The sequence below is a fragment of the Perissodus microlepis genome, chromosome 7, assembly GCF_051167445.1.
Source record: "Perissodus microlepis isolate ML-2025 ecotype Zambia chromosome 7, ASM5116744v1, whole genome shotgun sequence".
NCBI classification, from domain to species: domain Eukaryota; kingdom Metazoa; phylum Chordata; class Actinopteri; order Cichliformes; family Cichlidae; genus Perissodus; species Perissodus microlepis.
In genome coordinates, this window is record NC_140467.1 from 52,068,889 (window position 1) to 52,140,977 (window position 72,089).

The 72,089-nt window shown below is 38.7% G+C and overlaps 2 protein-coding genes across 3 annotated transcripts; one reads left to right on the forward strand and one right to left on the reverse strand.

The window, feature by feature from the left end:
* Window positions 1-3,888: 3,888 nt before the first annotated feature.
* Window positions 3,889-14,893, forward strand: wdr41 (WD repeat domain 41). The gene is made up of 13 exons (XM_084935833.1): window positions 3,889-4,266; window positions 6,305-6,420; window positions 7,342-7,390; window positions 7,499-7,627; window positions 7,726-7,788; window positions 8,732-8,843; window positions 8,945-9,007; window positions 9,094-9,198; window positions 9,716-9,900; window positions 9,999-10,120; window positions 11,851-11,936; window positions 12,426-12,559; window positions 12,641-14,893. The coding sequence occupies exons 1-13, from the start codon at window positions 4,219-4,221 to the stop codon at window positions 12,779-12,781; spliced, it is 1,353 nt and encodes a 450-aa protein (XP_084791959.1). The 5' UTR covers window positions 3,889-4,218; the 3' UTR covers window positions 12,782-14,893.
* A 799-nt stretch (window positions 14,894-15,692) lies between these two features.
* On the reverse strand, window positions 15,693-60,421 carry pde8b (phosphodiesterase 8B). 2 transcript variants are annotated; one of them, XM_084935830.1, is made up of 22 exons: window positions 59,457-60,421; window positions 46,737-46,793; window positions 40,548-40,738; window positions 39,018-39,077; window positions 38,128-38,185; window positions 37,756-37,844; window positions 37,546-37,624; window positions 36,971-37,111; window positions 36,795-36,883; window positions 36,660-36,714; window positions 33,017-33,068; window positions 31,884-31,961; window positions 31,112-31,188; window positions 30,354-30,518; window positions 28,836-28,881; window positions 27,962-28,091; window positions 27,581-27,779; window positions 26,674-26,891; window positions 26,404-26,542; window positions 25,581-25,748; window positions 25,257-25,386; window positions 15,693-19,380 (listed from the first exon to the last, which is right to left on the reverse strand). In XM_084935830.1, the coding sequence occupies exons 1-22, from the start codon at window positions 59,736-59,738 to the stop codon at window positions 19,271-19,273; spliced, it is 2,613 nt and encodes an 870-aa protein (XP_084791956.1). In that variant the 5' UTR covers window positions 59,739-60,421; the 3' UTR covers window positions 15,693-19,270. The 2 variants fall into 2 exon arrangements, with proteins under 2 accessions (XP_084791956.1, XP_084791958.1); XM_084935832.1 differs by lacking the exon at window positions 59,457-60,421 and adding an exon at window positions 46,885-47,330.
* Window positions 60,422-72,089: the final 11,668 nt, after the last annotated feature.

The window sequence follows — 72,089 nt, forward strand, 5'->3', positions numbered from 1 at the left end:
ATGCTCATGTGACAAATCACAATGACAGACGCTCAAATGCATTCCTCCATCCTGGTCAGCTCCAGACCACCATTACCTGCAATGTAGATTCAAGTCAAGTGCACATCCTGTTTCTGTTTAAATTAGGCGCAAGGGGAACCTACGAATTTAAAGGATCAGCGTAGGATAACGAAGAAAGGACAATTTTGATGCCAAGAGAAAGCTCAAGATGCTGCTGACAGTCACTTCTGTGGGTTTTTAATCATGACAGCAGAAACACAAATAGACACAGACGTCTCAAACAGCTCCAAAGGTTACTTGTAATATGGAGAAATGTTAACAGTTACAAATAATTATGTGTTTCTAAGGTTTCACTGTGATTAGCTTATTTAATAAACCTAAACCTGTTAACAACCCTAGCTAGAACTATTTTGCTAACTTTCTTGCTATGAGCCTGAACACATCTTACACAAAGGCCTAAATTGCTACTTACACATCCACTGGATCTACAAGAAAGGAAGGGTACTCTGGGATCATCCTGAAGTAAAATTCATAATAATTCCAAAATAATTCCAAAGACCAATTGAGCATTCAGAGGTATGCATCAACATCAACAACTGTGTGACCATTTTTGATCACAAGACAATTGCACAACCTGTCTCCAAACAATTGCTATAGTGTTATATCACCGTCACCAAAGTCAGCCTGAAACTAGCAACTGACTGCAGTGGTTGGCTACCTGACGCCTGACTTCAAAACAACCATTTCAAAGGCAACAAAATTGCATGTTCACTGCACATTGTGGCAAAATATTTGACAATGCTCTGATCTCCATCCACGACTTTACCAAGTGTGTCTGTTGCATATAAGATGGAAGTAGACTCAAAGGTCTGTAAAGTAAATCAAAATGGGAGGTGCCTTAAACATGCTTATCTTCTAATAGCCAGTAAAGGGTGAATCTTCTGGTTTCAAAGGAACTCTGTACATAAGTCTATAAGAAAATTACCAAACCTTCCACCATACTCTTCTTTCTTAATTTATGATGGTAGTAAAAATCTTTCGATGAGTTTACAGTCTCAGTCATTTATTTATTTTTGGTGGTATTTAGGTCATTATACTCCCATTTAGAGTGAAATAATGATAAATGTCACCTTGGTTACCTTTCTTTCGGACAAGTGACTACTATCACATTAAAATGGAGCATCCTCAGCATCCCCGAAAAGAAAAGACGAAGCAAATAAACAATTTCAAAGATTTTTATGCAATGAATGTACATAAAGCTGAGTGTCCCCAAACAATTCAGAGAAGCAGAATATATTAATTAAAGTAGCTTTATAAAGAAATTTACAAAATGGGTTTATGTTACATTTTATTTATTTATTTATTTATTTATTTATTTTTTTAATTTTACGTGTGATTTTTTTATTTGGCTCTGCAAAGAACTGTAATTATGTTTTGCCATACAAATAAAAGAATATTATTATTATCATTAGCTGCGAACTTATAAAGGTGCTGCCCTGTGTGTTCAGGTGTAAGTGGAGGCAGGCCCTCAGTAGATAAAGCAGAACACAGTGAACGCCTGATGAAGAGGGACAGTGAAGTGTGTTGGTCAGGAATGAGCCTATCTCTCTACAAGACCCCTCTGAACAGAAGGGAGGGAGTGTGTTATTGAATACTGTTGTTGGCCCTTTGTTAAATTACTACTTAATTCCTTTTCCATCATCATAACCATTTGTTTTCCTTACAGGCTGGAGATAGGGGGTGAAATCAGGCACTATGGTGGAGAAAGAGGGAGCACACAGACTTCTTTTCTTTCTCACCCTGAATCTGTTGGTCTTTAGTGCTTCAGTGACAATCACATCAGGGCTTTCACATCTTAGATGATTTCTACCATTGGTCATATTTGACACCTCGTCCTCCTCGGCTACTGCACTCAACAAACCCTCTTTTCCACATTTCTTCCCACTGTGCTCCTGAATCTGTTCTTTAACTTCTGTTCTCTCTATCAACCTTATTTCCTGTATTTTTCAAAAATCTTGGATTGTCTACATTGTTTACATAATAATATCTGCCACTTGATCCAATTCATTCAATCCTGAAACACTAACAAATGCTACCATCATGGCCACATGTTCTTCTGATTTTTCTCATTCTCTGACTTTTCATCTAGCACAATTTATTCAGTAACAGTAGACTCTCAGTAACAGGATCACGAGTCACAACTTTTCTAATAATTATATATTGATTCAAAACAGTGCTCTGCAATCTAAATTTTTGACCCATCCATTCAGATATCTAACAGATACTGTAGTAAAACAAACATTCTCACATCTAAAACCCATTCACTCCACCTCAACCGATCCCTTGCCCTAACCCTCCTCCTTTCTCTAGCTGCCCTTGAGCTTTTCTATTACCGCATGGAAAGCACCTCGCAGCCCCTGACAAGCGCAGCGGATCGACACTAAATCAGAAATCAGTGCCAGCCACAGATCTGAGCCACCATGAAGGTCACAGGCCCTACACTGCGTGTCGTCTCAATTGGGGGAGCAGGAGCAGACTCAGCTAGGGGTGCGTGTGTGTGTGTGTGTGTGTATGTGTGTGTTAACAGGGAATACACTCAAAGAAAGAGATTGTAAAGCTGAGGAAGAAGGTTTGGTTGAAGAGAAGGTCAGCATTAATGCAAAAGTCGACGAAGGAAAAAAAAAAACAACAGGAAGAGAGGAAACTGCGGGCAGAAAATGCTGAACTGACCCAGAGGGTATAAAAAAAGAATTACATCATAATTTTTTTTATACAAAAGGAAACAACTGATAAAAAAAGGATTTTCCTCACTAGTAGAGTTTTGAGACTTCTTCTGATCTTGTGTTATTGTTACACACTGCCATCTAGTTGTACGAAGAGGAATGACGCTCATTTAAAGATCTGACCTGATTCCAAAATGTGTTTTAGCAATCTTGAATGTTTGAGCTTCATTGTGCAGACTGATGAATGTAAATAATTTGATAGTACTAGGCTGTTTTCATGTATATCTGCAGAATATTTCTTAAAGTGGAGCATAAAAAGCTTCATTTTTGAGTAATAACTGTTTAAAATATTAAAAAAATACATCCAGCTTTCCCAGATTAGGCTGTTTCCCTCATTTTCTCAACAGCAAGTAATTTTTTGCTGTGGATTTGCAGGCCTTGCATCTGACTTCCCTATGTACCAAAAAGGCAACCTGGGTTTTATTGGTTATATTTAACTAAATCTGCTTATATCGCTACTGAGCTTAAAAGTGCACTGAGACCCATAGGTTTGGTGTGACCAACATAAAAAAGTGATTTCACTTTTGACTGAAATTCAACATGTGTTACCTTTGTAACAGGATTCATATCATCGGGCATTAAGGTTGTTCCAAAGACTGACCTTGCTCAAGACCAGATTTCTGTCAGTCCCTGTTCGAGACGGAAAGCCATAAATGAGAATCTCAAAGTAAAAAAACAAAACAAAAACAACAACAAAACATGTTTTGTTTTTGGTTTCTACAGGTCCACTGCTATTTCTATCAAGATCTATGCTTTCAACGTGTGTAGCTTATTATTTTATCATTAATTGCATTTATGTCGTTATTTGTTTATATCGCCGAATTGTTAATTCAGTATTTTTATTATTATTATTAATACATTTCAAGGTTTAATGTAACATTATACTGAAAAGTAAAGCAACTTCGGAGTGCAGATTTAATTTATTAGTTTTAAATAGGCATGGGCAGATTGTTTTAAGCAAAACACACAAACGAATACAAACACTGCCTGAGTGGATGCTGGGTTCAGTTTTCCAAGTGTCGCAAAAGTCCATGAAATCATTAAAATGCGCAGCGGTCTAAATATATTTACTTCCCAATTATCATTCGACTTCAGTGAATCGTGTCCATGCAAAGCTTCCGTAGTGCGAGTCACATGAACGGTTTGTTGTGGTCGTGACTGAAAACCTTTTGAAACATGTAGCTGAAAACTGCAGTGTTAACGTGACTCTCTCAGTTCTGGCGAAATTAAATTATCTGTCCAACAAACCGAAGCGTTACCCGCCGAAGCTTCCTCACAGTGAAAACGGCGAGAGGCTGTTTCTGTGTGACGCTGGGGACTTTTCAGATAGAGAAGCTTGTAACGTTAGCTAGCTGCCTTGTGCTTTGAGTTTTGGGTTCGTGTTCAGAGAAGCGTCTGTAAAAACTGGCTTCGCTGTGTTTGACCGGCTGACGTCATGCTCCGGTGGATTCTCGGTGGTCGGGAAGCTCAGAGCTCAGCGGAGGTAAGCTGAGCCTGGGAGCTCGCGTTTCCAGCATGCCTTGTTTGGGAATGTATGTGATGATTTTATGAGTCTAGCTGTGTAACTTATGGAAATATGCTGTAATTTGTCCCATAAAACGCTCCTCTCCCCCAAACTCCCCCAAAGCCTCATGTATTCCAAAGCAGATTGTACCTCCATGTTCATTGTACCTCCATGTGATATAAATATCCACTAAATACAGGCGTAAACACTCACCGGTCACTTTGCTAGTTACACATTGCTAGGACTGGGTTGGACACTCTTTTACCTTTGTAGTTGTCACACAGTTGCTGCCGTCTTCCATTCCTTCACATCCCAATCCCATGGTAGACTGGGATTTGGTGACTGGAGACCATATGAGCACAGGAGCTCATTGTCATGTAAAAGAGACCATCTTAATGTGATCTGAGCTTTGTAACATGGTGTGTTCTCCTGATGGAAGCAATCATCGGAAGATGTGTACACTGGGGCCATGAAAAGATGGACATGGTCAGCAACAATACTCTGATAGGATTTGATGTTTAAATGTTGATCACTTGTTACTAAGGAACCCAAAGTGTGCCAAAAAACTATCCCCGACACCGTATCTCTGTGAAGGTTCACAGTCATCCAGGTCATCCAGGCTCTTTTGACTATCCCCAGACCATTATATCACCACCAGACAGAAATATTCCATGCTTTCAAGTTTTGTTTTGTTTTTTAACTCCCAAATTCTGACTTTACGATCCAAATTTTAAAGCAGAAATGGAGACTTATCAGACTGGGCAGCATTTCATATCTGCTTCAAGGTTTGGTGTGTTGTGTCTTCAGAGGTGCTCTTCTACACGCCTTGGCTGTAATAAATGGTTGTTGGATTTGCTTTTATCCCCATTTTAGCTCAAAGCAGTCTGGCTGTTCTCCTTTGATCTCTGACTTTTTCACTGCTGTTCACTAGAAATTTTCTCATTGGACATTTCTCTGTAAACCCTAAATATGGCTGTGCAGGAAAATCCCAGTAGATCAGCAGTTTCTGAAATAGTCAGACCAGCATGTCCGGCACTCCACGTTCACTCACTTAAATCACTTTTCTTCATCCTTCGCATGCTGAGTTCAAACTTCAGCAGGTTGTTTTTACCAAGTCTACCTGCTAATGAATGCACTGAACTGCTGCCATGTCAATGATTTATTCTGTATTTACTTTAACAGTCCGTTAAAAAAGCAGTTAATAATAATAATAATAAAGTGATAAAGTGTTTTTTTGTTATTTTCAGTTTGATAAAAAGCAAATAATTTCCTTGTTACTAAACTCAATGCTCAAAATATTTTATGCTGGCTTTATTCTCAAAGTAAGGCCAATATCAGAGATGTAGTATTTTAACATGGTGGTGTCAGACCATGCTTATATTTTGTGGACAGGACATAGACTGAAATGTATGATGGTTGCTGAGTAGCCCACTTACATTATGAAGTAGAACATGAATTACCTATATAATATGTATATCGCTAGCTATTCCAAAACAGTTTAGCCTATAAAACATAGGCCTTATCAGCTGTGTCAAAAAGGTATTTCAGGATAACAATGCAAAGTGCTTCCATAAGAAACCTGTAACAGGCACTAAATATTAAGCACGTTCATGAGTAGTAACAATAGCAGGGAAGTAATGAAACCCTCCACCCATCTTATTGTACATATGACAAAAAACTCCAACATATTGCCAGTTGGGATTTAAGTATGAGAAGCAGAACAACTCACTCTACAGAAAAAGTAACAATTGAACAGCTGGTATATTTGTCATGTAAAATCAGAATGCAGCTATGGCTATTATTTTTTTGTAAGATGGGTAAAGTAACAAAAACAAAAGTGAATAAAAATATAAATGCCAATTTGTATCCCTTAAAAATATATTTGCTTAGAAGTACAAGTTTGCTTTCCACTTCTTTCTTTCCGTACTCTTGTCTCTCCTGTCTACTCTCAGCCTCAGGGCTGGGTGTACAGCACCGCGGCCTGTTTGTCTCACTGCTTTCCCTCTTGTGTCTGCAGAAAAGCCCTGTGCTGTGCATTGGAGAGGAACAGCCCAAAAACTGCTTCACTGAGCTGCAGGTGCTGAAAGGACATTTTGACATTGTTCGATTTCTGGTGCAGATTGATGACTTCAGGTAAGCCGACCGCAAACGGCCCCCTCTCCCCTTCCCCAACCCTCCCTCTCGCCTCTCCGCCCTCTCTTATCTCTCTTTCCCTCTATAACCTCTCTCCTCTCTACCCTTGGCTGGCCTCCATCCCACTATGATTGACAGGAGATCCTCACCTACAACAAACTTACAGAGCATGACAGGAGCCCAATCATCACCACTATGTGATGGTGTGTGCATGGTACAGTATAACCAAAGCCTTTTAATACTGTCCGTACACACACACACACACACACACACACACACACACACACACACACACACACACACACACACACACACACACAAAGGTTTGCACCTGCTCTCCTCGTTTGCGCTGTATTGTGGAAGCATGCTACACACTGGGATGGTAGAGTGGACCTGCATAAGTGTAAGATTGGGATTTATACCCGACCTAAGTGTGTGTGTATGTCAGGGTGGAGGGGGGGTTGCTTTACGCCTGGTCTCCTCCAGTAATCACCTCCTCCTTTGGGTCTCGTCCTCTCTGCTCACAGGTCCACAGTTGGGGGCAAAGGCCAGAAAATTCTCTCCAGATTGCTTTTGAAGTCTGAAAATGTATCCTCAACACTTCCTCTCTTCTCATTTTGTCTCTGTTTTATCCGCTCATCCTGTCTGTTGGTTTTGGGAACAGGCAGTTTGGATGGTTCAGGGTCAGAAAGCAAGTAACGCGATAAGCCCCAGGACAGATGTATTTTTTTTTTAACATTTCTCGGTGGAGATGAAGCTGCAGGAAATGATTCCTTGTATGAATAGGTTGTATCTGCAATTGACTAGTCGACCTGCTAAAGCAGAGTCCTGCCAATCCTACAATTCTCAGCTGAGGGGCCAGTGTGACACAGGAGTCTAAATTCAAGAAATAACTCTTACCTTTCTTCTCATGTTACCCAGATGTGCCTCAGCAGGGGATGATGGCCTTGTTTTGGTGTGGAATGTTGAGGTAATATGCTGCCAGTTTTTTTTCTTTCTTTCTGCGTCTTGCGAAATTGCACACAGCACAGTGGGACTAATTGCTAATTGCTTTTATTTTTGCTTGTCCGATTGCTAGACTGGGGAGAGGCTGCAGGAGCTGAGGGGCCATTCTCAGCAGATAACAGCCATAACCACCATCACCTGCAAAAATGAAGTCACACTGAACACCTCGCTTATCACTGCCTCTTCAGACCGAAGCCTCAGTGTATCCTGAAACAATGCACACAAATGTACAGCAAGTGTTTCATGAGTAATTCATGACTTTGTGATTCAGGCTTGATTCTCCTTAATCCTGCTTGTCAGCTGTGGGACCCTGATACAGGCAACAGGGTCCAGACCATTTCAGATCTTCATTCTTCTGTAAAGGTAGCAAAAAACACCTTTGAAATCCCTAAAACACACACACACACACACACACACACACACACACACACACACACACACACACACACACACACACACACACACACACACACACACACATCTTGCATCTGTATTATCAGCTATTTATTTTTGGAAGTGAAAATGGAAAACTGTGTATACACAGTTTTTTTTCCTACACTATTAATGCAATACTTCAGCTAAAGCCCTTAAATTAAAGCTGAGAGACTGCATCTCAGTTACATCGTCACTGTTTCATGTAAAATCCACTGTGGCGGTGAACAGATGGTTTCTATTTTTCTATGTTATGTCCATAAAAACATATGGTCCTCTGCTGTATATATGGCAGAAGAATACATAATTTGCTCTCTGTGCAGATATTTCAGACTCACCCATTCTTAATGCAGCTGTTCACAAAGACTGCAGGATTTTGCTGGATGAGTTTGGACATATTTTTTTTGGAACCAAGCTTGAGTTTTCAGATTTTTTTTAGATCAGAATAAAACCAATCAGACCACGCATTTGGCAACCAGTGTGCACATAGCTCAAAATGCGCACCAATCCTGGATATACAAATAGTAAAATAATACCAAACTGCCCCACTGACATCTTCAAATATGTTGTACGAATGTAGTTATGATACAGCTTCAATTGCTGGATCAAACCATGCAATTGTCTCTGTTGCTGCCTTCTTGTGAGAATTGGATGAATCCAGAATCTCAGTTTCTTCCTTTTCTTCATTAGAAACTTCAGAACCTGCTCATCATCTCTTGATGTTGGCATTTTTTTTTCCTTAGTGCCTTTCTTAAGGACGAATTTTCCACCAAATTATTTTGGTGTATATAGAAATAAAAAATCTAAAACAATTTAAAAAAAAATAATCTAAAATGATATTTCACATCCTGATCCAGCTGTGTGTCTGTCTCAGTGTTTGCTGGTGCTCGAGCGACTGTGTGTGTGGCTCTCTGGTGGGGAAGAACTATGCGTGTGGAATAGAGACTTTCAGCTGCAGTGTCAGCGACCCAACCACAGTGATACTGGTGAGAAAAAAATGTCCGTCGCACAACTACATTTTTACTGTTACACCAACCGTGCTGGCCCCTGACGCTGATCAATGTTTTTGTGTTTTGACGTGTCGAAGGAATCACTGCTTTGATTGAACTGCCAAAGAACTACATAGCAGCTGCCATGGATAAAAAAATAAGTAAGAGCACAAAATATGGTGCGGATGAACAGATCAGTAGATTAAAAGTGCGTTATTTGAAACAAAATATTCCTTTGTCTTTGCAGTGATCTACAGCTTGACAGTTTCTGCTGATTCCTCTCTGTCAGTGGCTGAGATCCGCTGCCTGTCCGACCACCAGGATCAGATCCGAGCTCTTATCAACGTCAATGGTCAGTCTGAAACTCGGTGTGTCTGTTTGATTTTTAAGCTGCAAAGAGACTGCATTTTGAACCCACAGACCGTGTAAAAGGTGGATGTAGCTACTGAAGATCTGTTTCAAAGGCTTGAGATTAGCGTTTTCACCCTTTGTTATCTTGATTTAAAAACTAAAACAGGTCTGACAGAGATGTGCGTGTTTCACTGTTAAACTGCTTTCTCACTGGCTGTCGACTTTCCAATCACCAGCCGTTAGCCAATTAGTGGCCACAGATAATCCTCCTTGGTGAAACATAGTCCAAGATTTACAAAATAGACTTCACTTTTTATCCGAGATGGCCCAAAATGAGGAGCTGAGACCGTGAACTCATTTTTACAGAGTATTTAAATCAGTAAGCTCTTTTCCTGTAGACTCTCTAGGACTGTTTGCAGCCACAGACAATCAGTCATACATTTAGAAGCTATGTCAACACTTTATTCTCACTGTGTTTGTAGCCCTGGACTCATGCCTTTTCCTCTTGTGCTCTTCAGACGGGCTCTTCGCCAGCGGGTCCCATATGGGCGAGTTGATCTTATGGAATGCGACTGAGTGGAACCTCCTGGCCTATGAACACATTCTCTGGGAGGAATCTCAAGACTTCAATCAGACTGAAATACGAATGGGGGCTCCTAAACCCAGCGAGATGTCCATTCAGCACCTGACCACCAATGGAAATGTGAGGACAGGAAAGGGCAGGATGGGCTTGTATACTGGGAATACTCTGTTGTTTTATTGTCATTTAAAATGAGAACTTTCTGTTTGTGTGTTTTGTAGCTCATCCTTGCAGCTGTGGGCAGCGGTCTCTACGTCTACAGTGTTCAGACCAGAAGCGTGGTGGCCTACAGGAAGGTTGCCCACGACTCTAATGTGTTACACACCATGCTGCTGTCTGACAGGTAGGATCTTACACCTTTTTACCCTCTAGAACACACACGGGCAAAATATTTTCTGAAAGGAAAACTAAACAACCCAACTGAAAATCAATAGCTGTAGCTTGGGCAGTTTGCACATGCACTCCACGGTGATCTATGCTTACTTGAATACATTAATAAAAAAGAAACCCTCAGAGCTCACTCTCTGGTTAGTATTAACTTTTAAGGGAATACTTTTGTATTTTGTATGTATTCATTTGGTTTTTCTTTGTTCTTTTGAAAAGTACTTGAGAGGTTTGTAGTGTAGTAAAAATCAGATAAGGGTAGCATGATGGAGTTTCTTTCAACTTGAAAGAAAGGCAGATATGAAATGAGGTCAAATGTAAAAAAATTAAAAATCTTTATGTGGTACTTCCTACATGCTGACCATAGACACTACAGTTGTAAGAATCATAGTGTCTAAGTTATACCTGCTGTTGGTTGTGGTTGGGGTGACCCTCCAACTCACAGCTCATCTTCATAACCGAACAACTGCAGATCAAGATGGTTGAGTTGGAGTTTGTCCAACTGAAGGATGAGAGTCTGGTGATTGCTATGACGGCAACGTGATTAGATTACTTGTGGGGAAACGTTAGACACAAAGGATCAGTGATAGCTTAGTACAATTTACTCAACTTTCAAGAGGGAGTGAGACTGACTCTATAGTAACATGTTCATGTTAGAGTAACATGTTCATGAGCAGTGACTGTTAGCCAAACTAATTCAGAGAAGCAGGTCAGCACTGTAATGTTATTAAAGTCTGAGTTAGCCGCAAAATTAAAAACAGTCTCAGTCAGGTTCATAGGTCAGGACATATTTTACTTAATTCTTAAGACCATATATAGTACCAGTCAAAAGTTACTTTTATCTTACCAAAGTTTGCTGATTTTACTTCTTGTTTTTTGTCCATGGTTTTATACAGGGCACCAACAAATTCCATAAGTCTTATTGTATTAAGGATCTAAATGTGCAAAATAAGTAGTAACTACAACTTTGAAATAAATGTGGTGGAGTAAATCTCTGAAAGCTGCAGGTATGAAAGACTGGGCTTGTAGACAGTTTAAAAAGATATCTTCCAAATATAAAGATTATTTTATAACTAAACAAGCAGTCATACAGTCAGCTGATGTTTTTATCTTGTTCTTAACATATTGTCTTGCTGTGTGAAACAAACTTGTGGTGGAGCTGAAATAATTGCTTTTCCTCTGAAGTTGTTGAACAGGTGTTTTGATAAAGGACACTTTAATGGAGTTCCAGGTGCTCAAATCAACTCCAGGCTAAAATCTTTTCTCTCTTTCACTGAGTCAACCCTCATGTAGTTCAGCTGTAGCGCCAATATTGCCTTCCTGCTGTTTTCATCCATAACACTAAGGGAAGCCTCATTATTCCTGGTTTATGTTATGTTGAACCCTCATAGACTGAATCTTAAGGCTTTCTTGGCTTCTGTGCCTTCTCTACTGTGAATCAAGCTTCTGTTTATTACCTAAATATTAGTAGATTTATGCCTACAAGACAAGACGGCCACATGATAAATATGTAGGGAGTCATATCTTTCACTGATAAAAGATTTTTTTGGACAGCCATGAACCAGGGCATTTTTAATCAAATTTAATAATTAATAGTTTTGTTTTCAATATAACTATCTAGCAGTAAATCAGCCTGTTGCTATGCAGACAATCTGTGTGTGTATGTGTGTGACACTGCCTCTGTTTTAGTGAGCTGATGTCCTGCTCTGAAGATGGCAGTGTGAGGATGTGGGAGATCCAAGACTTGCCTTTGCCGGCTGAACCAGCTTCTTCAGGTGAGACACACACACACACACACACACACACACACACACACACACACACACACACACACACACACACTGCTAAAACTAGATTCTCCATGATCTATTACTTACGTAAGTATGAATAATTATGACTGGAAACTTTAAAGACTGAGGAATGTGTGTGTGGAGGTGGGAGTGCTGTAATGTTGGCCAGACGTGGTATTGTGTATATCAAATAAAAGTGGTGTGTAGCAGGTTAGCACAAATCAGTGTTCCTGTCACATCATTATTATGACGTTTAGAGCAGACCTATTAGTTACTATTCTTACAGTCATGGTAATGCTGTTTTTAGCCTATCCTGTCATCTGTCATCTCTACCCGTAAACACAGAAAATATATTTTTGACAGCAATATCATCAGCAACAAGTATAGTTTTTGGGTTTGATTTGTATAATCAATATAAAAATGTAAGTTAGTCCTTGGGTATCCTGTAACAGTAATTTTCTGTCCACGCGACAGGGTTCTTTGGGATGTGGAGTTTTGGCCGTTCAAACAAACAATCTGGGCCTCCTTCAAAGAAGGTTATAGACATTCCCAACATTAGGATGCTGGAGTTGACTGGAGATCTGATTGGACACTCAGGAGCAGTCCAGGTACATAAGGCTTAAACTAAAGTTCTTTCTTAGAATTATGTAATGTCAGGGCTGCAGTAATGTCTTTTGGACTTATTTCAGATGTTCGTAAGTTTCAAGGAGAAAGGTTTGGTTACATGCTCGGCGGACCACCTGCTCATTCTGTGGAAGAACGGAGAAAGACAGTCTCGTCTCCGCAGCCTGGCCCTTTTCCAGAAATTGGAGGAGAGGGGAGGACTTTGACATTTATGTCACTCGCTTTAAAAAAAAGTTGGGAGGTTGATGCTTAATGGTGTTCACAAATGATTTAAATGTTAGTGTAATGGTTGGTGTTTACATTTATTCACTTTGCCTTTGGACTGAAGATGTGTATTACCTTAAATTCTATAAACTGTCTGTAAATACCCCAAATGTAACAGTACTTTTGTTTCCACACTGGAGTGTTTGAGCACTGTGATGCTGACATAAGTCATTTTGTACCAAACACAGTCTGTTATGGTTTTACATTAGTACAGCCCAGTTCAATTCCTGTCCAGGCTTTACTGTAGATCTACATTTGTGCCTCTTCATGTTGTGTAGGTCTGCTTCCATGTGCCAAGAAGCACTGTTGTGATCATCTAGTAGTGCAATGAGAGGAAGGTTCAGCAGCTTATACATGTAATCATTTGCACTATTGTTGCTGTTTTTGTGTGTTTGTTTGGTTTTTTAATATAGTTTGACAATATGCTTCTTTGTGTTTTTGAGAGTTATGAGAATGACAGTGCTTTAGCAGTGGCATCATTCGATAATGCTTGTATTTTTCAAAAATATTTTCCACACTATACATTATCACTTTTTAATTATTGCCATGATTATGCAGTGTGTCTGGAAAGTATTTGCAGAACAGGTTCCACATGTTTTTCCTGTTACAGCCTTATTCCAGAATGAATTGAATTAATTTTTACTTCAAAATTTCACACATAATACCCCATAATGAGTGAAAAGAGTTGAAATTCTTGTGAATCTATGGAAACTAAAAAATGAAATTATAAGATTTACATACGTGTTCATGGCCTTTGCCATGATACTTAAAACCGAGTTCAGGTGTATCGTGTTTCCACGATATCTGTCGCTGTCTGATGTTTCTCTAACTTGATTTGTAGTCCACCTGTGGTAAATTCAGCTGATTGGACATAGCTGACAGTGCGTGTCACAGCACAAACCAAGCCATGAAGTCCAAGGAATTGTTTGTAGACCTCTGAAACTGGTATAGATGAACAGTTTGGGGGAAAAAAGAAACATATCTGCAGCATTAAAGGTCACAGTGAGCTCAGTGGCCTCCATCAACCATGAATGGAAGACATTTGGAACCACCAGAACTCTTCCAAGAGTTGGCTGCCTGGCCAGTCTCAGCAATAGTCAGGGAGTTCACCAGCGACCCAATGGTCACTGACAGAAATCCAGCGTTGCTCTATGGAGAGAGGAAAACTGCTGTATTTCTGCTGCACTCTACCTAGGCCTGTATGATAGAGTGACCAGATGGAAGTGATTGCTTAGTAAAAGGCGCGTGATAGTTCAGCTGGAGTTTGCCAAAAGGTACCTGAAGTGCTCTCAGATGGGAGTCTTTCCTTTTTATCAGATGAGAAACAAAATTCTCCGGTCTGATGAAACACAGATTGCACTCTTTGGCCTGAATGCCAAGCATCATGTCTGGAGCATCAGGTCTTTTAGTTGCCCAACCAGAGTCCAGACCGGAACCCAAACATCTCTGGAGAGATCTGAAAATATCTGTGCGCCAACGCTCCCAACCAACATGATGGAGGTGCAGAGGTGCTGCAAAGAAGAAAATTCCCCCAAAAAGGTGTGCCAAGCCTGTAGGGTCACACTCAGAAATACTTGTGGGTGTAATTCTGTCAAAGGTGCTTCAACAAGTACTTATCTGCATGTTATAACTTTTTAATAAGTTTGCTAGACTTTTAAGCATTTTTTTTCATTTGTCATTAAGGGGTGTTGTGTGTTAAATTATGTATGAAAATTTATTTTATCCATGTTGGAATATGGCTGTTTCATGTGGAACAGATTAAGATGCTATTATTACTTTCCAGATGGACTGTAATATATATAAAATACAGAATTGGCACATTATTGCACTGATGAACTGATGGACATCAGTTTTATTGATGAGAGGAAAATTTGCAATTGATGAAGGATTTTCTTAGAATATAACAAGCTGTTATACAATCTGCTTCTGGCTCAGTAGATTCAAAGCAAAGTGTTCTGTCACTGGCTGTAGTCAAATGTAACTGAGCTCATCATATTCTGCTTGTTACTGCTCATGGAAAAGACTGTCTGACATTTAAATCTGAAATATTTAAATTGTCTGTGTGAATAGAAATCTTTATAGCAGCTATGAAACATTCAGAGGTGGAACTGTGTTTTCAAGTCACCTTGAAAAACAGCAGGAGCACATAACATCCACAATAAAAATGTATGAAAGCAAAATATGTAAAAAGCTAAAGCAAAAATAATATTGGCTTTAAAAATCTCGTAGTTGTACAAAAAGTCTTGGGAGCATCATCACCGACTCAGAACTGTAGCATAAAAGTGTGTACCACCTGTAGAACACCACTAGATGGAAGTCAAAACATAGAAATCCCCCCCACTGGAAAAAAGAGGCCAAATGTCTTCAGCGTGAATTTTGGTTGCAGAATTCAAGCCGAAGTAAAACTGCTTAATCAAAAACCACAAACGAGAGAGAGATGCTGGCTCTGCAGCTCCTTCACACCTTTGTCAGCCCAATGTGTGCTTTATTTAATCAACACGTCAACTAAAGGACTTGATGCACTGCATCCTGATCACAACATGTTTTGTACAACATTATATTATATTATAAAAATACATCCCAGCTGTAGTTTATGTCAATTAATGTCTCACAGATCGGAGATGGTGGACAGTTTTAGTTAATTTTGGAATCTTTTTTAAAAAACATTAGTAAATACCTTTAAACAAAATACACATAACTTATTCAGTTAGATTTCAGGATGCTGGTAAGTGAATCCTTTTATTTTGTAAAGATGTGTCGTTTAGATTTTGTCCCCCAACTTTTGGGAAGAAGGCAAACATTTCAGCTTGAAAGGATTCCTGTAAAACATCTTTGTGCCAATAACGTAACAACTTTATATTGAAAGAACTTTTTAATTGTCTCTCACAATACAACTTTGTGTTTGACAGAAAACATCAAAATAAGACCAGAGGGAGCAAAATACATTAAACCTTTTCAACAAACATGGCGGCTCTTACGTAAAGCTTTTGTAACTACTATGCTTGAGGCAGTAACATCTTTGAAAACATTACAGTTCTCATGGCCAATAACCCTCGTACTCCATACATGATCATTTTCTAATTATTGTCATGGTTGTAAATGATACAAAAGATAGAACTGCAGTCACGGCCAACAGTTTTATTGATGAGAGGGAAATCGAAATCTCTGTAAGTGATGAAAGCTTCTCTTTATATAACAAGCTGTTATACAATCTGCTTCTGGCTAAGTAGATTCAAAGCAAAGCGTTATGTCACCGGCTGTAATCGAATCGTAACTGAGCTCATCATATTCTGCTTGTTACTGCTCATGGAAAAGACTGTCTGACATTTAAATCTGAAGTATTTAAATTCTCTGTGTGAATAGAAATCTTCATCGTACACTAGCAAAAATATCTTCTCATAGTCAACGATAGCAGCTATGAAACATTCAGAGGTGGAGCCGCTTTTCAAGTCACCCTAAAAAAACCAAACAAACATAACTTTGGAAATTAACAGCAACACATAACATCCACAATAAAAAGGTATGAAAGCAAAATATGTAAAAAGCAAAGCGAAAATAATATTGACCGAGTATTTACAAGAACAGCAGATACATTAGGTAGTTTACAGTGTATTGCAACAATAGCAGAGCTACACAGTGAGACGTAACAAGATTAAGGCGTTGATTAAGACCTTCATCGTCAGCATAATGACAACATCAGTGTGAATACATCGAACATGGAGGTGAACAAACAAGGAACGTGCGTTTGATCCAACTGCACCTGGTTCAGCTTCTGTCGTTAAAAATCTCGCAGTTGTACAAAATACATGGAAAAAGCTTCGGGGGCCGTCAACACTCACTAACTCAGAACTGTAGCACAGACCGTGATGCATCAGGCCAAATATCCTAGTTTTAAAAACATCTAAAACACATATGGCTTTTCTTCTTTTTGTGTTTTTTTAATTTTTATTTTGTTTTTGTTTTTATGTATAGAGGAGGAAATGTTTCAACAAAAATACTTGTGTTCTGTAAAGATGACCAAAGAATAAGGCACCTTAAAGAACTCTCTGTGCCTTTGGTTAATACTGCTTGATGTGCGTCTCCTGGATTACTACGCACATACTTGCACATGTAGACCAGCAGCTGAGCTGGAGAGTTGGGACAAGAACTGGTAATTACATAAGTTCACCACAGTAGTAGCCTATAGATATCTGGATATCACCATTTTGATTTTTTGAATTTGTAAAATAATTTATTATGAAAGTCTTTTAAAGATTCTGCTGCTGGCAGTAGTGGATTCCAGTGCTGTTTTCACCGTCTGATATTAAAGCTTAACAGAGGTGATCTTAAATATCCAAGTCTAGTGGCTAGTATTATTATAGTAGTATTCCATCCTCAGTCAGAGTAGGATGAAATATAATACTGAACCAATTCCAGTCCAGCCACCTACACCCTTTCACTTTGTTTGCACTTTGTGGAGGCCACATTAAGTGCTGTTCCAAGCCAAGAAGCCTTATGTGGGAATGGGCTCTAGAGTCCGCAAAACACCAAGTGTGCACCTGTGCTGACTTACTCGCTACATGGAGGAAACACACTTACAGATATGAAGGACTGTTTGAAGACTATCTCAGTATGAAAAATACTTTTGTGTAAGTTTTCTACATTTGTACATGTTTTTAAAAGTGCATCTGAATTTATTTGTTCTTATTTTTGTTGCAACAAATTCTAACAACAGAGAGCAGTATGTAAAATCATCATAACGACCTGGAGCATGTTAAAAATGCCTGAATCAAACTGAAACACAACACGGCGTATTTTCCAATATGTGATGGACATATTAATACATTCATCTCATAGCGGCGCACATCTCCAAAGGAGCTGTTTGGAAGTACCTGTTTTCACCTGAGAAAGGTGAGGGCATCCCAGACTATTTCCGCTTTATTTCTGCCCTCCATCATAATTAACAGACTCTTCCACACAGTGCAAGTGTCAGATTGAAATTGGGCCTTTGTGTTGGTTTGATTTGATTCACGGACAACATGACAAATTTAGAGTCTACCACCTGTAGATAGAAGCCATATCATTCAAATGACACCCACCCCACTGAAAAAGGGGCCAAATGTCTTCAGTGTGAATTTTTGTTGCAGGATTCAAGCCTAAGTAAAACTGCTTAAGCAAAAAACACAAACGAGAGAGAGATGCTGGCTTTGCAGCCGTGCTTTTACAATCTAAACACGGCTCAGCAGCTCCTTCATACGTCTGTCAGGTCAATGTGGGCTTCATTTCATCACTAAAAACATGTCAACTACAAAACCTGACACACTGTACCCCAATCAATAGCCAAGCATAGGCTCAAATAGAAAGCCTGTAACTATGTTGTTCAAATACTCACAAGTCAATCTTTTTTGGGGGGAGTGAAAATGTCTACAGTTAGTGTCACAAAGCTATGAGTGTAACATCTGATAACTAAATAGCTCTGATACAGTGCAATTCTGTTCCTCCATTTGTTCTGACATGCAGGTTTGACAAGGATCTTCATTATCCTCACTAGCTGCTTTCACAGTGCACGTAAGATGGTGATGTAGAAGAAATGACAGTAGGTTATCAGGTGGCATTTTACAAGGTGTTCTGCAGCTATATGATCTCAGGATCCAGCATTTGTCACGAAAATAGCCCTACAATCGGCAATCTGAGGACTGCACCCTGGTACATAGGTAAGTACTCCTGGAAGTGCCCTTTCTTTTAGATTTTGTCTGAACAGGGCAAATGGACAGGGATTGAAGGGAATTTGGTCCCAGACACAAGTCTCTACGTTGTTTCACAGCTAATGCAAAGATTAATTCCAGCTAAGCACATTTTACTAGCTGGAACTGTGAAAAAGGAAGTATGGAGATTTGCACTCGCTTGTACTAAAATTCAGTCAGTGCCTCTGGCAATTGTCACGTTTTTCTTTCCATATTTCTTTTATAGCAGTATACAGATACAGGAAGGAAATATTTTCTTTAAAGAAAACTTCCAAAAGCAAAGTCAACAAAAAGGGAGTTCAAAATGTAAGATGTCATGATTAGCTAAAGTGCAGGTTTCTGTTGTATTACACTGTATGGTACAGATTGTCAGGTGACCCATGAGGTCCACACTGTACCATGGAGGTGCTATCAAGATATACTTTAGGGGGCCATAAAGTGGCAACAGGGAGACAGCCTCCAGTGACCACCTGTTCTCTACTGGTACCACTTCCAGCTAGAACCATACAAGAGGCTGTGATTTGAGATGGAAACGGCATATCTGTGTTCTTCCGATTACAAAATTTTCAGGCCGTATCCAGGAACCCCTGAGAGGTCACGGACTTCTGTCAAATCCCAGCTGAAAAGAGTAACTGTTCCACCGCAGGGCTTCATTCACTGTCCTACCCTGCTTGGAGTGATATATGTAAGGAGGGGATGTGGACTCGGTCACGAAGGAGGCGGAGGACGTAGACTCTTACAGTTCATCTCATCCAAGGTCTTCCAGTATTTGTAGTTCTCTGACAGGTGTTCCATTAAGCCAGGAAGAGTGGCAAAGGCTGCAAGGAGACACATTGAAGTTGGTAGAATTAATAACAAACATGGCTACACGGATGTGTGTTGTTAGGCAGATTTCAGTCATAGTTAGTAACTAATTATAAATTCAAACCATTAAATCATTGAAATAATATTGCACAGATCCTCTTGGTTTCACCAAAATAGCTCAGACAAAAGACAGTGGACGATATCCTGTGATATCTGGCACCAAAGTGTGAAAGGCAGGAGATAAAACCGTCCATGGTTTGGACTTGATTTTCCATTACATCCCACAATTTCTCAATCAGGACATTTGTAGGCCAAATCATCATCTTGACTTCTTTGTAATCTTCCTCAAACCACTTTTGGACAAATTTGGTGTGTGTAATAGGTAATGTGTGCAGTGCCTTTTTCTCATAGTTCCATGGTTTTCCAGGTAAGCAGTTCATCTAGCTGTCCATGTGATGAAAAAGAAACATCACATTTCTCATACACGGCCATTACTTTATGATCCAGTTCGGACATTGATGGCATATTTGGTGATTGATTAGGTAAGCATGAGCACTCTGACTGGTCTGCACTTATATAGCCCCACACACATTACTCTGACACCTTTGTCATACAAGCAGAATTAAGAAATGACCAGACAGACCAGCCTTTACTCCCCACAAGCATGAGTTAGTGTTCGCCGCCAGTGACCATGTCACTGATTCACTGGTTTTCTGTCCATGGTTTGTTTTTTGGCACTGGGATCTAAACAATAAATACCAGGGACACAACAAATGAACTGCTATTTGGAAACCTTCTGCCTTCCAGCCTTCACAAATCAGCCCTTGTCACAGACTCTTGGATACTTCACACAAGCTGAGAGACTGTTGTTGACACCCCTTCAAGATTCAAGATTTACTTTATTGTCATTCAGCACTACCTCAAAGACGCAATGCAGAATGAAATTACGTAGCACAAGCTTACATAAAGACATATAAAAATGGCAATACAGTTAAAAAAAGGCAAATATAATAAATAAATAAATACATATAAAGTCAGTGGTACATATTTAAAAAGCACAAATAAAAAAACAATTCAATTACTGCAAAAGAGAAATGCTGATTGCACTGAAATTTTTTTGTTGACCGATTGGTAGAGTATAATAATCTAGAGAATAGAAGCTGTTTTTGTGCTGTTCAGCAGTTTGATGGCTGGTGGAAAGGTGCGACCTGCACCTCAGGCTACGATACCGTCTGCCTGAGGGCAGAAGTGAGAACAGGCTGGGGTTGGGGCGGAAGGTGTCCCTGATGATGTTTTTTGCTCTGGATAAGGAGTGTTGTTTGGCTGGACCCTCAATAGATGGCAGTGTGACCCTAATAGTCCTCTCAGCTGATCTCACCACTCTTCTCAGGGCCTTTTTGTCTGAAGCACTACTGTTCCTGTGCCAGAGAGAGATGCTGCTTGTCAACACACTCTCAATGGTGCCTCTGTAAAAAGGTGGTGAGAACCCTGGCAACCTCTGGTCACTTAGGAAAAATGTCTACTCTCTGACTAGTTGGCAAATAGTTGTTGGAGGTTGTTGTCAGTTACTGGAAATGGACAACATCAGCCTTCAGCATTAAAAGCTTCAACCAAAGGTGCAAAGGGTGCAACTAGAACTCTTTACAGTTTGCCATTAGATTCTAATTAGTTTCTTGGTAGTGTTTGCAGACAAATCCATGTCAATCAAAGCATTATCAGAGTGCTTTTTATAGCTATGTGCAATTTCTTGCTAGCAACCGGCAATAACCTTCAGCAGCCGGTTGTGGAATACGCACTTTTCCTAGCCATTTCTGGTTACCAGTGGGTCACTGAATGGTCTCTTGGCCTGCACAGCTGGGGCGTTAGCAATTGCTTTCACAGCTACTGCCAGCAACCACGCGCAACTGGTCTCGGTATATGTTTTTTTCCCCAAGTGACTGGCCTCTAGGCCCCTATCCCTGTGTGACTGAAGCCTAAGACTGCAACTACAAAACTTACTGTTCCTGTTGACACTGTAGTTTTTATTCATTTCACCTGACAGTGGTTTTAAAAAATGTGAAACATATATGGTGAGAGATGACAGCTGGCAAAAGATTAAAGGGACACCTGCAGATATAGCCTGGTTGGTCATATGTCTCATATCTATAAAAGTAATTTTAATGTATCAAGTCTCAAAATATCCGATTATTCAAAGAACCATGAATAATCCCAGTAGAGAGAAGGCAACAAACACGTATGTAAATTATATTTTCAAAAAACAAAACAAAAAACAAAATTAACAAACAAACACACACACACACAGACACACAAAAACAGGAAATCAGGGATAAACACCTACATTTGCCACTGACTTCCTGTTATCATTCCTCACGGACTGTTAACATTTGTAAGCAGGCTATGTGCAGTCAGTTTGTGTACAGTTGCTAATGCTACATAGACTCTACAATGGTTCTCCCACATTAAAGGTCAGCTGGGCTCAAAGGTCTCTCTGCCTCTCTCTCTCTCTCACACACACACCCACAGCCTGAGGCACCACAGCTTCAGCTTGTGTTGTTTACATCCTTGTTTCCGGCCTTGTTGATGAGCCACACTGCATCTGTGGAACTAACAATGACCCCTGCCTTGTCCTGACAGTGACCCTGGTGAATTGAAAGAGGCTGCATGTGTGTTTTTGTGTTTATGTGCAAGTGAAGTTCTGCTCGGCTGCTTGTCGAGTGATTGTAGCCGACCCCTCCACCCTCATCCCTGCCACTATTTCCCTGACTTCCACTCCCCTGATACTCTTGTAATTTCTCCTCATCCCACTGGCGTTTGGAATCTTTCCGTGACATCAGAGCTGACAGTAAACAAGCTGCCTCTCGGGGAGACTATGCTAAGAGGGGAATTCAGTGGGAATGGGGAGTACAAGCAGCATACTATCCCGTTCCACTCATCATCACTTTCTCTCACTATCTCTTTCCTGTCATTTTCTCTCTTGCAATCTACTAAGAAAAAAATCACTGACGGCAATAAAAGAGGCCAGGAGTCAAGATGGCACTGTCAGAGGTTTTGTTTTAGTTGGACTGAAATGCCTAATTGTTTCAATTATTGCATTTGAGTTATGGAACAAACTGGAAATGTGGGAAGTGATTCAGAGGTCTTAACCCAGACTGGTTTAGTGCCTGTCCCCAAAGAAAGGTTACACTGAGCAGACACAACATTGCAGTAAGTAACATTAATCATGTTACAATGCAATTTCCTGTTGGGACAGGGTAGGTCCTGGCATTCATGCGGATGTTACTTATCCCCCTAGCCAAAATCAAGTGGGATAATGCGCCCCACCACATGCACAAATACAGCTTGAGGAACATTAGAGCTGACCATAAGGGTGTAGCGGGAAGCAAGATTAATAGGTTAGTGAGCTACGACCAGCTTAGAGGTAGAGTCTTCTGTGTCATGAAAGTGGCTCCCTTTCTACCTGGCTAAATCACTATGGTAACTTATGCTGAGCAGACAGCTGGAAGAGTCACGTTTTCATTAACGCTTTTATTTTCAGCATATTTTCTCTGGTAGGTGAATAAGTTTTACATGTGCAAGCTGTTAAGCTCTACCTTACTAATGCAACAAATGAAGCCCAGCTGTAAAGTTAGAGGAGAGCAAACTGTTCAGTGATGATAACAAACTGGAGCAAACTGCACTCATAGTAATGATTTTGTGCAGAAGAAGAGTTATATGTGAATGCGCTCAGATCCTGAAAACTAAAACTTGGCTTAACAGAGAAAGCAACCATTAATACATAAATCAGCAGCCATTTGAAGATATTAATGGGGGAGCTTCTTTAAACTGAAATCATCATCTAGGCTGATGAGCCGAGCCACTGCAGTCTTGCTGTTTTGGAAAAGGATAACTGCAGGACCCTCCACACTCACTGGCTAACAATTTGTGATTGATCCGTTGTTAGCATACCCTGGATAATTCTCCTTTTTCTGATCCAGAAAAATTTAATTTTTCCTGTTTTAGAATTCTGAGCCACAGTATTTCCTAATAATAACCATATTTAAGAAAATGTATATGTTTTATTTCAACGTGACCTGACACTTGTGACTGACCACACAAAGTTATTAGGAAAGTGTCTACTGAGATCACAGCACAAGAGAGCAGAGGGCTGTTTTCTCATGGACCTCTATGTTACCAGAAGTTGTTTTGCGGAGGCGTCGCATCCTATTGACCACAGACCGGTTTATGTCCGACAGTATTTTCACGGACCGGCCTTTAAGGTGTCGTGGATAAATACAACAAAATAAAACCAGTACCGGTACCAAAAAAAATTAAGATTTATTCATAACACACGGGAAAAGACCCAGGGAAACAGAGTTAACGATAACGCTGTCAAGTCGAAGCCTTGCAGGCTCAAAGTTTTGTATTATTAATTGATTCATTCAAAGCACCTTCAGGCAGCTGTTGTTGTGATTTATTGCAAATTATTAGGGGCTTGGCTGCTCTGTGAGTGACAGGTGGTTGCTGTTTTGTCTTGTTTGGTATACAAATTTACAGTTTAGGATTTTCAGTTGCCAAATTTAGTGTTCCAGGTAATATCAAGTTGATTTATGGATGCAGCTTTCTATTCTTTCACTCAAATCTGGCCTTTTCTGGCATCCCATAAACGAACAAACAAAAGAAAAAAAACCCTTTTATGTCATGGTTTGGGTGTGTGGCTGTAAAATTCCTGAAGGTCTGGACCTCCCTGGTATCCACCCATGGGCAAGGCCTACAGCCTCCCTCACCTGAAGCTGATTGAGGCAATCAGGTTGGAGATTTAAGCTGCTTGCTGACACTGCTTCCTCACTAGTTCGTCAACTACCCTATTTACTCCAGGAAATTCCATCACACTGAACCACTCATCTTGGAAATCTGGTTAACCCGCCTGCTTTCAGAATCATCTCCTTGCCTCACCTGCCTGCCCTCCTGCCCTTGCACCACCTCGGGACCTTCACCGCTCAGGACAGCTGCCACACACCACCAAACCCACCTGGACCGCACCACCTCTCCTTCAACGCTTCCATCTCCCACCTGCACATACGTACCTAATCACCAGCCAGCTGCCGTTGCTTTCTTGGACCTGTCCCCTTGCTTATCCCTCTCCCCAAGACCCTCACGCCCCATAAGTCAAGCCTTAAGTCAGGTACTATCGTAAATGTCATTTTTGTGCTAGTTAATAAACCTTTGTTAAACCCTTTCCTCAGCCTCCGCTTTGGGTTTTCTGCACGTGGGTTTGATTTTTGGTACTCGGCCTCCGGCCGTTTTGTGACATTTTAAATGGTGGTCTATGAACCAGTCAGCAACTGTCCAGCTTATATTACTAGTTTTTAACTTTGTCACAGTCTTTATTTTGCAATCTGAGCAAATCTCACCAGTTTCTGTTGATGACAGTGTTGTCGGGAATGCATTTTTTTCTTTTTATCAATCTCACATCCACAGAATGTATTTAAAAACAAGAGAACAAGACTGCTTGGAGAGCAAGCAGGCTGGTAACTTTAGAACATTTAGTAAAGATTGCAGTCACATGTAGAATGTGAAACAATTTTCACTTCAAGAGAAAAGATGTGAAAGATCATTTGGGAAATGGTCTGAGTGAAAGCATTAGAAGACTCCTTAGCAAGCAAATGGCTTCTTATAGAACAACAGTTACTTTTGTTCTGTGAAAGTAAACATTTAAACTTGTTAAGCAGCAAGTCCCAATCTATGATTTATGATCCTGCCCTTTTAGCTGCACAGTCAGACTTAATATGTGTGTAAATATAATACTCCACTCTATTGAAATGGAAACAAAGAAGAAAATGACTAAGAAGACTGCGTGGAAAACCACCCCTGAGAGAGAAACACAGAACACAGTTGAATTTTTTGCTCTTACCATCCCAGGCGTCAAACATATCAGTGATGAAGTAGTCTATGAAGGAAATCTGAGATTTGGGGACACTGCAGGTGTTCCTGTCGAAAACGGGCATCACCACTGGCAGTCCTTGTCTCTTCTCCTCATCTGTCTGCAGGGAAACACACATAATTCAATAAACAGGGAGCTTAGACGGCAGGAGGCCATTTATCTAATAAAGTATGCAAAGTGATTAAGCAAAAACAAATAAAATTAAATGAACAGTTGACTATCTTCACAGTTATGATTCTGTTCTAAGCTTTAAACCAGCTATTAAACTAAGCTGTTTTACTGCTGCTCCCACACCTGTGCAAAGTACTCCTCAGAGATCCGTCCAGCCCACTCGATGCAGAGCTCGAGTGGTCTGCAGGGGTTTGCCACATCTGCACACTTGATCAGCATCCTCTTTATCAGCAGACGATTCTCTGGAGAGTTTCTGATGTTGGCCTGACCCTCACAGTCACTGTTCACGCTCTGTGGGAAAGACACAGCAGATATAAGCATCTGGGACATACAGAAAAATGAAGGACATAAGACACACAAACACATATACTGAGACATATAGTCTCATCACATATCTGTTTTGTAACTCTGATTTCTAATAACTTCCTGGAAAGTTTCCTGGAAAGTGCTAATGTGGAACCATTTGTATTATTTGCAAAAAAAAAAGAAAAAAAAGAAAAAGAAAAGAAAACCAAACAGGAAGTGTTGCTCTTTTTCTCCCCAGGCCTTCATCCTTCGGCAGACTAAGCAAACTACTGCTGAGCAGTTAATCAAATTTTAATCTCAGTCACAGTTTTCCCCTCCAGTATTCAATGCATGAGGTTTTGGGAGTTTTTGCAGCAAAAGAATGATACAAATTAAAACTAATCAAATTTAAAATTGATATTTCATTTCTTGTCCTTCAATAAACACTCCAGTTTCAAAGATTAGAACATTCCGGCTACAATGATTTCATATTTCAGGCTTTATGGGGTTAACACATATATAAAAGTCGAGATAAAACAATTGATTACAACAATTAATAATTCTTTCTTTTAAAAAGTTTATTACATTCAGTATTTTTCCAAAATGTATACACCTTATTATTTGCTCTTACTGAGTATCTCTGAAGCTATCTGACACTTACACTCGTGCTGGTCTCCTCTATGGCAGCCATTGGCTTGTTGATACTGTTCACAAATTTGCTGACGTGCTCAAAGTGTCTGGTCATCTCTGTGGCCAACACCATGTCTATGATGGCCTGTCGCAGCGTTCGGAACTGAGTCCTGTATGCAAAGGGTAAAATAAAATCAGCATGTATTCACATTCTGCATTGTTGCTGCATGCTAATGTAAATCAGCTGTGACTAAGAAGAAAACAAAAAGAAAAAAAAAACAGGTGTGCTGCTTCTACTGACCTGTCGATGTTCTTGAAAATGTTGCTCTTGCTGTCACGGACAGTGAGCTGGAAGGCGAGGGCTGCGTGGTGGCTCTCCAGAACGGCCGTGTCATTGTAGAGTATGGCCAGTTCACTACCTGCATTACACAAGAAGGAGTTGGTCCTGCCTGGGTGGTCCACATCGTGGACTGCTGCTGCTATCAGTGCTGCCACCTCATCCAGCTGGTCCAGACTGCTCTGAAGAAAACAGTGGAAACAAAAGGCCACATCAGTACTGGACTGCTCTGCATATATAGATGACAGAACTTGCTGGAATAGGTCCTGGCATCTCTGTTTAGATTGCTCCCCTCGTGTTCCAAAACCAGTAGCAGAAAATGATGGATGGGTGGATTTAATTTAATCTATATAATGAATACTATATCTGTATTGCACGATGCTATATGAGGCTTTTTTCAGTTGCAATTACAAATAAAATAAAAAAGTGAATTTAAATCCATCCATCCATCCACCATCATTTTCTGCTGCTTATCTGGTTTTAGAACACAAGGGGTGCCGTGAACAGAGACGCCCAGTCCTATTCCAGTTCATCTGTATGTGTATCCCAGCTTTTTTGGAATTGGGATTGTACAATGAATCATATTCAGATCTTTTGCTTGTGTTCCTTTTAATAAATGCTGGTATGCAAACATATCTAGAGTTTTTTTTAATAATATGCACCAGCAAACAACATCTTCTATCAACAGTATCATTACATTTTCTTGTTATTAGCATAACATGTTTTTTTGGGTGTATTTTTGGTATATTTTCCTTAATAAACCTAAATATACAATTCATTAAATGTGTATATATTATTTAGTATCTCCTGTTTTAGATTTATCGTTCTCATGTGCCGCTCACTCAGTTTATATGTGTGCTTTTCTTCTAACCTTGACTCTCTCTTTGCGTAGGAAGTAGGCTGTAGCGTGCAGCACATCTGCAGCGTGTGTGGAATTGTGGTAGGAGTTAGAGGAGTGGTAGCTGGCCTCAATGAGCTGCAGCCAGGAGCGCAGTGTAGCCTCCGAGCAGTTTAAGAACTCACACACTCCAAAACTTGTGCAAATCTTCAGGCCTAGGTACGTCAGTGGTCTGCAGGGGCTCACACAAAGGACTGGATGAATATGCGTGGAACAGGTTAAAGTAAGAAAAATGCAGCAAAACAGATCACTACTGGATAACGAAATGAATTGAAGCCAATAAGCATACGTAGCTTTTTCGAATCCAAGGAATTTGATATTGTTTGGACTCTCTGGATTATATCATCTTTGTACCTTTTGTGTGTAGCTGCCTCCAGCTCCAGGATGTTGAACTCCCAGCACTCCTCATCATTCAGCATCTCAGCGATGTTTGGAGGAACATCATTCAAAGTGACTGGGATAGCCAGCTGGCTCTGACTCATGTCTAATAGACAGACACACACACACATAAAAATGTGACCATAAAAAGACCAAAGAACTATTGTACCTGTGTTGGCTCTGTAATATTTATACCAATAGCTATAGCTAATTGTTCTGAAAATGTAAAGACTGTGGTAGCAATACAGTGTGCAATAAAATTATTTAGAGAAGTGAAGGAGCACCGGTGGTGTTGCAGTTACACTTACAAAGACACAGCTTTCAACATAATGGCAAATTAGACAATTTCTCAGAAAATTGACTCTTGCTTTGGGTCATCTCTCAGTTAAGTGCTCTTGTAACTGTAGTCATTATAATGGGGTTATGTAATAAACTGAGATGGAAAAATACACACTGTACAATGTTACAAGAACATTGCGACTCTTTCATCCTGCCAACAACAACTTCAAACTTAATATTTATTCAAGGGATTCCATCAAGACAACAGACCACATTCAACACCTAAAAGGCAACACCCAAACATATCTCTAGTCCCACATGTTTTTAACCTAATGCTTCATTAACAGCTAGCGACTATGAAGTTATTGCCCCAGTGTTGCCAATATATTTATACATACATTGAAAATATTTACATAATGCACAGGATTATTGTACAATATATATTGATTTTTCACCCCCTTGTTGTGGATATTCACTCATGAAAACACACCAGTGTGCAATAGTACCCACTGTATTCCTCACTGTTTCTTTTTCTTTGTTGCCATTGATATTACAGTGCATTAAAACTTACTTTTGCAGAAAACATATTCATTCCCAGAGAGTCTGCGCAGCCCATCCTGGAGGGAAAAAAATGAAGAAAATGATTTTTTGAAAATGATTTTGTTATTTGAGACAGACAGTGAGCCTATTATTCTTAACATCTGACTATTCCATTAGAACCCCAAAACAAATAATGTGGTAGCCTTGCTCAATATTTCAACTTGCACACACAGTGCAACAAACTGGAGTGAAAGATGCATTTATTGGGGAGAGTTGGTGGATTAACTAAGCATCAAAATAAACCCAACATGGAAGACTAGAAAACTGCTGTTCTCTAACTGACCACTCGAGTCTGCTTCCAAAAGTGAGCCACTCCCCACAGAGAGAAACAAGTAAAACTTCCAAGGAGAGAAAGCTTTTTAAAACTTTATTTTGCAGTTTCTTTTGTAGTTCTTCATTAATTGAAACGCACTTTTAATGGTATACAGAGATACCATTAAAAGTGTGTTTCAATTAATGTAATTCAGTGCAGAGCTTTAACCAATGGAGTTTAAAAGTACTGCATTAACTGTTTAGTTTAGATATTTTTGTATACAGTACCCCATCATCAGAAAGTCACTTTCTGAAACTGATTTTGAGTGTTGAACTTGCATTTGGTGTCTTTGCACTGGAACTCTTAACTATAAGGTCCACAGAGATATTGATGCAAGTGAAGGAGGCCATAATTAAGCAGTGGAACTAAAATAAACCCATCAGAGAGATAGTAAGAATTTTTGATGTGGCCAAATCAACAATCTGGTATATTTTTTAAAAGGATGAATGCACAGCAACACTAAAAGACAACTAAAGGGGATAATTAAAGAATTATTTTCTTGGTTAAGACAAACCTCTTGACAAGAAGACTTTTGTCAAGACTCAAAGTCTTTAATCAAGAGACGCCTTCATAAACGGACATACAGTGTTTACAACAAGGTGCAAACCACTGGTTACTTTCAAGAACAAGAAGGCCAAATAAGACTTTGTCAGAAAGAACCTGTTTTGAAAAAACTTCTTTGGAGAGATGAACACAAGATGAGCCTGAACCATAACAATAGGAAGAGAAAAGTAGAGCTGGTATCTCCTTTACCATCACATTGTCACTGAATTGATGTACTTTTGGTAGTTACTAGAAAACACAGCAGATCTATACTGCGGAGAAAAATCATACATTAAACAATTTGACTGATAGACTGCATCAGCGGTCTATAATATTGCTGCTGGAACCTAAAATTTGCTTTCAAAACAGAAATGTATGCGTGCAGTGACTCACCTCATAGTTGGGCTTATTCAAATTAAATAAAAACTGTTGGCAGTACAAAAACACAAGCGTGATTGCTGAAGGCAAACATTTCTCGGCTGAATGAAAATGCCTTTTTATATTTTATATGCATGAGGTAACAGTTTTACACTGTGATTAAAAACAGCCTGTTTCTTATGTCTCCTTATAAAGTGTCTCAGGCATCTCAACTTACGAACCAATGTTTAAGTACGTATACTAACTAATTCTTACACTCATAAGCCCGCCAACCAGGTCGCTTGTGTGTGGGTCATCTTCTTTGGAGGCAAGCTGAGGGGAGTAGAGCTCAGTGGTCCTCAGGATCTCCAACACACGGTCCAGAGCTTCGGCTACCGTTACTGGACTGCTCTCCTGAGCTGCATTGATGATGTTTATTACCTGGGAATGAGGGAAAAGAGTAGCCAGTTAGAAGTTAGCACTTCATGTTATTGCTGTGAAAGGTGGTCCCTCAAGCTACTAAATGCTTGATATGTTAGATATTATAAATGTGTCCAAACACTTCCAGTTTGTTCCTGAGTTACTTGGACAACAGCCACAACAGTGAAAAACATTATGAAGTCACAATAAAACTGACTTTGGAAATAAAATGCCACTATTTTACTTTTTCACAAACGGATGTTTCATTTTATTTGAGTACAATGCTGTCATCAAAAGAGTATGAAATTTAAAGACTTATAACCAAGAAAAAAAAGTGTTTTCGGAGCTTCAGTGACCTTTAACAGGTTAATTCTTCTAAGTTCTTTGTTGAGTCATTGTGGCGTCTTGTAATGAAAAAAACCCTCCAAAACAGATGGATGAACGTACATGCTGAGGGCTGGACAGACAACCCACAAACATATTGTCTCTGGCATCGAAGGATAAAAACACACTGCAAGTTGTGACTTCTGGTCATTTTTACATAGCATTTGCTTTGGTACATTTAAGGTTTATTTTACTGTAAATGATTAACTCCACTGCTTAAAGCAGCATACCTTTGTTATTGGAGCCTCAATGGTCATAGAATGAATCCTGGCCACAGAAGAGTATCTTCGATTTTGTAAACTGGGAGCTGCAATGTAGAAAACATTATGGTATTGGTATTGTGATCACTATATTATGGCTTGTGGATTATCAGTAATAATAATACGTTTTTGGCTTTCATCAAAATGCTCATGAATGAAAGAGATAAAAAAGAGCAAGAGAAAATATTTTGAGGGTGAGCAGAGGAGAAGCAGCATGCAGCTGAGATAACTTAAAATAGCAGCTGCGTCAAAGTGAGTTCAAGAGGGAGGTATGCATGTTATCAGCCCTCAACATCTCTCTGTACGATCTCTTTAGTTCAAGTACCTACCATAACACAGTCTGACTCACTCTCTCATTCGCTATCTCCAATCATTCCTTCATTCTTTCTTTCTTTACCCACTCCTATTTTGTGTTCTCCTTTGCTTTATTCACATTTTTTTTATTATGTTCAATCTCCTACGGTTGTTTTGTGTTCAAACATCTTCTTCAGATATTTAGCTGTAGACCATGGCTCCCGTTACATTGTGTTGTTTAGTTAGCGCTCCACACTTGCCGTACATCAGGATTGGGGCCTGTTTTGTTTATCTTCTCCTCATTATAATCTTAACTGTTATCAGCTTTAGCCAAGCCAATTGAAAATATGTTTAGATGTCTGGTTGTGCTTTTGGAGTGGCGCAAACTAGAGTTGTACCAATTTAAACAGAGGCTCAAAAACATAAAACGCATTTTAAATATCCTTACCGTCACTACTACGGGAGCTCACCGATCGGTCGTCCATCGAATCTTTTCTTCTGTCTCGGTGTCGTAGAGAATAGCACTCTGCGGATGGAAGCAATGCATGTAATACTATCAAGTAATTTCATCTTTGAGAATAATAACAAACGTGGACTTGTTTACTTTGGTGACCCCCTTACAATATCCACTGACATTTAAAGAGAGCATGGATAGGACAGCGGAATTTAACAAAGTAGATTTACTCAAGGACTTAGCTCGAGTACAGTTTTAGTGTACTTTTAGCTTGTTTAAAGTTTACTGTTATTCAGCGTTTTGCTTCAACTCCATTGCATTTACAGTGTTTTACTTTATACTCCATCACATTTATTTTAAAGCTAAAGCTACTTAACAGTCTGCAGTCTTAAATACTGGAAATAAGGTTACCCAGCAGTTAATAAGTACTTTAAATCATCTACATGTGCAACATTAAAATGAAATACACATTAATGAACCAAAAATTATTAAACCAACAGTGTCATTTATATATTCTGCATAGATAATACTTTTGCTTTAGCTGCTTGATTTAATTTAATTTAATACACTTAACAGCCACTTTACTAGATACACTTTACTAGTACTGAGGTTGGATCCCCTTTTTCCTTCAGAACTGCTTTAATTCTTTGTGACAAAGATTCGACAAGGTGCAGAAAACAGCCCTCAAAAATTCTGCTCCACATGCATTTGCTTTATGTTTGTTGGCTACACATCCACGATGTAAAACGGTTGGTTATAGAATACCTTTGGGATGCGGTGAAACAGGAGTTCTCTATCATATCGAGACTATCTCTCCACTAGGAATATGTGACATTCTCTCACTCAGAGAACCAAGGTTACAATGCCTTATGCATTTGAGTACAGCCCACTGTCATATTCAAGAAACTAGTTTGAGATGATCCATCCTATTTTCTCATTGTCAGACCATTGTCGATCAACCCTGTTTTAGAACTCTATAATTTACCTTCTCCAAATGGAGCCTATCCGAAAATAACTCCATATCATTCTATATTTATCTATTAGTTCTACTTGCGAGAACCATAAAATACACCTCTGCAATTAAGAGATAAAGGAACTGTAAAAGAAAAAAAAATGTTGTAAGATACCTGAGTGAGAATGTTCCCCGCTGTATCTCTCCTCCTTGTTGAACTTGTGGAGCTGGTAGACAGAGAACAAGAGATGATTAAAATCTAGGTGTGCACTGTGGATATGCATTTACTGTGATGGATATAATCAGACGCATTTGGGGCTAAAGCAAAATGCTGGATTTATTTTAACATTCTTTATATTTTTAAGAATTTGTTCCAATGTTATTTCAGCCTTCTGTATCATTTTTAAGATATAGCAGTCTATAAAAATTATTGATTTAGGCAAAAGAACTGCAAGGAATATATAGGTTTGTATTACTATAACAGAGCATTTTGAATACAACCTATGTATGACTGGAGAATTCAGTATGACTATGAATACAGTATTAAAGTCGTTGAGTAAGTAAAGTGGATAGCCTACAAAGTGATCCAGTGTGTTACCAACGTGTTTGATCAGAATGGATTTATGTAGTATATAAAAATGGCATATCATAAAATGTATGTCTGCAGGACAAGATCTTAATAAATATAAACCCACCCTGTCTCTGTATCAGTGACATAGCACTTCTTAATTCAAAGACTAAAAACTAGTAACTACTTAGCATGTTAACACACACTATAGGCTCAAGCACAGTGACACTAGCAGTATGCTAATTGCGTTTGATTCTTTATATAGTGATATTTATGCAATTCTTATGAGTCAAGCTAATGGTAACATACATTTCAATGCACTAAATCATAGATTCATTTATTTTTTTAAAAGTTAAAAAATTTGTGTTTGGTGGATTATTTCTTTATTGTAAGAGTGCTTCTTGGGAATAAATTTTATTTCCATTGGAAAACCGGTTTATTTCCTTGTAAGTAAAATACATCTGTGGGTTGAGCAACAGAGTTGATTACGTGTGTTGTGCCCATTAAGAACTTGCAAAATATCCTCTGCCAATGCTAAACAGCTTATTCTGTTATTTTCTTTTTTGTGCTAAGGTCACGTGTGGGAGTTCCCTGCTCATGCCCTGAAGCTCTTGGTACACAGTTTTCATGCTGATGTTAAAGGAGTCTGAAGTCTGCACACCGATGGAAACTTTTTTTGCGCTGTGCACTTCTTTGCACTCAGCAACTTTACATGGTCTGGTACTTTGTGGCTCAGGTGCCGTGGTTCCTAAATGTTTCCACTTTGCAGTAATGTCTCTTAAGGTTGATTATGGAATATCTAGGAAGGAAGGAATTTCATGAACTGACCCAGTACCATTGTCACATTCTATTACAGTAACTACTACATGTGATTCAGTGAATCTTTTAGAATGACCCATTCTTTCACAAATGTTTGGAAAGGCAGAACTCATGGCTATGAGCTTTTGTGTATTTTAAACTTGTTTGCTGTGTCTGCCTCTCTCTCAATATATATGTGTGTTTGCATGCATACATTTAATACAGCATATTTATATAGGTAACAATTTGCATGGTACATCCTGTTAGTCACACTCAGGTTCTTCGGATGGGTAGAGCCTCTAATCAGGTTAAGAAGATTTTCCTTACTCAGTGACTCACTGCACCTATGCAACTTGCTGACAGCGCAACCTGCATGTTTATGCAATCATTTATGCATGTATACAAACACTGTCTATAACTGTAAATCATTTTTACATATTTAGGAAAGTGTAATTTCGCTATGGAGCAATGAAAGCTATCCCTTGAACACTTCAGCTACATGTCATTTTTAAAATCCATTTCAATCTCATAGAATTGGCTAGTTGGTCTTTCTTTATACCCCCTTTGCTTAAAGTTGCTATTAGGCATTGAGTGTGTCTCATACTGAGTACATAGGATTAAGACAGTGTAAACATGTCTAATGACATGCAAAGTTTCCAGATTTAACTGGCTACAATTTAATGTTCTTCTTGGGCTGCAAAGCACAAGCAGTCATCTAAACATCTTTTAAATTGGCTTGGCTAAAGCTTGTAATAGTTGAGATTATAATGAGGGGAAAGACAAACAAAACTGACCCAAAACCTGCTGTAAGTCTGGAGTGCTAACTAAACAACACAATGAAACAGAAACCATGGTCTACAGCCAAACATCTGGGTGGGAAAAGATGAGGAGTAATGTCGGGCTTTAAGTGCTCAGAGGAAAAGATCTTAAGCGAGGATCCAATGTCACATAAACGGTATCCTGAAATGGCCTTCGTGGCCTTGGGTTGTCAAATAGATAATCTCAGTGAAGATGTACTACATGCCTCGGTCATGATTTAGTTCTAGAGAGCCATCAAATGCTAAACCTTTGTTGCTTCTTTGCATCAATTCCCTATGGTAATTTGTGGTAAAAAATGAATAAAATCTAGAAATGACACTGTGATAATACCATCCAGTTTGACACTGCACATTTTAGGTTGTGGGGGATGACTAGAATCGGATCAGTCGCTGCCATGCCTAAGGATTCCCAGCCCCGACAAGCAGGAATGAGTGCCATTTGGCATTAGGTGAGTCAGTGGCTGACTCACCTTATGCACACACGATGAAAGAGAGCAATGAGCTAAACCTAGTGCCTGTGCAGCTTTGCCCAGGGTATAAATAGCCTTGGTGCCTGGCTGCTCGCCTTCCTTAGGCCTTAGTGGGAGATCCTGGTGCTTAGTTGTAGCTTAGCATAGTATGACGTTATTGGCTGGGAACCCAGCTGAGCGTAGCGGCACCTGCTTCAGAGTAGCTGTGCATGGTGCTCAATAGTGCTGGAAGCCTGTGAGCCCACATGTTTTGTTGAGGCATTGAAGTAAATCTGACACTTTAGCCTACAGATCATTTGAAGCATTTATATAGATGTAACTGCCAGCAGAGTTTGCAATCAGTGACTAAGTGCAGTTTGGACTCAGTGGTATATTTCATCACCAGACTTGATTGGGCCAAAAAGCACTGCAGCATTAGCGCTGCTGATAGTTTGACATTTGTTTAAGCTCCACAACACAAATAATATTTTGTAGCTGCCCGTTTTCTTCTTTTTCTTCTGTTTTTAACTACAAGCACCTGCACGTAGGAGCTGAATATTTTTCATTTAGGGATGGGTAATAACCAAACACAAGAATATGATTTTTTTTTTCAACAATATGACTTTGTTGTTGAAATTGTTCTTGTCTCCTCACCCCCAACTTGGTTGCGGCAGATAGCTGCCCCTTTCTGAGTCTGGTTCTGTTGGGAGGTTTCTTCCTGTTACAAGGGAGTTTTTCTTCCCACTGTTGCCAATTGCTTGCTCATAGGTGGCTGTTATTGTGATTTGGCACTACATAAATATATTAGAACTGAATCATTTAAAGATGTGGCTATAGCAAAACCCAACCAAAACCCTAAGTAAGCAAAGAAAGAGAGTCCCACATTAGAATCCTTAAGTACCTTAATGAGTAAATATTTGATTAAAAGCTTTAACTTCTAGTTGTTATTGCCGAAGCTCCTGTTTCACTCCTTGTATAATGACCTCTCCTTTGCCAAGGTTTGTACAATTAGCTTCTACACTAAGTACAGTATTATTAAAGAATTAGCCATGCCTCACCCATACTAAAATTCAGTTTGGTATTTCTTTTTTGCAGTGTTAGTGACAAACTGATGGAAATGATTGTCCCTGCCTTGGATGGAAGGAAACTTTTCAGAGTAAACGATCAGATGATCATTTCACCTACCTGATTGTTGTTGTCAATATGCGGTCTCTTGATGGCTACAAAATGTCGAATTTTCCTGTGGGAAGAGGACAGGAATCAGAGATTTCTTTCTAGGAGCTGTACACTAACAACGTTTGCTTGTTTAACTTGGCTTACCCTCCTTGGCCAATGACTGGTGTTATCCTCACATGCTGTTGTATACTGTCCCCTGATTTCTTTCTGGCATAATAAATGCCCTGCCATTCCTTCAGAGACGACAGGCCAGTCAGGGTATGAAATGCTGTCAGATCTCACAGATAGGTTGGATGGAGATGAATGGGTACAGGACTGACCTTTCCTCTTTTGATACAGTTGTTGATGGTGTCCAGCAGATCAGCTCTGTTCTTGTCACTCTTGGGAAGTTCAGTCAATTCTTTCCCGATCAATTCCCCTTTGTGATAGCCCATCATCCGTTCAAATGCTGGATTCACGTACTGTGAAATAACCACAAAACTGTTAGAGTAAAAGAAAAAGTTGTATATTTTTCTTATTGTCCTCTTATGTCTAAATTTCCCTGATCACCTCTTCCCCATACAGAGGGGGAAAGGATAATCTGTCTATAAGGAGGTACATGTTGTTTTGTGGTGACTTGACTTCGACTTTTTTATGTAGCACATTGTTGTTAATGTATGTAAAATCTGTAAATGTGATGCTTTGTTGTGTTTCTATTTATTTCACAATTGCCGCGACCAAGACAAAAACTAAGAGAGACACAGTTAATATGTAAAGGTATTAAAGTCATAAACAGTTTTTTTAGATTAACTACTTGAGGATGAGAGCCACAGATATTACACAAATACTGACTATCACTAGCTTTGTGATTTAAAGAAAAGCTTTTGCTGCGTTGGAAGGTGTGTAATATGTTTACCTGTATTATGTGGTCCTCACTGGTGATCTCCACAGCTTCTTGGCAGTGCTCCAAGGCAGTGAAGATGGAATTACAAGCCCTGTGGATGAATAAAGCCACCAGACTAAGAATTAGGAAACTCAGTACCAAAGAACACTTACACAGTATATGTCTGTGCATGTTCACATAATTGCATGATATGATCTAGGTGTCTTTGCCCTCCACTTGTACCTGAGTTTGAACTGGCAGCGCACCTCTCCATGCTCCATCTGTATGAGCTCATTATAGCATGCTGACACACTGTTATTCTCCACAAACCTCTGGAGGCCAAACAAGGTTAAGTGACATTTGAAGGAGAGAAAGGGGGTGGAAAGATTGAATGAGTCAGTAGCAAATCTATTGAAACCTCCAACGTCATTTTCACACCATTAAAAAACATGGACAATAAGTGCCTCTTTCAAAACTGGCAACACGCTGCTGTTTAAGTGTTTAAAATCTTTAGATGATCAATGAAACGCCTCAAGGAGAAACAAGCATAACACATTGAGGGCTGCATCTGATATAAACAAAGTCACAAGCACAGGCAAAAGTTGTTGGACGTACTCTGCTAAATCCAGCGCAGAGGAGAGGAAGAACAGATGGCTCTTCTTGGTCAGACGGTCTATAGAGTGACAGAAAAGAATGATTACCATCTGCAACCACAATCATTTTTCAAAATCATGCTTGGAGTGGTCTGCTCAAACAATGAATGGAAAACTGTGCAGTTTAAACTCTCAAAAGTCGGTCAACTTTTTTTTTTAAATGAGTGATTGCGTCCAAAATGAACAGCACCAAATGAAAACAACAATTGTTTCAATGGAGTTTGCAAATATAGAGAAAATCCCAAAAATCTGACAACCCCCTATGAGCAAGCACTTGGTGACAGTGGCTGAACCAGGCTCAGGGGGGCGGAGCCATCTGCCGTGACTGGGCAGATTTTTTTTTGATCTAAAAATCAAAAAGTAATACTAAATTATAACATAATCTCGCAACTGAAACTGTTTACCATGTGACTAAAATAAAATCCACCATCCAACCATAACCGTAGACAGGTTGCTGTTGACCTTGCAGATTTTAAGAGAATTATATAAAAATATATGAAAATATTTTGAGGAATAACTTTCTTTTTTGAGAAGTGTTGGAATAATCAGTTGATGTGCTGATTTTCAAATTAAAAGTCTAGTTAAAAAATGAACCTGATAGAGTTTATGGTTGCTTAATATGGTTAAAAAAAGTGTAATGCTGTACATGAACCCAACATAGTAAGATAAAATGCCTTTGAAAGACTACCCCATTAAAAGGCATAGCTATCCATACTAATGGGATACTGTAAACATCTGAAGTTTGTTTTGAAGTTGAGCCTTAAAGACCTTAAAGTCTTAAGTGAATAATTTTCTAATTAATTATTAACACAGAATATTAACATTTACAAAAAAAGATTAACTCAGACTTACTTTTGTGGCACAACAGCTAGAATAACTGTGTTTTCAGAGGGCTTTGTGGCACGGATCATCCTGAAAATAACACAAATACAGATACAAAGTCAGCAGGAGTTCAGGAGAAGTGGCTTGGACTCATGTACAGGACAAACATGTGGACAGATTTGGGGGTTGATGTCATTGCCTCAAAAGAAGGACAGAACATTTCTGCATTTTACACAGAAACACCAAACCAAACATGTACCTCAGAGGATTGGCCACAAAGCCAGGCCACTGGCAAAGCGTAAGGGAAAGGGGCCAAGAGGTGGAGGAGGAATGAGTATGCAGTGTTAGAGAATGAAAGCAGGAACAGAAGGAATGGATTATGGAAGAGATCCTCATGGTGGATAAGGATGGGAGGTGGAAAAGGCTAAAAAAAAAAACACATTGAGGAAAGGAGCAAAGGAGGAAACAGGGAGGAGTTGCCAAACTGTGGTATTCTGGAGACAGGGGAGATAAATGGATCTGTTCCTTTACTTGAGGAAATAATGAAGCACTTAAAATAAATCACAAGAAAATATATGGGCACAGCTTTTTACTATAGGCCAATAACTAAAAGGTCTGCAGGAAAACTAAATCAAACACATAAGTAGTAGTCACTTGTCTTGGCTAAAAATAATATGGAATAAAGTTAAATAGATGCCAAAAAATCTAAGGAACATCCAGCTTCGATTTATTTATTAAAACAAAGAATAAGCTGACTTGAAAACTTGAAAGTCATGTTATTTAAAAGAAGAAAATTGTAGAAATGTATCCAGAACACAGGACTACAGGTCGTTCTCAGTAAATAGATAAGTAAATGAATAAACAAATGCACATAACTCTATGACCAGTAAGGATTTAACATCTGGCACAGGACTGGGAGTGAACGGGATCATTTCGCAGGCGCATATATTTTTGAAAAGCTGCCAGCACTGCCACGGCCACTTTGGACAAATGGGCAAAAAAAGCTTTTTCAGGCTTTTGGCTGATTTCATGTCAGCAAAGTGCAGACTCACTTTAGTGCCTGCTCAACTATGGCTTCCTATAACTTGGGAAGTCAAATATCTTGTACTTCCTTTTGGAGAAAAACTGAATAAAGAAATCTGTAAATATAACTTGGAGCATCAGGTTTCAAGTTGTAGACTTCTGTGTTGCTTTCAGTGAACACCAGATGGCACCAACCAGTTCTTCACAGCAGACTCCCAAAGCTATAGGAGCTTCAGTACTCACTGCTCCTTGCTATAACTTTCGACTGATGTAGTTTGATCTATATATTGCACATAACCCCCCATGCAAGTACGTGCAAAAAGATGTGGATTTGGTTAAATCATTTCTTTGCTAGTATTTTTTTCTTTTTCAGTTTAAGGAGATGGTTTCCAAACATTAAAGAAGAATCAATATTCTCTTAAATATATAATACAACACCAAATTACTTCCTAAAATGTCTTATCTCACCTGCTGGGAGGAAACACAAATTACAGAAAATATAGAACCAGTGACTCTGGTCACAAAGACTTCACTCACCGGCAAACAGCTTCAGGCTCAAAATAGCGTGAGTGACGTCCATCAATGATTATTATCTCATGGTGCTTGTCTAGGAAACATTCAACAGCAGACTCGGGCGTCCGTGCAATGTTGCACCTGAAACCAGCGCGGTCACAGGCCCACCAGAAGGCATCACTTTGGCTGTCCTCCTTTGCAAACACGAGCAAGACCTGGAGAGAGACAAGGAAATGGGCATGGGGGTAAGAGAGTACTTCTATTGCTGGGATAATTATAAAATGGATATTTCACTTTGTCTACTACTCAGACAGGACACTATTCAGAACAGCAGACCAAGAACATTTTATGTGCGGGTTACATTTTTCACAAGGTTACAGGACAAATGAGGCTACTGACATGTATCAGTGAATAGCAACAGGTACAAATTCTGGCTTAAATTATATCCACTCCTCCCTTTTTGTAGATTAACATAATGCACTGTTTATGGAGTAAGTAAGTAACTGGCTGCGTGAAAGAAAAATTAAACAACCTTATGTTGACGTAATGCAAAATTATTACGCTCAAATCCACAGTTTTAAATCCAAATCACCACTTAATCTACCATGCATATCTTTGGACTGTGGGAAGAAACATGTAGAACATGCAAATGGCAAACAGAGAGGCCCCACCCTAATGAAGAAACCAAAAAGCACGAAATACTGCTCGCATCAGGATCGCTGCCTAATGTTATTCTTACTGGAACCAAAAACAGCTCCTTCCTTTGCCTGTGCTTAAAATGTCAACAAATTTTATGAAATCCAGCCTGGTTGTTTCTTGTCTTTTGCTAAGAACAATCCATATATTATTATCATTATATTATAAGGCTACGAAACATGACAGTACATAGAGAAACGGCTAAAAAAACCAGAAACAATTTATTACCTTTAACATGCATTACTCATAAAATAAGTGTGTTATTTTACCTTTAGGGATAGCCTTAGTGATGGCATGTCATGGGGGCAGTAACCTCTTAAGTCTTACCACTGTACCCTCTTTCAGCGTATTTATAATCTGGTGGCTTGCACACTGCAGGGGCTGGTCTTGGACCTCTGGTGTCAATTTTGTATCTTAATCTTGGGGTCTATCTCAGGAGCCTTTTACAGGCGACATGGAACAAAATGTACAGTCCACAGAGGTCGGCAGTTCATCACAGGACGAACACATGGAGGCTGCCTTTTCACATCCACACCTACATCTAATTTTAGAACCACCAATTACCCTAACATGGTTGTTCCCTTGAGGTCTAATAATGAGCCCTAAGGAGTATATTCATAGATGCACAGAAATCGAATTTTAACGTTTCTGAGAAAGTAATATATAAGAATGTATCGGTCATTTGTCTCTAGTGATGGCTTTCATTTTGAAATTAGCACATAATGTTCCCTTAGTGTTCGTGTAGGCTTGACAAAACAGGAAGTTTATCTGGATGTAATGAAAAGCTAAAAAACCCTACTTCATTTGTAAAGCTTGCATAACTGGGTAAGTAAAACATAGTATTACCACCTTTATTTGTTTTGTTAGTATAGCGATGTGAGTAAAATCAAAAACTGAGAAAAATAAACAGCGGGAAAATGGTCAACTGTGTCATCAGTCTTGATTTTCAGTCTCAGCTCTGTTGCTTTTTCTGGGTTGAGTTTTAATTTTCTCTCTGGCGATTTGTGGATTTCCTCCCAGAGTCCCAAGACACGCATGCAGCTTGGGAGAAATATTGGAAATTGTGTGTGCTCATCCGTGTGCTTGACTTTCCTTAGATAAGCTGGCAAACTGTGCATGGTGCCTCTCTATCTTTTGTTAAAAGCATGCTAGGAGAGTCTCCACCTGCCTGTCCCCCCCGATTCTGACTGGGGAAATTTAAAATGGATGAAATGAATAGCTGAATAACCGCCATCATGTAAACGTCATGGTAATGCCTTCTCCAAGAGGTGAATTACTGCTTTGACTGAAACTGAGCAGCGCAGAATCATGACAGACATGAAACCTGCAGAGTGAGGACATGTTTTAGATCCCACACTGTGTTTTGACCATGAACACACCAACCACCTTTGGTACAGTGGTGAGGAAACACAACATATACACGCAGGCAGCTGGACTGCAGCCAGAATCAACAGTACTCAGCTCTGCCTCGCAGCAGCATCACCTCCTGACTCCCTCTAAGGACAACAAAGGATAGAGTGACAGATAGAGTGCATGGAAGCACAGCAGAGAGAGGGGAAAGCTAATGAGTGAGTGGGTGAAATAAGCAGAAGGGAGTCCAAGTCATGATTCTCCACAGTAAAATCAGACAGAGAGCATTTCAGAGTGTTCGTATGTTGTCCTTCACAGGCGGCGACAGAAACAATAGAAAATGAAAAAGAAGAGGTGAGACTGCCAAAAGACGATGCCAGAAGGAGAGGACAGGAGGAGAAAATGGGCTCCCATTTGTGAGTGCCTGTGAAAGATCTACAGTCTTTGATCCTGTGCTGGCTTGTGTAACCATGGTGCTAACATGTGAAATTCCACACACACAGTACCTAGCGTACCCTGGGACAACACAGACCGCACACATCTCTGACCTGCCACCCAAATATGTCACCAATGACAAGCCTGATAGGAGGCGCCGTTGGTCTTAATACCACCATCTAATATACACACAGTCAAACATATTTAAACACATGGCTGCACTCCATCACACCAACATCATATCTGTCAGAGCTAGACGCCTCTCTAAATGCAACTCACTGTTAATGGTAGGCAAATGGATGTGTGTTTATGCAATTAATTGGTTACAATACCCTTAAAATACAATTTAAGTTTTTAAACCTATCAAGCCACCCAAATGACACAGTTAGTCACAGCCTTCATAGTTTACATGAAAACACTGTTCAGCTAGCACAGAGGCTTATCCTCCTGGACTGCTGCTGTTTTCAGAGTTCAGAGGTTAATCTGCCATGTTTGCACACCCAAGTCAGATGCCGTTTAACACTGGGAGACTTCCAAACAGATGTGTCACTGGGATAACTACCTTTGAGCCATTTAACTGTATATCAGGTCAAAGGCTGGCCAATGAAATCTTTTCTTTCAGCTTTCCAGCATTTTATTTTAACAATCAACTTTTATGGGATTGCACAGCATTATCATCCCTTGTTCCCCTGTCCCGACTCTTGTATGCAAAAGCTCGCACTGCAGGATGTGCATTTTTATAAAGTCTGGATTTTAGCCAATGGATATGGAGAAAGTAGGGGAGGTTTTTATCATGTTCTCAAGCAGGTTAAGTCTTTGCTGGCAATGCTTTGCTCAATGGGGGAAGTTGCAAGACACTACAAGGTCATAAGCTCTGTAGAATTTGGATGAATATGATGGAAACTGCCCCAAAGATTAGAAAATGAAGTGATAAAAAACTGCAGAACAGGGAAACTGTAGTGTGCAGTGATACAGTATTTAAATGTGGGATAAAAATTAGAATTGCCAGGTGTGGCTCAAAAGAAACTCCACATGTGCACGCCTATTGAGATCCAAGGTAATTACAAGACAGAACAGCAGCTCAAATAGCGGTTAACAACAGTTTTGACTGAGCTAGATATTACTGGGATAAAAAGAGAGTACAAGAGTGTAAGATGACTCTCATGTAAGACTATAACAAAAGCAACTTTCCTCACTATATCTGGGGAGTTGGGAAAGTTAGTTAAAAAAGTTTTTTCCTTCATATGAATGATGTCAAAATATAACCTGCGTAGTTTATCGTGTATATTTTGGAGTACCTCCCAGCTTAGCATATCCTAGATACACATTACACACACATCCCAGAATTAGTTTGAAAATTGTAGACAGTGTTTAGGACAGGCTGTTAATGAAACACTGATTTCACGCTTTTTAAATATAATTATAAAGTAATGAATTCATTAAAAATTACCTATCAGTCAGCATTCCAGTCTAAACCTTTTTTTTTTTTTTACTTTGGTATATTTTAGCTCTGCTACTTATGTTGAGATATTACAAATGACTTTAAAGTCCCATGTTAAGATGACTTAATGATGATAATTGCACTACTGCAGTTTAAACAGTTTAAAACAAACTCATTACATTTTGCATTGTACAATTTTATGTGCTCCGATAAGCATGTTTTCAAAATTAATTAATAAATTAAAGAAAAACAAAAAATAAGAAGCACAAAATCTTAACACCGCTTACCTAACTAGTTGTGGTAGGATTTGGTTAATGGCCATCAATTTTAACTGGATTTTATCATCATTTTTTTGAATATCCACATGGAAAATCTTTTAAAAAGAAAAGAATTGCAATAAATAAATAAATGTCTGAGGACTTATTTCAGATAAATAAATAACCAAGTAAATCTATGTCAAAGTTAGAGGACACAAAGTCTGTATGAGTAAGTTGTTTTTCAACATATTATATCACGATAAACTAGATGTAAATCAAAGGTGTGATGCCTTTAACTTACATATAAAATTGTCAAGGATTAATTAGACACAGAAACATTGCTTTTACATTTAACAAGCTCTTATTTTTAGTAAACCAATGATAAAACTTCCTTCCATTAAGGATTCTGCTGATGAACACATGAATTATTTGAGCAACAGCTTCAACTGCAATTGCAGTTGTTTATATAGTTGAGCTTACACACAAAAAGGCATTAAAAGTTTAAAGATACAAAATGACAAAAAATTACCTTTCTTTACATGGATCTGCGATATAATTACAATGCACTTTAGATTATTAATTATGTGTGTAACAAATGAAACCACATGAAGCATTAGATAAGCTGATGGAGGAGGTATGTAGCAAATCTGAAACTCTCCAGGGCCATCAGGCAGTAATAGTAAATGTCAAGGAAAACCCACAATATATAACTCTCTCCTGCAGAACATTTTATCTCTCTTTTCATCTCTCTGTTCCTGTGGAAGGAGTGAAGTAGAGGAGGAGCGACTCAGGTCATGGATCCAGCAGAAGGTTGGACGTAAAACTAAAAGAGCAGTTTTAGGGTTTTATGGGCCATGAGATGAAGTCAAAAAAGGCTTTTTAATAAAGCCCTCGGTCCCACCACCTGCTTGCATGCTGCCAGAGATTTCAGCTATAGTGCTTTTGGGTTTGGTAAATAAGGAGGAGGGTGAAGGGATAGAGTGGGATTCTTTAGCTCAGCATGAACACGAGTGGCATGCCAGGCCTCTCACATCACCACACTGGAGTGGGAGCTGAACTGAACTCAAAAACCCCTGGAGATGGGTCAAAGCAGCACAGCTCAAACCAAAGCAAATCAAATAAAAGCAATAAACGAGCAGCTAATAAAGTAGCAGAACTGCTGGAATAAGGAATGCTTTGTAATCTAACCAGCTAGTCACCTCCGAGAGCTCTTACTTTCTCTGTTACATAAGGATAAATCTTGTTAGCACATGTCCTAATCCCTAACCAGAAGATGAGTACAGACAGTCCCTGACTCAACCCTACCTAACCCCACAATATTACTCGAGTTCTTGATAGGCAAGATGAAATCTTAGCTAGACCGAAATTACAGAGGACAGACAAGGTGTCTACAGGTATTTAAGATGCATAAAATTAATCTAAAATGGCAAACTATATCCAGAAAACATCACAGCAAATATGTCTTAGAGCACTGATTCAAGAATAAATGCAACGCAAGGGATAGAAGATATTGTTTCGGGGACATACAAAAGAAAATTTTGGACTACAAAGGCAAACAGGGTTTATGTGGCTAAGACCATATTTTACTTTAAATCAAAAAAGTAAATTTATCTTCAGCCACTTTAGTCAGGTAAATCATTATCACAGCAAATACTGTTAACTACACTTTGGATAAAGTCACTTTACGAATAAAAATCAATCTGCAAAAGTATTCTCGTCCTTTAGTAGAGATGGAATGATTTTTTTCTGGGATAAAATCTGAAGAAGTCCTAATGTGATATAAACTATAAGCAGTATAAATGGTATAAGTAGCATAGGCAGTGTATTTGTTTTTCCCTGTTTTAAATGAAGTCGCATATAGAAATTCCAACTGGACACAAACAGGGAATTCATAGTACATTTTGAATCCGTTTTGTTTATCTAGGAGACTAAATTACACTTACGGGGGTGGAAATTTGGTGCCATAAACTGCACTCATCAGTTGTTCTTAAACATTAGATATAAACATGACCTAACGGGCTGTCTTACTCTTACCTGAATTGGCTCTTGAGACAATATCATGGGTCCTACACATTCTTCTGTAGCTGAAACCTGTTGAAGAAACAGTGACAGCACTGAGAATGGATAAATCACTCACTTAAAAAAAATACAGACAGAGCAAAAAGCTGTGAATATTCCTTACCATTTTACCATTAATGTCCAGCAGCATATTAGCATATTGCTTTTCCTTCCACAACCTGTCTGCCCCCGCTGCACTTCACAAACTTTAATCGTCTTCCTTACCACCCACGTTCAGTCCCCAGTGCAACAAGCCAAGTACATCCTCTTACAAGCCAGATGCGTGAAGTCAAACAGGATAACAAATAGCCTTTTAAATCTACAACAAATATCTATATGTCTGGAGCCTTAACTACAGATTTTGTGATGACTCTTCTATGCTGCAGACACGCATATTTTCATGCCACAACACCAATCCAGAATGGAGCCGTCCGCTACAAACTTCTTTAGAAGGTATTAACCACCAGCCGCAGATTGAACTCACAGGTTTACCTGATAATCCCACTGCAGGAGCATCAGATTCTGCGCTCTATATGTGTGTGCGTGTGTTTTTGCAGCTTGTCTGGACAGCTTCAGCAGGCTCCTTAAGCACATGCGTCACTCTGATGTGAATAAGCAACTCAGCTACATGTGCATCTCTTAAGCATATGCATGCACACACATGATTACACCACACTTCAAAATACACATTGAGTCAGCAGTGTACCATATCATACTGTATCATAGTGGTCAACATGTGTGCAATACCCAGTTATTTATTTATTTCTTTGTATTAGTGGCTTTTTTTCTCATTAAAAATGGAACTTGTTATTGAATGCCTTTTGCTGCTAAAGTGTTCATAAACACAGACTTTTAAACACTCAGTATTAAAATTCCCCTCCCCATGGAGAGAAGCTTGTATTCTTTCTACACGTAAACAGAGAGAGAGATGGAGAAAGAGTGGGAGGAGGATGTCTGTTAATTCCACAAGAAGCACCAGTGCCATAATAACGCATGCTATACACAAACTCTACTCGCAGTCATACAAATTGTATGACTAAAGCAGTGAGGCAGGCAGCAGTCAATGACTTAACCACCCATCATTACAGCATTATTTGTCAGTGGTGCTTAGGCTTGAAGCTGAACATATTTCTGCCCACATTTCAAGAAGCCACTATCACAAACATCAAGACTTCTGGTACAGCACTTGAAATATAAGAAGCTTAATTTTATTAAAGCAAACAGCGACTTCCAGGACTGAAAACTGAAACTAATGGGGAAGTGGCAAAAATGACAATTTGTCAAATAGCCACTTGAGGTTTTAACATCTATGTTAAAATGCAGCAAAATTAGCATCTCTGACTAATATCATAGGCTGCTGTGTGAAGTTTACACTCTAGTTTTTCTAGTCTGTTGCTCAGCACCAATCAACAGATAACTGTGTCTTTACATTACATCTGAGTTGGTCACTTCCACACTGGCTGGATGCTACATCCATTCCATATTCTTCTATCTCTTTTCTTTTAAATGCAGTCTATTGGGCACACATTAACCCATCTTTGCATATTTCCATTTAGTGCTCCTGAACCTTTTCAGCCTCATATGTATAAAGTCCAGCACTATTTCACCTCTGAGCCACGTAGGCTGAAAAAAACATAAAAGCACACACAGAAAAACACCCACTGTCCCATGTTGTCTTGCAAATGACACACAGATATAAAGCGAGCTTTGTGCCACAGTTTACTCATGCACAAAAGCATGTGCATTTTCAACTAAAGCAAAACTACTAACTTTAAAAAATAATAAAGCATGTGCACAGAAAGAGAGAGAGGGAGACAGAGTTATATATGGAATGCCTGATTGTAATATAGTGGAGACAATATGTTTAATTTTTTTCTCAGTAATAACTTGGTGAAGTTCTGTCATTTTCCAGCAAATGCAAAGTAGGTGTGCAAAGTGCTTTGTGATTTTTCTGCTTCACAGTAAGAAGAGAACTAGTCGCTGTTACTGTAAAGCACCTGTAAAAAATAATAAGTGGATTAAACTTAACATTGCAGACATGCAGGACTGTGTTGTCTCACACTTGTGGTCCTTACATCAGAGATGTTTGTGTCTAAGCACAAAGACATTCCTGGAAAGCTGAGCAGGGATCACTATCTACATAGTGTGGTCTAACAGGACAAAGAAACAAGGTCAATCAAGTAAGAAATGACCCAACAGAGTTGGTAGGAAAGACTCAGAGCATCTGGTGGCTCGGTGTTAAAAGCATAAACTTAGTTATAAGAAGACTGAGGGGAATGAGTCATTGTTTAGTGCTTCAGTGACAACAAGAAGCCCAGTTTCAAAATATATAATTGGGTTTGAGTGTTGGTTTATTGAGTATATGAGCAATTTTGTTTTACTTGAGGACGATACAGCCAGATGTGAAACAGAACAGGAAGGAAGGCAGTAGAAATGGGACTGTTAACCAGTGCTGAGAGATCAATTTGGAGAAGGATCAGTCAGCTAAGTTAGTTAGAAGATGATGGAAGAAGTGTTAAGGAAAGCCATCATTGGGGACCATCTCTTCTTAGAATAGCTGACAGAGTCCTCACGAATAGACATTAAGAGGAAGTAAGTGAAAGAAGACTTTGGATCGAGTGCAGAGACAGATGCTTCTTCGTGTTAAAATAACAGGTATAAATGAGACTATGAAAGCTTTCTTGTATATCCACAGCAGCTGAAAACCAACAATCTAGCTAACACAAAATGAAAAAAATAAATAAAGTTGATGCCGATGGCTTATAAATTAAACTTGGTTGAAAGACTGACCTAATGCTTTATGGAGTATTAAAAGAGGCCCATTAACCATGACATGAGACAAAATTTGTTTTCAAAGAACATAATTTGTATCATCTGTTTTTTGTTTGAATCCAACACCAGCAGATATGTAGAATGACAGAGAGGGAACAGAGGTTCTCAAAGTCACTGAACTGAAAAGAGCCAGGCAACTACAGCATAATATGTTTATTTAAGCTCAGTCTCAATGTAATGGAGCTGTAATACAAGTTGAATTATATCGTGCAGCCAGTGTCCTGGCAGAAAGGTAAGGTAAAAGTAAACTACATCAAAGTTTTTTCACTCTTCTTTATAAAGTATTCAGTTGTCATGTCCAGGTTTGTGAAACAAGCCATATAAGCCAGTTCCCAAGAACAAGATAAAAGAAATTATTGGTTTTAATTAAATGTCCCATACTACCAGTAGCTGTCAGAAATCAGGCAGGTCGTTTTAGGACAATCTTCGTGTATAGCTCTTGTACAGAACTTTTGCTCTGTTAAAATCTTTAAAAAAATCATAATCTACTTTTTTCTTTATGTGGACCAAAGAACAAATGTTAAAAACCTGCATGACACAGAGATTTCCAATTAAAGTAAAGTCAATACACTACGTTGATTTGACTCTAATTTCTCAGTGTCATCATTAGTGAGAGTGAATTTGATACCACTCGCCTGGAGACATGAGAGGAAAGAGGATGGAAATGTGTAAGTGAATGGACATTACATGTTAGACATGGGAGACAGTTGAGGGAAGACGATATTGGTACTACACTGTTACAGCAACAAGTCGCAAAATATACTGCAAAGATACACTTTAACAAAATGGCACAAAAATACACTAAATTACAGTAATATGTTCTTTGTAAACAGAGCTAAACACTGTAAAAGGATGCTGCTGCTGTACAACCTACAGTACAACACAAATTAACAAAAAAATCAATCAAGTAATTTCTGTTTATTGATTCAGGCCATAATTAATTGCCAAATTATGCTGCACGTCCCACTACCTCACACGATGTAAAGAAATTAAGAAACAATGTTTGTTGATTACACAAAAGAATAATAGGGGTTTAAGGATTTATTGATCTACAGTATTTAAACACATATCACATTTTCATAACATCTTGTTATGGCGATTACAGTGGAAACAATAAGAGTGTAATAGCAAAAGTTAGCAATATTAAACAGTCACTCAAAGATGTTGCTCTGTAACTTTCTGTGTTCTGACACTTGGCAGTTGCTGTGGTTCCCAAACTGAAAAATATCATTTACACTTAATTTCAGGATATCTAGGAGTGAAGAAACTTCTTGAAGAACTTGAAGAAACTGATTTGTTGCAATGGTGGAATCCTATTATAGCACCACACTCAAATTCAGCAAGCTCTTTAGAACAAACCATTCTTTCAAAATGTTTTGAAAGGCAGACTGCATGGACAGGTCTTTGACTAACTGTAGCAATGGGACTAAAAACACCTGAATTCAAAGATTAAGACGTGTGGCCCGTATAGTGTATGCTAGTATCTATGATCACAACGGACAAATAAGCTACTTTGCTGTACTGAATTGCTGGTTACGTTTTAAGTGAGCTTTCAAGGATATCTGTAACTCTGAAAAACAAACAAACAAAAAACTACAGAGTATAACTTATTATAATTGTATATGTACATGTAGTATATGTACCCTAGCTCCTCCTTAATGGGTGAGCCAATCTGAACGACACTTTGCACAAACATCGTCACACACAAAGTGATTATTATTTTTTATGTGCTTTTAAAAATCCAATTTCTTTTGATTTTCATGAAAATGTACATTGAGTGATTCTTATATAGCCTTTTTCTACTCTCCCGGAGTACTCAAAGCGCTCTACACAACATACCACATTCACCCACCTATGCTTTTAAGCGCTTACTAACTACCCAAGGATATTTGGCATGCAGACAAGTGGGAGACAGGGATCAAACCACCAACCTTCCAATCAGTAGATGACCTGCTCCACCTCCTGAGCAACAGCCACCCCAAAATGTGATGTTATACTCTCCAGTTGACAGTCAATATGCAGTGGTTCTGTGTATAGTGTTTGATTTGGCATTTTAAAACATGACACCAGTGTTCACAAAATTCATAACAACTCAGCAGTAGATAGATAAGTATAGAAATAGTTAATATGAATAATGATTTGAGTCTCTTTTCTTCCAAGCAAAAATGGAAAACAAAACAAAACAAAAATCCCCTGAAAAGGGACGTTTTATTGTTTTTTGTTTTATTTTTGTTTTTTTCACACATTTTGCTAAATTAATTATACCACAAAATAACAAACAACACACAAACCTAATATTTCTCTTTCACGTCACACAGCCCTTCCTTCCCACCCCACTTAAAAATGGCTTCGGTTTTTAAGCCTATGACTTAGATCTTCGACTAATTACAAACTTCTGAACGTTGGAGCTGCCTTCATCTTGGAGTAATTTCAGTCTTTGTTTTTGTGAAGCACTTTGTAATGTTGGCTTTGAAAGGTGCTGTATAAATAACCCCTTAATTGTTTCCTGAGGCCAGGTATATAATGTCATTGCATATACTGTACACACATTGTTATGATACAGATCAAACATTGCTTTCATTGTGAAGGACCATCAAACATTTCGCAGCACATTTAATTGAACAGTTTATTCCCCAGAATGCAATAAACGTAACAAACTTAGTGTATGTTTGATGTGGTCCTTTGAAGGTGTTTTCTCTGTTGATGTTAGATTATGAAGATGACTAGCTAGTTTACAGCATGGCTGGAGAACAGAAACGCTTACAGGCCAGAGTGTAATTGTTTTGAGTAATGACAAAGCGGGTGAACTTCATGTAGATTCGACCTTATGAGTGGCTCTTTTGTTGAAAGTCAGACTGTTTAGAAATCAGAAATGATACAGAATGACGTTACTGTGTCCTTCAGAGCAGGGATAAATCTTTTTTTCTGCTTCTATGCATTATGTCACTTTCAAGTTTATCGAAACCAATAAAGAAATGTTTTGGATTTTCATTTTGTATATTGCCAGATAAATACCAAGCACTTGGCGCTTATCGAATTAGGTTCCTCATCATTGTTAACACCAGGCCTTGGTGTCTGCATGAATCACAGTCCTTGCAACAAGGCCTCACCTTATCTGCACTGAAGTGGCCTTCTTAGAATGTCTACATGGACTTGAGGTCGGCCTCTGTCTTATCTGTTAGACTTCTGTCCACAGCATGAAGTCAATGATAAGCTTACAGTGAGAGTCTGATATTTTGACGTGGCTTAAATCTGTTGTGTGAACAAACGTCTTGACTGCTACCTTTAGATGTTAGGTTCATCCTACAAGTAACAGCAAACTGTAGAACTGTAGAGAATAACAGCTCTTGATCACATTTCTGGATTTATCATGTTTGGTTTGCATAATTTAGCATTTTTAAAACATGCTACGATATTTTTATCAGAATTGTCAATGTTATTAGTTAATGTCAGGGAATAAGTTAAACATTACATGTTAATCTAGTCATTGTTAGGAAGCAGGTTGGCACTCAAAGAGCTGCCACACAGAACAGCATTTGAAGACATCGGTCAAAATCAAAGCTTCTCAGTATGCTCGGCCTCTGTGTAATGATCTAGGTATTTGCCTTAAGGTTGAGTCGGGTTGAGTCCAAAACTTTTCACGCCATGTTGACTGAGGACTCCAATTTGACTGGAGCTGTAAATATTAACAGTATCAACATTCACCCTGTTTCAGCTGCAATGTAACTGCGAACTGTTTAGTTTATTCTGTTTATATGCTGGGACTTAAGGAGGTTGCTATTGTAGTGTTACTCTCCAACTTACATGAGTGGATTGGGAACCCAACCTAAGTCCTGCATCATCCTCTAGGTCTCAAGCAGGAGGAGCTTTCAGTCAATTTTATGTGGAGTAAAAAATACAGTCGTTTACCATTTGGTAAGGGAAACTCAATTTCAGTATTTAAGCATGATTGTTCCTGGTACTGCTCAGTCACCACAGAAAAAAACTAAATAAATAACACAGAAAAGCTAAGTACACCCTCACTGCTTCATCTTGCAATTAAATGCACTTGATTAACTGATCATCAGCAAGGGTGAGCTCCTCTACAAAAACAGAAGTATAGGTAGTTTACTGGCCTGAAGCATTCAGGTGTGTGTTAACACAGTGCCAAGGAGAAGATAAATTACCGATGAACTTAAAAAAGGAATGTATGCTGCCCATCAGTCTGGTAAGGATTAAAAGTAATTTCCAAACAATTTGAAGTCCATGATTCTAGACGAAGAAAGATTCTTCACAAGTGGAACACATTCAAGTTCCTAATAATCCGCTGACTGGATGTACCAGCAAATTGATCCCAATGCTCAGAAATCCTGAGAGCTACATGTCAGACTCTACGGGCCTCAGTTAGCATGTGAAATGTTAAAGTTCAGTACAAATAAGCCAGACAGTACAATTAGAAAAACACTTGACAAGTATGGCTTGTTTTGGAGGGTTGCCAGAAGAAAGCCTCTTCCCTCTTAAAAATAACATGGCAGCACATGACTGGTGAAAACCAAACACAGCATATTAGCACAAACAGTGTTAATTATGATGATGGTGTGGGCTTGTTTTGCATTCACAGGTCCCGTGCACCTTGCAGTCATTGAGTTGACCATAAACTCCTCTAGAGGCATTCTACAGTCAAATGTGAGCCCATCTTTCCAACAGCTAACGCTCAGCCAAAAAGGCTTCGTGCAATAGGACAATTATCCCAAGAAACACCAGAAAATCTGTAACAGAATAACTGGAAAAGAAAAGAATCACAATGCTACAATGGCCCAGTCAGAATCTAGAGCTGAGCCTGATCAAAAAAGAAAGCTGTGCATAAATGAAAGTCCATAAACCTCAATGAACTGAAGCAATGTTGTAAATCAGAGTTGGCCAAAATTCCTCCATGGTGATATGAAAGACTGATGAAGTCATACAGAGAAAAACTACTTCAAGTTACTTCAAGCTATTCTGCTAAAGGTGGTTCTACAAGCAAATGAATCACGGGGTGTAGTTAGTTTTCATAGTTTCTACATTTTGGCTCAGCTTTTGTTAAATAAATAATGACACTACAATACTTTGTGACTATTATTTAGTATCTATAAGATTTAAGATGATTTTTATTATATTCTGACATGTAAAACCTTAGAAAACTAAACCCAATATATCAACTTAGGGTTACCTAATCTAGCTACAAGAGCATGCAAATACATAGCTACATATGACCACTTACAAACATGATAAGTCTAACTGCAGCAGAGCAGCATATTTTGTAAATAAAGAAAAACTATATTAGAAAAATATGAAGAGATTGATCACATAGTGCAGACCCAGAGCAAGACAGCCATAGCAGTGCTGTGCTAATGTGTGTGTATGTGTATAATAAAAGTGCTGTATTATTGTGTGATTCTACTCAAATCAACGAAGGAAAGATGAGAAGAACTGGCAAGTAGTCTAACTTCAGGAATGGTGAGACTATGTGCCAGAGAACTGACTGGCCAATTTGAAGTGGTTTTGTATGCGATGATCTCTTATCTCAAGCAAAACCTCTTCACGAGTAGGCTAAACGTGTTACTGTGACGATGAACCCACCTTGGTAACACAGAAAACCCAGGGTTAAAACTGAAGTTGGCTCGCTAAGCCCCTAATCCTTCTTTGTAATGCAGGCTTCTGTTGAATGCTTCTTCTTGAACCTCTGCATTAGGATGTCCATGGGCCTTTCCCATCTGTGACTTTACAATTCACTTGTTCAGTGCTGTCATCCTTACAAACAGCTAAAAAATTCACTGCTGCATCAGTGCTGTGTAAAACACTGACATAGGTTTCCCACCCCCAATCCAAACAAAAAGCTCATTTGAATGTTTTTAATCTTATATTTTATATATATATTATATTATATATTTTTATGTTTTTAATCTTATATTTATGGCAAAAAAAGTTGTTTTTTAGTGTGAAAAACAGGCTCATACCTAAAATAAAAAGAGAACACAGAGCTTGCAGTGGATGTACGAGTTCTCCTTAATAGCAAAATAAATTGTTACATTGTTACTTCTTACTGTTATGCAAGACATCACTGATGTGTGTAAATGAAATCAATAATCTGAGTTAAAGAGTAATTAGAGAGGAGGAGGGACTCTAATGCTTGTAGGGCTCTTGCTTTGGTTTTGATGCATTACAAAGGACGTGAGGTTTGTGTATGCTTAGCTTTGGTTTGGTGTGCATACTTGCACAGTTGTCATGTGTAAATCAAAATTACAATCTGGAAAGCCAATGCAACAACGTATAATGGATCCAGTCTCACAATTTATATGATAAACATTTTCTTGGTTATAATGTGTTTTGTCTGTTTATTAGATATGCTGACTTGTGAATAAATTGCATCTTCACAAATTATATGGTGTATCTTCTCATCATAGCACTGGTCTGTTTGTTGCTGACCTACAACTTTATGTATTACCAGCAGCAACATTCTGTTCCAATCCTGATCTCACTTTTGTTTGCCAAAGAAAAAACTTAAAATAGACCTTCTACAAACTGGCATGAGTTTATAAGAATTGTGTTAACTGGGTTTGGTCTGGTTTATTTTATTTTTTAAGAACACAGAACTTTATCATTGCTGAATTTTTGCATGTTTAATCCATGTTGGACTTGTTAAATATGAGTCAATCCCCAGGGACTACCACGTTATAACATGTAAATAATGCACAGCCTGGTGCAAAGGTTTTTGGCCTCTAAAGCCAATTTGCTCCAACAATATAGAATTCATTAAATAATATATAATTAACAATTAAGGCCTAGAGTTAGAGGCATGGCCTCTTTTTTAACAGGAGTGCTAACATAGGCAGATCGTATCTGCTATGGCTCATGTCCTCTAATTAAAGTCTCTATAGTTGTGGTTATGATTGTTGTGTTGGTCATTGCGGATGCCAACTGTGACATCAACCTGCAGAAATGCAGTGCTTGAGGTACGTGGGATTTTCTGCAGTTTTCTTCAGAACGTCTCATCTTTTCCAACTGATGCGGCACACTCCCTCTCTGTCATCTGACAATCTCTATTCCCCTACCCTGAAATGTTATTAAATGCTAGTAAAGACAAACTTATTTGTACATTTGTGTCTCTAACCCAGCCTCTAACACTGGGTTACCGAAACTAAACTAGGTGCCGAAACAACACCAAATGTGTTAGCATCTGCTATTATGCAAGTTGACATTTGCATGAGCAACACTGACAACCATAACGTACTAGTGAACTAGCCGTCTTTAGAGTGTTTGCGCTGATTTGAGCAATTTTAATGAAATTATCTAACAAATAACATGTGTGCTGTCTGAAACAAAGACTGGGATTCCAGTATTTTAGTTTGTTTCTCTGCAGTATAAGCAGAAATGTGAGTCTGTGTAATGCAGATGCACCTTGCTAACCAAGTTTGCTAGCATAAGCTGATAATTTTGCACTTCACCCTATGGTCTGAATATGGTCCCTTGTGACCTCGGAAACCATCAGCACCAACAAAGAGGAGCTGCAGACTCCAGGAACCAGTGGGTCACATCACAAAAATTACTTCCATCTTTTAAATACAGTCTGTGTTCTAAACAAAATGTGTGTGGTTGATTGTGAGAATCTGCCAATTCATGATTTTGTTGGTGTATTCCTTTTTTAAATCAACGCCTTGGCATAAAGCCCTGTGGGGAAACCAGTACCGGTCCTTTACATGTGACTGTTCACACTCCTGATGTACTGACCAGAGGGGTAAACAAATGACTGGTATATATAAACATGCACACACACACACACACACACACACACACAGGAGCGTGATCAACACTGTGTCAGATGATCAAGATCCTGCAGGGTAAGGCAGATGGTTTTAATAATAAATGGCATCATTGATCCTGTCTCAGTCATGGAGGGGGGTACTGAGAAAGAGCGGTAAGGAACTGCTGACAAACCAGGACACACACACACTGTCTGAGCTACACTTAACTCATAACACGAATCTATAAAAAGTACTCAACTGCTGAACCTAAATGTTACCAAACTGTTTGCTATAATTTCAGCTCCTGGCAAGAAGTCTAAGTTAAGGTGACTAAATGTTTTCATTCATGGGAATGACTCATGTCATATCGATGTCTTGTCGTTTCACGCGTGCCAAATTTCTTCATATTAGGAGCAGACAAGACAAATATCAGGAAAAATGAATGAAAAGTGTTAAAGACTATCCACAAATGTGAAATAAGAACAATTTAAAAGCTTTTTAATATGAACAATCAAAAACAACTGGAACCATGCTAGCCTCAGAGATAAAAGTCTCTGAATCTCATCCAGGACTGAATGGGTTAATGTATTCTCAGAGTCTGATGACACGATCATCTGCTAGACTACTTCTTAGCAAAACACAGTTATATCCTCTGGGGTTTGATCATAAATATGAAGAAGTATCTGTTCACATGCTTCCTCATGAGAGAAATCCTTCATCAAGTAAAAAGCACACGAACTTCATGAAAAGATTTGAAAACTGCTAAGCAGAGCAGAGCAGCGCTGTGCTCAGTTTTGTCTCAGTTTTCACGTGGTTATCAACGTTTTAAATATCTGCAATATGTTCATTAAGTGAGCGGCTCACCATTTTTTTCAGTATACAAAATAGTGTTTATTTTTAAAAAACGTGTTCTCTGAAAACTTTGAAATACATTTAATGTACTTATCCACAAAAATTTGGCTGTTTCCGAAAGCTTGACTCCTGCATTACAGATTATTACATTAAATTAATAGCAATTAATTCTTTTTTCCACGATGACTCAAATAATAATCCTCTTCATAATGACTTAATTTATTAGATTAATAGGTTTTTACACATCTTAAAGCAAACAGTGTCATAAATGGGGTTGATTTAAAGGATATAAACCAAAGTTATCAAATCTGAGCTGATCCTCTGACTTTAGGCAATCTGAAACACACTTTGCATTTTGTTGCTGAAGTACTGACCCACTGGATGTACTGTTGCTCATTTCACGGCTTTGTCTGCTTCCGGGAACCTCTGCCTGGAGCTTTGGGGCTGTACTCAGAGATAATAAACAAAAGCCTGCAAACAAGCTTTTCTTATAGCACAGATTTAGATTACAAGAGATGGCTGATGGCGAGAAACATGCTAAGTGGGGATTTCAGGGAAAGCTAGACCCAAGTTTGGGTTTTTTTGTGAAGTAAAAACTTCTGGTAACTCTTGCCTTTAAAACTCTGTAGTACTTATATAGAACATGGTTTCATAACACACTGCAGAGTACATATGTAATCATGTATAAGTGCTTAGTAACGCATTTATGAGCAATTATAACTCTCCTGTGGATACAATGAAGTGGAGTGTGGTGCAAACACGTGTTATAAAGAAATACTAAACACAAATATGGTCCATCTTCTGCAGGTACTCTTCAATAGAAACTTAAAATGCCCTTATCTTCTTATTGTGTTAAACACTGCTACAGAGTCCTCAGTCAACGTGTAAGCTCATTCTTAAGATTAACACATTTTGTGCATTAAAATGCAATTATGCAGCATAACACCCTGCCTACACCAGATCCTTTAGTAAGGCCACCGTCATATGTCATACATTCAATTATCATCATTGTTACACACATGGCTGGCTGCAGGCATGGCTTGACACAGGGCGAGTTAATGAGGAGGGATTGAATGCACTGCAGCCAGATTTCTAATCCCACAGGTTTGGGCCTCATCAACTAACAAACAACAACAACAATGGCCCTCTCGCAAGTGTGCTTTTCACTCACGACTCTGCTGATGCGGTGACCATATGCCAGCACACCCATGTTCGGTTCATTCAATGCGTTCCACTGTCACAGCCACTGTACCTTGACGCTGGTGTGGCTGGTCTGCGTCTCGGCCTCGATGCGGATGTGCCCTCCGCTGTTCTCCTTGCGATCCCGGCACGAGTTGTTGCGCGAGTGCCGACTCTGGTAGGTGATGACGGAAGGGATGGTCTCGGCCGCATCGGTCTTGATGAAGAGCCCGTGGAGCGTGGTTGCGTTGCCCTGAGAGATGGTGGTGGTCTGGTGGGGGGAGTTGGATTCGTCTGAGTCTCGGCAGTAGATCACCCCGCTCTGAGAGACGTGGATACTGGGAGCGCAGCCCATACCTCAGCGACGCGCCTCCGGAGTCAGATCCCAGATAATAAACACCGACTCGTGGGTACCACCTTCCTGTCGTCCACAGCTGCCTGCACACAGGCTGCTTTTTTCTCCGGGCATCGGCTGCGGGGTCGAATCGCTCTGTTCTCCACACACCTCCGTTCGAGAACATCAAGGGAGGGAAAACGTGAGATGTAGATAATTATTTAAAACATGCGACCTACGAATTCGGTTTTGTTCCCAAGCTCCCGCTATTGGCGGATTTTGGACTTCGACTTCATATTGAGGACAAAATGTGTTTCAGGCTATGATCTAAAGCTTCCCGATAACCCGTTCTCCCCGCCGGCGCTTCCATCAAATGACCCGGACTAATGAATAAAATGAATAGATGGTCTAAACCACCTGGTGGCTCTTCATCACCTCTTGCTTCATATCCGGCTTTATTTCTCCGATCGTCCTCGGTGACATGGTCGCATTTTCGGCCTGTGATGAGTAGCCTTTATGAAATCTCTTCTATCTCTCTACTTTAGCTATTCTGCTTGCTGATCATTGGCCACGGTCCATCTCCCTCTCTTCCTTTCTGCTTCCTAGTCTCTCTCTCTCCTCTCTCTATCTCCATCATACCAACATTGTATAATTTTTGACTCTGCAGAACGAGCCTTCATAACTCCCAAGAGGCCATGCTGTGACTCCAGGGGTCCTTTAAAGCCCCACGTGAATTATGCATAATGCTATCACAGTAATGGGGACCTGATGAAACACCACTTACTGTTCAAACAACCTCCCGCCTCACCTTTAGTCACGCGGTTAATTTAGAGAACAGGATATAATTACTCTTCAGCCGAAATGGGGGGGGGGGGGGGGGGGGAGGGGGGATGACATAATTGTTTTCTTGAAGAAAATGTTTTATAAAATGTGCTTATAGACCATTTTTTATTGCCTTTTGTTACAGTTATGCTGCCAAAAATAAACTAGCGTTTGACATGTAAGCACAATAATCATTATAATATTTCTATTTAAACATTCTACTATTCTTCCACTCAAGATTAGGATAGTTGGTAATAACGTGCTTATTTGTTTATTGAATGTGATACTAACTGGATCAGAAATTCTGTAAATGCCAGTTATTTGATATATTATAATTTATCCTTAAACATAATTATGTTTTTCAACTGAGTATCTAAGCAGATGTGTCACATAATGCATTTAAACTGTAACAAAACTGCACTCCATTGTATTTTGTATTAAACTATTTTCTTTGACATTCTGGATAAAAAAATATTATTATTTTCCATCACTAAAATTAAATGTGGGCTCTAACAATGTGGGCTTGTTACCGAAGCGTGACCCGGTGATGGGTGTAATCTTAAACCTCTCTGGTCAGTGGTCAGTTCTCCATATATATATATATATATATATATGTGTGTGTGTGTGTGTGTGTGTGTGTGTGTGTGTGTGTGTGTGTGTTAGGGAACAGGGCATTAGGGAACAGGAAGTGAAGTATAGAGCTGAATAGAATAGAATAGTCACAAAGCAACATAAATTCATTTTTGGCACATTTGGCTTTAGAGTAAAAAATTGCAGTCTGTAATAATACAAGAATATGACAACCAAAAAAAGTCTTCAAAATGAAAGCAAAATTAAAATAACTATCTTCCATGACATCTTATTTAAAATATTCACAGCTGTAGGAATAAAAGATGTTTTGTAAACCCTTTTCTTACCCAAGATGACTACATAACACCAGTCTGATGTTAACAGCTGAAAGGACTGATGGTGGGGAATTAATCTGACCTGATGTATAACTCAGAAGTTTTCATGATACTACTTGCATATTGCTGGTATTCCATTACTGAGTTCATGATGGCCATAGCGTCCAGGTCTGAAAATCATAGCCATAACTACAATGAACATGCATTTTTTTGTGGCCCCCAGGGGGCGTTACCTGTGGTAGCAGAAATACTCCAGTTTCTTTGGGAGAATGATCCTCTGCCCTGACCTCTGCAAATACTTTCCTGATGATTTTATTGTCTTAATTATACTTTTTAAGTCATATTAAATAAAACATTTAGTGCACGTTAGTCCATGTATATCAGAAAAAGAGATTTTTCAGTTTAAGCTAACTTGTGACTAACAACTGATTAGACAATGAGAATGTGGTTTCACAGTCAGATCCACCTCTAGTTTGTCATACATGCTTTCAAAACACCAAGACGGTGACAGCATGAACACTCAACCTGAGGATTCAAACTGAACCTCACCAGCCAGTTGGTGATGTCATGGTGGCTATATCCATCTTTTATACTTTGCACTTTTTGGTAGGCTACCTATTACTACAGGATGCAGAATGACCATCAAAACAAAATAACAATATTTCAGGAAAGGTACAGTGATGATTTCTACATCATTAATAAATGCCTGATATACAGTCCATGCACAAACTCTTAACCTTACTGTGATGTTTAATATACTCATTCAACATGTGATAAACTTATTTTGCTCTGGCCATACAGTCAACTGCATATCATTTATTTAAAATCTAACTGCACAGTTTATTCATATTGACTTATGTTAACTTTGTGCTTTAACTAACTAATTTAACGAGGTACTTTTTCCTGAATTATTTTTTCACATTAGCAATTAAGGACTTAAACCACTAACACACTTTGCTCAATATTCTATTATTATTTTCAAGTTTCTATCATTTTAACCATCAAACAAAATGAATAAAAATTACATGAACTGCTTAATAATTCCACAAACAAAAGAGTTTTTGTTTTCTTTTCATTGTCACTTTATGCTGTGAATTTGAAAGCACTGGATGACAAAACAAGCGAACTGAAGACATTGCCTTGGGGTCTGGGAAACTGTGTTCCACCTTTTCCCCCCTTTTTTGTGAATTAAACAATAAATTAGTCAATTAAAATTATTTTGAGGCCATACCCTCCATTATAATTTGTAAAACTTTACAAATATGAATGACATAATCTCAGAACATATAACAAACATTTGTTTAAACATATTCTTACTTAGTGCTGCATTTAGCCGTAAGCAAAACAGTCATATTTAGCTTTTTATTTGCAATCACCCACCCTTTATTCATTTAGGTAAGACTCCTAAATGAGGACTGCACATAAATAAAATATTATTTTTTAAACTATTGTATAATGTTTAAAAAAATTGCTGGTATATTTCGTCAGTGGAGGGGGTAGTGTTAGAACCTTTCGAAAGTATTCCTGCTGATAGTGCTTTAAAACAGTTATTCATATAACTGTATGAATATAGGGGAAAAAAAGGCCAGCCATCAAAACAAAGTATCGCTGCAAAAATATTTACAGTTACAGAGTGTTTTCTACATGAGAATATATTAAGAGAAGCACTTTAGCAGTGCCTCTAGGAGCAGGTCTGGTTTATGTCCATGTGGGCAAGCAAAGCATATAATTTCAGTGAATGATTCTCTCAGCATCACTTCAGCCATTCCATCCACATGTACCACATAACTATACAACTGATTTGATTTATTGACCTGACAGGTGATCCCTAGAGACAGACACACAGAAATAAGATATGGAAGAAATGGCGTCATACTTTTGGAGGTTTAATATTCAAAGATGAATAGGGAGAAGTGAAAAAGCTGTATTGATAAAGTTTAACAATCGTTGTCCTTTGTCAAAAGTAGCCACGTAGTACAGTTAGTAGTTGTTTTAAGCTGCTTTCCCTCTAATTCACACTTTTGCTCAGCAAAATATGTTTATTTATATATATTTATTTATGCATTTATAATATATAACTGTAAATAATTAATTTATAAATCTTTATAAATTAAGTTAAAAAACCATATAACATGTAACCACACTAAACATGTGATTTTCTTATAATTTGTGTTACATAAGTAACTCTATTGAACCACTTAACAGTATGTAAAAAACACTGAGCTCTCACAGTTGCAACATTCAAAAGCTGTGTACACATGCTGTCACACATACGTCACTAATACTACAATGTTACATTCAGTTTTTTTGTTATCAGCTGCAACAGCGTAGCACTATTTCCCTGTGTGATACTGTGTGTGGGTGTGTGATCATGACAAAGGCAATTTTGAGCACACTGGCAGGAGTTTATGTGTCTGTCAATGCATTTGTCAGCACACTAGCGTCAAAACACTTCAAGATGCAGTCATAAAACTTTAGAGGTGTCTAGCTGAGCGTAAAATAAAGATTATGTTTAAAGATGTGTGTAATCCAACCCAGTAAAGAATGCGAGAAGTAGGGGCTTAGATAAAAACAACAAACATTCTGGCACAGTTTTTTGTTTTAATCTGGTGTGTAGTTTGTAAAGTTCAATTTCACACATGTATGTAGTCCAAGAACTCACTGATGTCACTGCTGTGAAGTGATCGAAATATGGTTTGTGGTTTAAGGATCTAAATAAATAATAAATATATGGATACCTAAATGAATACAATTCCTCTAACGCTGTTTTTAAATACAAAATGTCTGGTTACTTGCATATAAGAGCACTGAACCTACAGTGAAACCTAATTTTACTTGCTCAGTATGCAATAGGCTTCTGCTTAGAAGGCCCTCTGGTGGCCGAGCTCATAAACTGCTGGTTTAAATGGTAAATAAACAGAAAGAAACACAGTCAGGTGGTTGTACAGGATAAAATATCCTCATATGTGCTGAGGATTCGTCATCGCAGCTCTCAGTTATCTAGGCTATATTTTAGGGTAAAATACTCGCTTTTCATTTGCCAGCTTGGCTGACGACAACTACAAACTATGAAGCGATGTTAATGAGCTTTTCTGACGTGGTCTGCTCAGAATTTTACACATGACGCGTATAAAGCAAGAAAATCTAATTTATGATTTGATTATTTAAATAAAACAACACAACGTTGTTTTTTTCAAGAACTACACAGAAATAAAATAACGGCTATGTTCCAATTAAGAACAGATAACAGTGCGACCCCTTCCACTTTTCACGGTAGTAAGTGTGATTTATAATCTTAGATTTCAGCCTGTATTATTTCCTCTTTTTTAGTTCCTTGCTACTAGCCTTAAGCTATAGGCAGTAGGTCTGGAAGTGTACGGTGACAACTAACATAAAGTTTTTTCACTTTAAGCCCAAAATAAGAGTTGGATTTACTTCGGCAAGCGCCTACCTTTAGTGGTCCATTAGGGGGGAAAGCCTCTGGTGACAGTCCGCTCATGTTTCAAAACCAAATATTTTGTCCTTCAGTATATAATGCAAACAGCGGGGAGTTTAAGTAAGCACTGGTTCCGCATCTGAGACCTGTAGGAAGAGCGGCAGAGTTACGTGGAGCTCCACAGGTAGAGAGTGCTGGATGGTTAGTTAGACGCTGGCCTCTGAACTCCATAACCTAGGTTCAGATTGCACCGGTCAGGCCCGGTGTCCGTGTGGCCCTAGTGCCCTTTCCACGGCCTGGTGAAAAGCAGTAGTAATGTGATATTCTGTGAAGTTAACACAAAAAGTAAAATGGAAAAAGTTCAAAATGCTGTATAAAGAGACGTAGGAGGCATTTATACTCCACCATCAGGTTATTTAAAAACCAGTATAGCTGACAGTTATAGTCAGCACCGCCTGAGCTCACTTTCCCCACCAGTATTCAGCAACACATTTTCAATATAACTTTATGTTAGTAATAATACCTGTGCATCCTTGTAACTTCATAATCTGCATTTACCACAAACTGCAGTCTATTTTCAGCCTGTCCCAAGTAGCTCTCTGCCTTATGGTATATTATTATACAGCGCACAGGATATTATATGACTGTACCATTATTTGAAATTGAAATCTCAGAAGCTCAGAAGAGTTTATCAAACACCATGATTGCATAATTTGAATCTGGAAAGTCATGTGAATACATTTCTTTCACCAGCTGCCGTGATACTGGATGTACTTCCCTTTATTTGTTTAACAGCTTTAAAGTGCTCTGCTTTTAAAGAGCTCATTATCATCATAAAATGTGTTCCTATAGATTAAACTACCAAAAGAGATATTAAGTAGATTTAACTCCACCTTTAGCATCTACAACAGTACAAGACTACTAATAGTACTATTGGGTTAATCAGATGCAGTATTTAAGATAAGATAAGATAAGATAAGATAACCTTTATTAGTCCCACACGTGGGAAATTTGTTTTGTCACAGCAGGAAGTGGACAGTGCAAAAGTTATGAGGCAAAAATTAGGATACAATAAGAATAAATACAGTACACAACTGTACAGAATAGAATAAAATAAAATACTATATACAGTAGAATAAAATAAAATAAATATACAATAAGATAAAAATAGAATACAAATGCTATATACAACTGAGTAAAAATACAACGATGACAGAAAAGATTATTGCACTTAGTGTTATTGCACATGTGTGGATGTGTGTGTTTGATCAGTTAAAGTCTTTATTGTGGAGTCTGACAGCAGTGGGGAGGAAAGACCTGCGAAATCTCTCCGTCCCACACCGTGGGTGCCGCAGTCTCCCACTGAAGGAGCTGCTCAGTGCTGTCACAGTCTGCTGCATGGGGTGGGAGATGTTGTCCAACAGTGATGACAGCTTAGCCACCATTCTCCTGTCACTCACCACCTCCACTGGGTCCAGAGGGCATCCTAGAACAGAGCTGGCCCTTCGGATCAGCCTGTTCAATTTGATTTGCATGTTAAGCAAAGTTATTATAACTTTTTTAAAAATCACAATGTAGTTTTAGTTTATTTTTAGCATGAGTTTGCTCATTTCATACTAAGAGGGATTTTCAGGAGGAAGACATGAGAACTTTAGAACAGAAGACAAACTGTAGCACAGAAATGCATAATCAGTTTGTGAAATCCTCAGACTCACAGTCAGGTAGACATTAAAGTCTCAATATGCAACAATGTCTCCTTAGACTAAAGTGACCAACTGTTAAAGAGAATCTACCTGCCCCCCCTTTAATTTTAGTTTCTTTTGTAAGTGCATAATTTTGTTTCAGTACTTTTTGTTTGTGTGTCTTCACACTTGCAATAAGTTAACAATAATAACACTGACAGTAAGACACCTGCTTTTACAGTCAGCTAGACAGACTGTTGTTGAGACTGAGTCAAAGTAGTAAAATAATATTCTGATTAAAAGGGACCTTCAGAACTCAGACTTTCTGTTGAATTATGCATTTAACCTTTCCTGTGAGAAATAAAAGCATATACAATAATGACACATTAGTGGCCTGGACATGTATTTGTCTGTATGAATACAATAATTTTCAAGACATATTTAAAAAAAGAAAGAAAAAAGACAAGAAAAGCGGAATGTTTTGCATGTAATATATAGTATTGCTTCATGTTTGCTGCTTGTATACTGGCTGGGGGTTTTTATGTGTGGAGTTTGGAGACATGCATTAATTGGTGATTCTAAATTGGCTATGAATAAATGTCATCTCTGTTTTAGCTCTGTAATAGACTTGGGCCCTTTTGATGGTGTACATACCCTGCTTTTTGCTCTGTGACAGCAGAGGATAGGCTCCAGCTCCCCATAGCTCCTAAATCAAAGAGGAGGATCATAAGATGAATGCTTTTTTATGATAACTGCAGTGGAGATAGACACAAAAATTGCAAGCAGAGAGGTTAAAGAAGAATTCTCCCTGAGAGGGAGTGGAATGGGGGCTCCATGTGACCATGTGGTCTTAACCACTATGCCTGGAACCTGAAAAATCATTTGAAATTGAAAAATAACGGACGTCATTTTGTTATTCTTTAGTCTTTTATCTCCACACTATCCATATTAAGCTTGCTGAAATCTGATACAGTAAAGTAAAAAAAAAAAAATGCAATAAGATCCTTAATAATCTACATATTTACAAGTTTTGCTGTCTTGTTCAGTTTTATCAGTGGACTCTTTAGTGCTATCACTAAACAAGCTGTAGGTCACATATAACTGGAAAGTGGGATGCAAGAAAGCGAGGGCTTAAAATTTTTAAGTCACTGATTAAAACGTTATGAACAATATTTACAAATGAACACAAGAATATTTACTTTCAATTCTGGAGCATGAAATTTGCTAAATGGTAAATGTGCTGGTTTTTTACTCTGTTTGAGCACTCCAACCTACTTCTATGTTTAAGTGCTTCCTAGCAAACATTCACCTCCTGATGAATGCATCAGGAGCAGGTTGAGGTTCAGTATTATGCCCAAAATACTGAACCTGAGAACTGCAGACTGGATGGACCAACCTTCTGATTAGAAGATGACCTGTTGGATGTCCTGAGCCACAGCCACATCCATTTGCACAAATCTTCTTCCGCAACATTTCCAGATATAATCAGTATATACAATTTTATTGAAACATTTTATATCTTAACCACTTATCCAGCTGAGCTTGGATGTTGTTTAGTCAGCAGTCATCACAAGGTTAACCACACACACTCTCGCCAGTTACTCTAATAAGCATGCTTTTGGACTGTTTCCTAGAGAAAACCCACACAAACAGAGGCAGAACATCCAAACATCACACAGGAGGTGGGAACTCAGAACCCTCTTGCTGTGAGGGTGCCTATCTAATGAAATGTATCTTATTTTGTGAGTCAGCAACACTGCGTGTGCATACAGTTTGAGCAGAAGCTGAAGTTAGAGCCAGCACATGCACTAAAATATGTCATTTGTAAAGATTGAAAATGCATGATTAACTTTGCAAATGATAACTTTCAGCTAACTGGTAAACTTCTGTCTTTTGATTTGCACTGAAAATTCACAGAAACATTAATGATCAGTAAAATATGTAAAAGCAGGTAGACAAGCTGAAAAAGGTGGATGTGAGTTGCAGGTCCATCATCCAGCCAGCAGAGGGCATGAGAAGTACAGTGGATGACTACCCATTACTGCAATATATACTGACCATTGAGAAGTTTTTCTTTTTTTTCTGTGTGGAAAACAACATATGCAGTAGTTATAATAAATATAAACACATGTAAAGGGCTATAAAAAAAGGCTTGCATCAATTTTGTCTGCTTAAAAAATGAGGAAATACCTTTCTAGGAAGACACCTACAAGCTAAAGATGCTGAATATGCTCTCATCCTGTTTACCAGGAAGCTGGATTTTAGTCTCTTCTGCCTAACGTGCAAGAATGTGTAGCTTAAACTGTTATGACATAAGCAGGCCTTTGTTTCTCTAAATCTGAATTATGCATGGCTGAACTGAATCCTTCTTACACACACACACACACACACACACACACACACACACACGCACACACACACACACACACACACACACACAAAAGCCTACTTCATCCATCAAAGTGTACAAAACATAAGCCTTTGTGTATGTGTGTGTGTGTGTGTGTGTGTGTGTGTGTGTGTGTGTGTGTCTTTGTATGCATGTTTATCCAAATATGCATGAGTCCATGGATACATACCTTTCGGTTCAATCATCACTTTTCTCTGTGGATGTCACTGTGTAGGACTGTTTCATAGAAAGCAAATGTATTTTAAGATTATTGCATTATTATTATAATATAACATTGCTGATGTAATAATACATATTTTAACAATTTCTCACCCCAGAAATAAATCTGATATGTATGTTCAGTGGTGTAAGAAGTGTAATATTTCTCTGAAATGAAATGTAAGTGTATTAGTATCATGAAAAGTAAACACCCAGGAGGAATACGATACAAACAAATTCGAGTTGTCAGTGGAGCAGGATACAAACGTGTTATTAATATCCCTCCAAAAGTTGCCATGTTTTCTTCACTGTTTATGTTTGTGTCCTCAAATGAGCCTTTAGTGTATTTTTTAGTAACAGGGTAATATCAACAGCTGTCCCAAGGATCCACAGTTGTTTCTCTACACAGAAAGGCCATGACCAGATGGTGGACTTGAACCAAGGACCTTCTTGCTGTGAGGCAACAGTGTACCATCACACTGCCCAATATATATAACTTTTTTTTCAACAATCTACATCATACAGCTCAAAGACAAGCTATGTTATGCTTGAAATAATATCACAACAAAGTGTGTAATAGACACGCCGGTCCACTGTGTCCTTTTCACGTGTTGCCTCTCCAAAACATGAAATGTACACTCATGCAGAAGTTGTACTAAACTGGAATAACAGCAGAGGGAGGTATTTTATTTCAAGCCAACATGAAAATAATCATGAGAAAGTGTTTAAACAGAGTTATTAATGCATTTACATGTAAACATATATTAGCCCCATAGCTAATGATCAAGTACTTTGTGGCTTTAAATAGATTATCTCCCCCTGCTATTAATGCAACTTCTGCATGCCTGTCCATTTCATGTTTTGGAGAGGCAAAGCATGAAATGGACACGGTGGACCGCTGTTGCCTTAATGCTCTGTGAACTGCAAAGTAAAGAGCCTACAATATTAGCCCAACAGTCTCATTTGCCTCCATGAGCAAGCACTTGGTGAGAGTGGGAAGGAAAAACTCCCTTTTAACAGGAAGAAATCCCTCCAGTGAAAGTAGTAATGACTGAATGAGGGTGAGGGGAAAGAATCGTCAATAGTGATGCTGACTTGCATTCAGTATACTCATCTGTGCATATTTGTTTGCTTACTACTGAATAGCAAACATTTGTTGCAAACTTGTATTCCGTGCATACTGAAACACATTTTTATTATTTGTGAGTGTTATGTATAATTGTGTATTTGTTTGCATGTATGGGCTTTAAAATAACAGTTCATGTAAGTTCCAGGAGCTGCTTCGTGGTTTATTTCTTTTATGGATATCACTTAGGATAATTAGCAAAAAGAAATCCATACAGTAAAGCAGAATTTTTTAAAATCTATTATTAAGTTCTCTATAAAGAGGGTCATTGTTCTCAGTATCTTCCACTGAAAATTCAGTTCAATTAGTGCTAATGAGGCGGACAACACCACAAAGTCACAAAAATATCGATAGAAATTGTAGCAAGATTATGCATTAGTGGCAAAGCTTTATCAGTGACATGAACGGGTACTGGTAGATGTGTCTCTGCATGCCCCCTCGACAGGTGGTGATTGAAGAAGATGGCACTGTGGCTTAACAATAAGCTCAGAATGATATGATCAAACCTGGACCTGTTCAGATATTTATATTGGTGTGAGCATCAAACTGTAGAATCAGGGGACTATCTGTAAGGTGTGACAATTTATGGTGTGATGAGAAATGCAATTTTCTTATTAATGAAAATATATTAGTGCCAGAAGAACTGCAATTTTGCTAATGATTTAAGTTTTCATTAACTGACTTTCCAATGATTGTGAGGCCATTCATCAGTGTCAGAGAAGAGCAGATACAAGACAGTGTCAGAGTCAAGTCACAGCGTATCAGTCACACTGTTTGGCTCCTGTGAGGCAACATGTACAGAATTTGTATTGGCACATTGAGTGCTGTTATCTGTACTATGCATTTATCTGTTTTGGTACATTCATCTTCCCAAGAGAATGTGTTATAATGATTTGTCCTTTAGCTCTACCAGCAGGTCATGGTTTCCACTGACCTGCACATTATCTACACACAGTGGATTAACACAGTTTTTGCACACAGGAACAGTTTTCAGATAATTAATCCTACTGACTTTCAAAATGCCCCGAATTTTCCACCACGCACGGTTTGCAAGTCTTAGTGAGACTGTGAGAAAATAGAAAATTTGACTTTGATGTCCTCCACAGCATGAATTGTGTTGATTTCACCAGTACTTTAGTTTTGAATAAGAAAACCCCATCAGCCTGAGTCCGCATTCAGTTTAGTGTGAATGAATAAATTCAATGATTTTCAATTATTTTTACACACACACACACACACACACACACACACACACACACACACACACGTTGTGTAGAATGGAGATAAAAGTGAAAGAGTAGCTTTTGGCAGAAAAGAACATAGGGAATGCGTAAAGCAGGGCTTAGACCCTTAGGAATTGCAATTTGAACACAAGGTTATAGATCTAGGGGAGATTTTTTTTCCCAACCTCAACGTGTACAACTTATTTCTTTTACGACTTACAAAAACAGACATCTGTTACATTAGATATTCTTTCATGCCAAATGCTACCTGCGGCCTTTAGAATTAACCAGTATTTTTCTCATTTGTTTTTAACGCATGACTCAACATTGTTAACCTTCTCTCACTCTGCCTCATATCCTGAGAGCTTCTAAGCACTTCTTGTTAATGTTTGCATTTGTCGTTGTACGTTTTCAGTGCTTTGTTGTCTGTCAAGGATATTATCAAAAAAACACTGAGCTGGTGTCGTGAAACTTGGAAGAAAAATGGGGACCAAGCAAAAACAGAACCCAGTACATTTTGGTTTGGATCTTTAAAGCTGCCATAGCTCATTTGCTTTGTTTGATGATGAG

Excerpts from the sequence above, each read along its gene's own strand:
- pde8b (XM_084935830.1), bottom strand. The coding sequence starts at position 59,738 with ATGGGCTGCGCTCCCAGTATCCACGTCTCTCAGAGCGGGGTGATCTAC. Across the intron at positions 37,112-37,545 it reads GTGAGGACCACATAATACAG|TACGTGAATCCAGCATTTGA; the intron begins GTAAACATATTA and ends GTTATTTCACAG. Across the intron at positions 19,381-25,256 it reads TATGTTTGACGCCTGGGATG|CCTTTGCCACTCTTCCTGGC; the intron begins GTAAGAGCAAAA and ends GTCTCCTTGCAG.
- wdr41 (XM_084935833.1), top strand. The coding sequence starts at position 4,219 with ATGCTCCGGTGGATTCTCGGTGGTCGGGAAGCTCAGAGCTCAGCGGAG. Across the intron at positions 6,421-7,341 it reads GTGCAGATTGATGACTTCAG|ATGTGCCTCAGCAGGGGATG; the intron begins GTAAGCCGACCG and ends CATGTTACCCAG. Across the intron at positions 9,008-9,093 it reads TGCCATGGATAAAAAAATAA|TGATCTACAGCTTGACAGTT; the intron begins GTAAGAGCACAA and ends TTGTCTTTGCAG.